This window comes from Panthera tigris, chromosome X, assembly GCF_018350195.1.
Source record: "Panthera tigris isolate Pti1 chromosome X, P.tigris_Pti1_mat1.1, whole genome shotgun sequence".
In the NCBI taxonomy this organism is placed as follows: Eukaryota; Metazoa; Chordata; class Mammalia; order Carnivora; family Felidae; genus Panthera; species Panthera tigris.
The window spans coordinates 521,787-593,875 of NC_056677.1; positions in this window are offsets into that span (position 1 = coordinate 521,787).

A 72,089-nucleotide genomic window follows, 5' to 3' on the forward strand; every position below is an offset into this window, starting at 1 on the left:
TGGACAGACCGGGGTCCAGCTATGTCTGGGAATACTACTTGGCCATGAAAAGGAACAGAGTCCTGTGTGGAAACAACCCCAATCTCCATCAACAGATAGATGGATGGATGGAGGTATGGATGGATGGATGGACAGAGTAGGGTCCAGCTATGTCTGGGAATACTACTCGGCCATGAAAAGGAACAGAGTTCTGTGTGGAAACAACCCCAATCTCCATCAACAGATGGATGAATGGATGGATGGACAGATGGATGGACAGAGTGGGGTCCAGCTATGTATGGAATACTACTCAGCCATGAAAAGGAACAGAGTTCTGTGTGGAAAGAACCCCAATCTCCATCAACAGATGGATGGATGGATGGATGGATGGATGGACGGATGGACAGATGGATGGATGGATGGATGGATGGATGGGTGGATGGATGGATAGACCGGGGTCAAGCTATGTCTGGGAATACTACTTGGGCATGAAAAGGAACAAAGTTCTGTGTGGAAACAACCCCAGTCTCCATCAACAGATGGATGGATGGACGGATGGACAGATGGATGGAAATGGATGGATGGATGGATGGATGAATGGACAGAGTGGGGTCCAGCTATGTATGGGAATACTACTTGGGTATGAAAAGGAACAGAGTTCTGTGTGGAAAGAACCCCAATCTCCATCAACAGATGGATGGATGGATGGATGGATGGATGGACAGATGGACAGAGTGGCATTGGGGAATATTACTCGGCTATGAAAAGGAACAGAGTTCTGTGTGGAAACAACCCCAATCTCCATCAACAGGTGGATGGATGGATGGATGGATGGATGGACAGACCAGGGTCCAGCTATGTCTGGGGAATACTACTTGGGCATGAAAAGGAACAGAGTTCTGTGTGGAAACAACCCCAATCTCCATGAACAGATGGATGAATGGACAGATGGACAGATGGATGGATGGATGGATGGATGGACAGACTGCAGTCCAGCTATGTCTGGGAATACTACTTGGGCATGAAAAGGAACAGAGTTCTGTGTGGAAACAACCCCAGTCTCCATCAACGGATGGATGGATGGATGGATGGATGGATGGATGGATGGACGGACAGACTGGGGTCCAGCTATGTCTGGGAATACTACTCGGGCATGAAAATGAACAGAGTCTTGTGTGGAAACAACCCCAATCTCCATCAACAGATGGATGGTTGGATGGATGGATGGATGGATGGATGGATGGATGGACAGACTGGGGTCCAGCTATGTCTAGGAATACTACTCAGCCATGAAAAGGAACAGAGTTCTGTGTGGAAAGAACCCCAATCTCCATCAACAGATAGATGGATGGATGTACGGATGGATGGATGGATGGATGGACAGATGGATGGGTGGATGGATGGATGGATGGATGGGTGGATGGATGGACAGACCGGGGTCAAGCTATGTCTGGGAACCCTAACCCTAACTACTTGGGCATGAAAAGGAACAAAGTTCTGTGTAGAAACAACCCCAGTCTCCATCAACAGATGGATGGATGGATGGATGGACAGATGGATGGAATGGATGGATGGATGAATGGACAGAGTGGGGTCCAGCTATGTCTGGGAATACTACTTGGGGATGAAAAGGAACAGAGTTCTGTGTGGAAAGAACCCCAATCTCCATCAACAGATAGATGGATGGATGGACAGATGGTTGGATGGATGGATGGACAGACCAGGGTCCAGCTATGTCTGGGAATACTACTCGGGCATGAAAAGGAACAGAGTTCTGTGTGGAGACAACCCCAATCTCCATCAACAGATGGATGAATGGATGGATGGACAGATGGTTGGATGGATGGATGGATGGATGGACAGAGTAGGGTCCAGCTACGTTGGGGAATACTACTCGGCCATGAAAAGGAACAGAGCTCTGACCTGTGTTACTGTATGGATGGACCTCAGACACACGACGCTCAGGGAGAGCAGCAGACACAAAAGGCCACGTCACGTGTGTCCTTGTTTGTAGAAAATAACCACACATGCAAATCCACAGAGATAGAAAGTGGCTGAGTGGTCGCCAAGGACTGGGGAAGGGGAACAGGCAGGTGACATCTCATGGGGACGGGGTCTCCTTTGGGGGGATGAGAATACTCGGGAATGGATGTCAGTGCTGGTTGGGCAAGATGGTGATGACCCACGTGTCACTAATGGTAAACCTTACGTTCTCTGCGTTTTACCGTGATAAGCAAGGAGTTCTGAAAAGTTGATCAGAACGGGAATATCGAACCCGCACAGAAGGAAAGACCAGCGGGAGCGGATCTCGTGCCACACCCCGGATTTGAAGTCCCTGGGATCGGCGTGCTGGCTCGTCCCTGCCCTCGGTTCCTCTGCAGATGCGTCTGTCCCAACTGGGTGTGGCCGGGGTGTCACTGGCGGTGTCCTGTGCGTCCCCGTCAACACAGCCCCCGGGACCCACCCCCCACCACTTTCCCCCTTGGGCTTGAGGTGATTTCCACGCACCGCAGGCAGATTTGAGCTCCCGGTTTGGCATATCTTTTACGGAAACCCCTTCTTGAAGGAGAGAGAGAAAGATGTTCTCATGTTAAGATGTATGGCGTTACAGAATGTCTTTGAAAGGTGTCGTATTTCCTTCCGTTACGGCCGCTGAATTATTCACAAGGAATTCTGCATGCTTTGGGGGCGGGAGTGTTGCTACCTGTGAAGACGGGAGGCCATTGGGGGGCCGCCTGTCCCCACCGCGTGAGGTGGGCATTGGGGCTGCGACAGGCCGGCGAAGGGGGCTCCCTGTGGCGGTTCCCTGTCTCCCTGGGCTGCACCTTGTGATGTGTGGCACGCCAGGGTGTGTCCAGAACCTTCTAGAACACACATCACCAGCCGTGCAATGCGAGGAGTGGGGGGGGGGGGCGTCTTTTTCAATCCCCACCCGAGATTTCTAATTGTGTGGAATCCACAGCATGACCGGGGCTGGTGGCCGCGGGACATTTTCACGTTCACCTGGGCTCACCTGGGCGCCTCCGTTCTGAATACTGAGGGCGGGGGTCTGTCCCTTCCTGACGTGAGTCCATAAATCAGCCGGTGGCTCAGCGCGCGTCCCCAACGAATTCGCTGCCCGCCTCGCGCCCAGGTGCATATATGCGCGCATTACGGATGCCGCCGGCCACCCGCGCTCCGCGGGGATGAGAAATGGGGCCCCTCCCCCCCACCCCCGCCACCGCCTTTGATGTGAAGTCGTGGTTGATCAAAATGCGGGCGACGCCGGTGCTACACCTGATTGCCATTCAATCCATTACGCCGCTCAGCGCGCATATCTCATCACCCTGACTTCTAATTTGACAATGACAAAGAGCTTCTCGGCGATTTTAAATTTCATAATTTTAATCTGTCAAGCCTGACATTTAATTAGTGCCCTTTGTAACCCGTAGCCACGCGCGCCCAGGGCTCTGCTGGTTTCCCTTCGGAGGAAACAAAAAAAAAAAAATTTTTTTTTCCCCGCCCCCGTGGAAGAATGGATTCATAAACATGTGCATAACCGCCCGGTGGGGGAGAACGTCCCCACGATGCCGCATTAGCCTCAAATCGAGACAGATGAGGTTAATAATATTTTAAAGTGTGGCTTCATGGGATTAGCCGTGATTAAGCTGGGGCGTGCCCCCCCCCCCACCCCGCCCGCGTGAGATGCTTGTCGAAAACGTGTAACGGGAGGTCTGCTGCGCGGAGCCTTGTGTCAACGGTTATGTGAGGCAGCACCGTGGGCGTGGGCGCCTTGCGGATCCGGTGGTGCTGGGTTCCCGTTGCTGGGTGTGCGCACAAGGCGAGACAGGCCAGCACGCCTTCGGAAGGGGCCTGTGAGCCCTGCCCGGTCAGGGGGGCGTGACGGTTGCATGTGGACCGTTGGTCAGGCCTCTTCGGGGGTGACTGGGGGGTCCCCGTGGGGAGAACCTGCCTTCACAGTCTCCCACGCGGGGGCTGTCTTGACCGTGCTTTACAAACTCATCATTTCTGTCTTCATTCAGACCCAGATTCCCTTCTTCTGCACCGCCCGGCGGGGCTAAGTGACTGCCTGTTGACACGTCTGGAGCGGGGCCCCATTTTCAGTCACAACCGGACCTACACGTCCGTCCAGTCTCGGAGAGAAAAAGTGGGCGTTGGGCTATTTTGTAAACACCAGGGTTGCCTTCTTGGCAGCTGAGTTACAATCCACGGTGTGGCTCGTGCCGTGGCTTGCGGGGCAATGTGGTTTCTGTCCCCCGTGCCCGTCCCTGTTCGGTAGACGCCTGTGTGACCCCGAGTCCACATAGAGGCTGACCTCCCCGCCCTGAAGGAAGTCGTGTGAAGGCGTTCAGACTCCCCTGGGGTCCCACTGCGGCAGGGTCTGTCAAACGGGTTCCAAAGTCAGGGGCACAGGCTCGACTGCTGTCCCTGTAAACTTCCATTCATTCATCCGTGCATTCATTCGTTCCAGAAACAATTCCCAGGCCACTTGGGAAGCACCCGGCAAAACGCTCAGCCCGCGTGGTTATATCACAAGAGGCACATGTTGTACAGGAAAGCGCTGGGTGATGCAGGGGCACACGGGGCTTTGCATCACGAGGTCTGGGCGGTTGGACCTGAGCACTTTGCTCAGCGTCTCTGGCCCCACCTCCCCCTCCCCCCGCTGTAAGGCATGTGCCTCTGGAAGGACAGGTGGGGACAGACAGCGCATGACGAGGACGCAAGTTTAAACCACCCGGACGGTGCTACGGCCAACGTGGGCATTCGTTGCCCAATGCCATTGCTGTCGTTGCCGAACTCTCTTTAAAAGTTGGTTTTCTGGGGTCGCCTGGGTGGCTCAGTTGGTTAAGCGTCCGACTTGAGCTCAGGTCATGATCTCACAGTTCGTGAGTTCGAGCCCTGCCCCGCGTCGGGCTCTGTGCTGACAGCTCGGAGCCTGGAGCCTGCTTCGGATTCTGTGTCTCCCTCTCTCTGACCCTCCCCTGTTCACGCTCTGTCTCTCTCTGTCTCAAAAATAAATAAACGTTAAAAAAAAATTAAAAAAAAAGGGTTCGTTTTCTGGGGGCGTCTGGGTGGCTCAGTCGGTTGAACATCCGACTTCGGCTCAGGTCATGATCTCGTGGTCCATGAGTTCGAGCCCCGCGTCGGGCTCTGTGCTGACGCCTTGGAGCCTGGAGCCTGCTTTGGATTCTGTGTCTCCCTCTCTCTCTCTGCCCCTCCCCTTCTCATGCTCTGTCTCTCTCTGTCTCTCAATAATAAATAAACGTTAAAAAAACGAAAAGTTGGTTTTCTGGACTCCCAGAAAGCATCGTCACGCCTCGGAGCCTCCCAGTTATTCTCCGGCCCCATCCGAGCCCTGACACTTTGCGCCTCTGGAACGCAGAACCAGTTAGCGTAGGCACAACGTGTGCGTTGAACAACCTCAAGATGGGATGAGGGACACACACGTGCTGCCACACTAGTCCCCTCGCAAAGTCCTGGGAACCAATGATAGAATCAGAAAACTGCTTCAGCAAACACGTGTTGTTGTTTTTTATTTTTTAAATGTTTGTTTAAAAAAGTTTTTTTTTAAATGTTGATTTTTCAGAGACAGAGAGACAGAGCGCGAGTGGGGGGAGGGGCAGAGAGAGAAGGAGACACAGAATCGGAAGCAGGCTCCAGGCTCTGAGCTGTCTGCGCAGAGCCTGATGCAGGGGTTGAAGTCACGAGCTCAGAGATCCTGACCTGAGTCGAAGTTGGACGCTTAACCAACTGGGCTACCCAGGCACCCCGAAATATTTCATTATACATTTTTAAATGTTTATCTGATAATTTTGAGACAGAGACAGAGTGCAAGCAGGGGAGGGGCAGAGAGAGAGGGACATACAGAGTCGGAAGCAGGCTCCAGGCTCCCAGCTCTCGGCACAGAGCCTGAGGCAGGGGTTGAACCCACAAACCGCGAGATCATGACCTGAGCCGAAGTCGGATGCTCAACCAACTGAGCCACCCGGGCGCCCCAAGTTCTGTTTTTCATTGGAATTATTTTGCATAATTATTTTGCTCCCAGCCAGCCCCATCAGCCCAGCTGCCATGTGCACGGGTCCCCTAAAATGTGGGTTCTCAGTGGGCACAGACATTCTCTGGAAGCCTGAAAGATTGCACAGAGCGGCTCGCATATCCGTGTCGGGCTTCAGTCTCGGCTGCAAAAGCGAGTTGCCTTTGAACTCTGCTCCTTCCTTCGCACCTGCTGCAAAGTCACGGACAAAGCCCGGGATTTGAAGGGCACCCTGGCAGGAAGACGGGTTTGCAAACTCTGGGACTTGTCCCGGCCTCTCGCGTCACGCGGTGCGTGGAGAGGCATTTAATCAACCTTGTTTGCCGAGGATGATTTTCTGAGGCACAGGGTTCGCCTCCCCAGTGGTCGGGGGAGATGGTTAATTGCTAGTGAGTAGACGCACATTTTTGCACACTGTGTGCCCGGGTTTTCCAGCTCAGGTGTGTTTCCGAGAGCAAATAGAGACACTGCTCTGGGGCACAAGTCTCTCAAGCACTGCCCCCAAGTCAGGGGCTCACAAGTGTCCCATTAGTGGGATGTCAACACATCCCTTAATTAAATCTCAGTGCCAGCTATTCAGAGGCAAAGAGGAGAATAAGAATCCCAGCATCTTCTTTCCTTTGGGCTGGACATAAATATGGGTTTCCTGTAAACTGTCTTGTCCCAAGCTGAGGGGCAGGGGATCCCCAATGGAGCCGGAACGCCTCTTCTGTTCTGTTTCCGGAGAACCCAAGAGACCCAGGGGATCTAGTCCATAGCCATTTGCAGATGAAGGGAAGTGAGTTCTTTTGAGCCCGGAAGGGCCAACCCACTGACTTACCTCGTGACACCAGTCACCTGGGCTGTTTACAAACACGGATTGGAAAGGACAGGATGCTACGTGTGTAGTTCACAAGGTGTGTGGAGAACAGCGCCCGTCTTCCCCATCGGATTGAGTTCTTCCTGATTTGTACAAGTTCCTGCATCTGGACGCCAGCCCTGGATCCATGACAAGTTTTGCAAACCCTGTCGCTGTTTCTCTGGCTTGCTCACCTGCTTTTAAAAGCATCCTTGATAAACAGACGTTTCTTGGACCGTACCTCACCACGTCATGTTTTTTCGTTTTCGTTACTACATTTCTGTGCCTGGGTTAAAATACGTGTGTCGCTGGGGCGCCTGGGTGGCTCAGTCGGTGAGACGTCCAGCTTCGGTTGGTTTGTGAATTCAAGCCCCACATCGGGCTCTGTGCTGACAGCTGGGAGCCTGGAACCTGCTTCAGATTCTGTGTCTCCCTCTTTCTCTCTCTCTCTGCACCTCCCCTGCGCGTGCTCTGTCTCTCTCTCTCCTTCAAAAATAAATAAACGTTAAAAAACTTTTTGAAAAAAGATGTTTTTCACTGCACTCCCCGCCCCCTGCCACAAACCAGGAAGATGTCCTCCTACGTCGTTACCGAAAACAAAAACAAAACCAAAACCAAAAACAGTGCATTTGTCTGCCCTAAGCTGTCATAACAAAACACCAGAGACTGATGCACAATATTTTCTTACAGTTCTGGAGGCTGGCAGTCCAAGATCGGGATGCTGGTTAGGACTCTCCCAGGCTTGCAGGCAGCTGCCTTCCAGATGTGTCCTTACATGGCAGAGAGACGAACAGACAGAGAGACAGAGAGACAGAGACAGAGAGAGAGCATGCTTTTGGGTGTCTCTCCTTGTCAGGACACTAATGCCATCATGGGGAAACCCCCTTATGACCTCATCTAAATGTAATTACCTCCACCTCCAAATACCATCCCATTGGGTGGGGGAGGTGAGAGCTTTGACATACGAATTTGGGGAGGGGACGTAAGTCTTCAATGCCCCATCTTCCTTACTGTTCTTGAATATCACCTTTGTAAAAGTGTCCGTATACGGGCATGCCCATCAGTCCACCCTGGTGCCAATGCCATTTTAATGTAACGTTTATGCTTTTATATCCACTCCTGATACAAAAGAATACGTTTTTCTGCTCTCTTCTCTGAAAGTGACTTAGTGATGTTTGGTATCATAAAGATGTCCATTCTCCCCAAATGATCTACAGATTGAATTGGGATTTTGATTAGTAATGGATTCAATCTATTGATCATTTGGGGAGAACGGACATCTTTATGATACCAAACATCACTATCCGTGAACGTAGTAAATTCCTCCTTTTATATAGGTCATCACTTATTCCTTTCAATAATGAAAAAGGAAATTATAAAATTGTATCTTTTGTAAGTGTTCTTCGCTAATTGGTTTTTGTTGACAGTAGAAATACGGTTGATTTTTTTATATTGATCTCACGTCCAGAATACCTGTTAAAGGCATACTTAATTCTAATAGTTTATTTATAAAATAACTTGGACATTTTTATGTGCACAATCATTTTGCTTATAAGCCATGACAATTACCTTCTTTCCGTCTTTCCATTTTTTTCCCCTGTCTTATTGCATAGGCTAGAAACTCCAGTACAAGATTTAATGGAAGGAGTTATAGTGGAAATCTTTGTCTCCTTCCCAATATCAATTTAAACATATTTTATTTCATATGCTGCAACTCATTTGTAACATCATTAAATGTTGTCAAATTTTGTCACTTGCTTTTTGTCATTTATTGAGATGAACTGCTGTCCCCCCCCCCCCCGCTTTATCCTGTTAACACGATGAATTTCACTGAATTTTTCCCAAAGGCTTAATAAAATTTGCATTGTGGGAATAAACACAGAGTGCTATTGCTTTCTTTTTCCTTTTTAAAAACTTTACAGATGTTTCCAGATTTAATTTCCTAATGTTTTCATTCTCATCCATAAATGCTTGATCTGCAAGTTTCTTTTTAATAATTCCCTGGTTTGACCTCATAAACAAGAGTTCAGAAAGTATTCCATCTTGTTGCAGATTCTGGAAGAGTTTGTATAAAGTTGGCATTTTCTTCTTAAACATTTGTTAAATGTATTAACAAAGATATCTGAACCTGGCAATTTCCTTGTGAGAAAAATTTAAGTTAGACGCTACACATCTTTAATTTGTGTTTTTATTTCAAAAAACGTGTCCATTTTAGTGAAGTATTAAATTTTGGCATCACGTTTTTCATATTCTTATTTTTAAAAATCTGTATAGAATCAACAGGCATATCCTTCTTCTGATGTTACTTTTTAATGTCTATTCTCTTAGTTTGTTTCTTGGTAAGTCTTGTCAGGGGTATATAATTTCTCACGGTCTTTCACACAACCAGTTTCAGTTCTGTTCATTTTCTCTGTTATGCTTATTATGTAATTCATTAATTTCTGTTATTTCCTTATGTTTAATTATTTTTCTAACTTCTTGAGATAGGTGCTGAACTTAATGATTTTCAGTCTTTTTACTTTTTTTAAGAAAAACTTCAGGCTGTAAATTCTGCCATACAACTCTGCTTAAGCTTCTCTTAAGCTTTAATAGGTAATAGTTTTATTAACATTCAGATCAAAATGCTTTTTAATAGTGATTTTGACTTCCTCTTTGTATCTTCAGTCATTTGGAAGCGCAGTGCTTAATTTTCAAAGTTATGGCATTTTCTAGTTCCTTTTTTGTTATTTATTTCCAGCTGAATTGCCCAGGAACTAGAAAATGTATTACTTCAACGTCTGATGTTTATAGTAATTTGCTTAATGGTCTAGCATATGCTTAAATCTTATAAATGTTTCATGGGTACTTTAAAAGGGCAAATATTCTGCAGCTATTAAATGTACAGTTATAAATCTACCCACTACACAAATACAGGGTACGATATTTGAACAAAATTAAAATGTTAAACCTACACTGAGTTTCGGTATGTTTGTTCTATCTACTACTAACAAAGTATGTTAAAATGTGTTATCAAAATTGTGGACTTGTTTATTTTTATTTTACTAATTTTTGCTTTATCTATTTTGAATCTTTGTTATTCAGCGCATAAAAGTTTATCATTGTCTTACATTCTTGGTGAATTGAGCCTTTTTCTCATTAAATTTTTTTTCTCTTTCTGTTTAGTATTTATTTTTAGTAAGTTCTACTTTGATACTAGCATAACCTCATTCGTTTTTTTGAGGTTGACGTTTGCATGATTTAGGAAATTCTCGTTATTTATGACAGATGTGTTCTATAATGTCCCCTGTACACAACAAATTAGTGAATATGGAACCACTGATCCTGTGTGAGACTCCAGTGACAACATTTTCGTTAATGATCAACACACGACTGTATGTGTGTTTGTCTTTAAAGACACTCAACGAGTCTATAGTGTTGCTTCATCAGCATTACCTGATGGGCAACAGTATGAGAAGTCATGCTTGAATGAAGGTCATTGAACACACCCATTTCTCTGTAAGGTACATCCCAGCCTTCTTGCCCTTAGGATCACTGGATAGTACATCAGCAGTGTGCTTGGGGGCCATTTTAAACAGCAAAATCATCAAGAAAAAGCAGCCAAAATGCAAAAACAAAAAAACCAAAAAAAAAAAACAAAAACAAAACAAAAAAACCCAAAACCATGGCGCTAATTAGACCATGGAAAGATGGAAAGGACACTTGTTTACAGGGTGAGAGGAGAGCTGAAATGGGGGCATTTAGTCAGTTTACATTTAATGTAATTATTGATATTTTGGAGTTACAATCCATCATCTTACTCAGTAACAAAAATATCCTCATGCTGAAAGACGGAGGGGAAACGATGTGGCTTAAAAATAGGGCATATCTGGGGCACCTGGGAGGCTCAGTGTGTTAAACGTCTGACTTTGGCTCAGGTCACAATCTTACAGTGTGTGGGTTCGAGCCCCACGTCAGGCTCTGTGCTGACAGCTCAGAGCCTGGATGGAGCCTGGTTCCGATTCTGAGCCTCCCTCTCTCCCTGCCCCTCCCGTGCTCGTGCTCTCTCTCTCTGTCTCTCAAAAATAAATAAAATGTTAAAAGATTTTTAAAAAATAGGACATATGAAAGACACTGAAGATTCTGGTGAGGGCATATTTCACATGTGTGTGTACGTGTATGGGTGTGCACGCGAATGCGTAAGATGTGGCTACATGCCAAGTGAGTGTGCACACATGATGTGTTTGCCCACAGCTGTGAAGTGATCTCTGTCCACAACGCATGGTCCCCTTTTATCCTGAGCTGGCTGGGTGCCACCGCAGAAGGGACTCGTGGTGGCAGCCAGCGGGACAGAACCTGGAGGGTAAGACCATGTGATGACGGTGATGAAGACACTTTTGGGATCTCTGCATTCGGAGAACAATTGGGGATATTCAGCCCCCCACATAAAAACCTCCCAGGCAAGCCGCCGGGAGGAGAGGGTGTGATGTGTGCCTTCAAATATTTGAAAGCGTGCCACACAGAAGAGCCATTCGATGGGCCCTTTGTGGTCCACGGCACCGGATGACGAGCCAGGTGCCCGGGAGACCCCTTTCGGGTCTGCACCACGGAGGGATGTCTAAGGCCAGAGCCGTGCGAGAGTCCGATTGCTTCTTAATGAGGGGGTGAGTTTCCCGTCACTGGACGTATCCAAGCTGAGCCTGGAGCCCCGCTCCCAGGAAACTGGACACAGCTCCCCAAGCGGGTCAGAGGCCCCGTGGATCCCTCGGGAGCCCGAGAGAAGCCATTTTCCCAGTGTGCCTGCGGCCTCCTCTCTGCCCCCAGGGATGTCACATTCAGTGCTCAGCAGTTGAAGATGCTTCTTCGAGTCTTTCTGAGGCCACGGGATGTCTCCAGTGCAAACAGCCTCATCATCTGGGCAGGAACTTGGCAAATTCCTCCAGAAATGAAGGATTGTGTAATATTGTCTCAGTCTCAAGGCTCACATTATACATAATTTGTCCCCAAAGGAAATAGAAAAAAAAAAAAAAAAAAACTACCCCAAACCCCTGATAAATTGGGTTTTCTTTTCTTATAACAAATGCAGCAGTTTAGTCCGGAATAATCAAGACATTTTGTTTGAAAAACTCTGCATTTATTCTGGGAAAGTCCTGTGGGCCTGCAAGTTGGGACGGGCAAAGGGGGTGGAGGGCTCTCACAGGATTTACATTTTAGTTTATTTTATTGTACATTAATTTTACTTTATTTTAGATTATTTTATATTATTGCCTGTTACATTTTATTTTACTTTAGTTTAGTTTAGTTTATTTTTTTTACGTTACATTTTATTTTACTTTATTTTAGTTTATTTTATATTATTGTACTTTATATTTTATTTTACTTCATTTTAGTTTATTTTATATTATTGTCCATTACAGTTTATTTTACCTTACTTTAGTTTATTTTATATTTTTTTACATTACATTTTATTTTACTTTAGTTTAGTTTATTTTATATTATTGTCCATTACATTTTATTTTACTGTATTTTAGTTTATTTTATATTTTTTTACGTTACATTTTATTTTGCTTTATTTTATATTATTGTACTTTACATTTTATTTTACTTTATTTTAGTTTATTTTATATTATTGTCCATTACATTTTACTTTACTGTATTTTAGTTTATTTTATATTTTTTTACGTTACATTTTATTTTACTTTATTTTAGTTTATTTTATATTATTGTCCATTACATTTTACTTTACTGTATTTTAGTGTATTTTATATTTTTTACGTTACATTTTATTTTACTTTATTTTATATTATTGTACTTTACATTTTATTTTACTTTATTTTAGTTTATTTTACATTATTTTACGTTACATTTTATTTTAGTTTAGTTTAGTTTATATCATTGTACTTTACATTTTATTTTACTTTATTTTAGTTTATTTTATATTATTTTATGTTACATTTTATTTTACTTTTAGTTTATTTTACATTATTTTACGTTACATTTTATTTTAGTTTAGTTTAGTTTATATTATTGTACTTTACATTTTATTTTACTGTATTTATTGTACATTATTTTACTTTACATTTTATTTTACTTTATTTTAGTTTATTTTATGTTACATTTCATTTTACTTTTAGTTTATTTTATATTATTTTACATTACATTTCATTTTACTTTATTTTATTGTACATTATTTTACTTTACATTTTATTTTACTTTACATTTTGTCTCACTTGATTTGGTTGTGCATTGGTTTCCTTTCCTTCACTGTATTTTCCTGTTTTCCATTAAGTTTTTCCCTGGAATGCCAGAGAGTTGACGTGCGGGGCTGCATTAGTTCATATCATATGACGCACTGGTTCCCAACTGGACACATTCGTCGGTGCTCACGGTGATCAGGGAGGCGGATGAGAGTTTGTAAACGCAGCTCTTGCCTCCTCGGGTTGGGCAGCGATAACGTCCGCCCCTGTGGGCCTGTGTTGCTGGCCTCCTGGTGCCCGGTTTCGAATGCTGCCATCGGACCGGGACTGAGCACGTGGCCCGTGGCTTTGTAAAGAGACCTTACAAGGCACACTCTGAGGATGCCAACTTCCCGTGTCTTTTATGCGCCTGAATCTTGACACTTTGCTCTCTGGGGCTGAGCCCTCCCTGCAGGGAACGATTCAGTCAACACACTGGGTGCATGGCCATGTGCAAGCACCCAGGGCTCAGCCCGTCGGTACGTTGCTTTGAGGAACATAACCAGTTCAGTGAAAGCGACGCGCCTCATTCTTACCGAGGGTTCCATCTAAACGCCTGTTGGCACGAAAGTAACGTGGTCGCCTTATTTTTGAAGGCGGGCACCACTTTGATTGGGGCGTGTTCCCCCTTGCAGATGAGATTCAGAAGCAACGCTCAGCTTCTGGTGCTCGCAGACATGGCCGCGGGGTTTCTATTTAATGTCGTAAGCATCCTAGCACATTCTCTGCCTGTGGCCAAATGTCCCCCTTTCACCAGGACCCCAGTCACGTTGGACTAGGACCCGTCCTCACGACGGCATCGTAACCAATGATGTCGGCAACAGCCCCGTTTCCAAACACGCTCACGTTCCCAGCCCTTGGGGGTTAGAGCTTAACCCAGGAATTTTGAGAGGACACCAGCTCGTTACAGAAGTTGGTCTACGGGATGGATCCCGGCACAGACGTGGTCTGCCTCCTGGAAATAGGCAGGCACGTGGAAGGGTGTGCCAGAAAGTCAGGTGGTGGAAAGGTGCACATCTTTGCAGGTTCGGACACCCGGGGCACCCCACACCCAAGACCCGTGTCATCCGCGGTGGGCAAGGATTTGCTTCTGGTTTTGTATGCAGAAGGCATATATACATGCATATATATTTTATGTACATATACACAGGTACATTTTGCATGCATAAGGCATGTGTGCATGCACACATTTTTACATATATATACACATTGTATCTTTTGTGTGCATGGGCACATATACACACATATCTTTATATATATATATATATATATATATACACACACACACATACATATATAGATTTTGTATGCACACGACATCTATATACACACATATCTTTATATATATATATACACACACACATACATATATAGATTTTGTATGCACACGACATCTATACACACACATATCTTTATAACATACACATGTATATCTTTTTATACACACGTGTATCTGGAAACAAGCTTTCCTTTAAAGATGACTCATGTTTAAATAACAGTGTGTCTGTAAATAGTTATTTTTGAAACGTTGTGGCTCGTGGAACTTGAAATGCGTGGTGAGTTTTGAGGGTAGGTGACATATTTTCCCTCGAACGCCTTATCCCTCAGTGCCTTCCCCTGGGTGGAGGTTTAATAAATATCACAGGAGAGAGACGTGGGGGAGGGGGTGTCCTCAGTGGCTTGGTTATTATGGTGTGTTTACGCAGCTTGCTAATTTTAAGCAACCAGAGAGTTCATTTATAAGGACCTGCCCGGGGACAAAGAAGTGACAATTTGTCACTGCACACGCTTTCCATGGCACGACTGCGTGTTTCACATTCAAGTCTAACCAAGATCTCCAAAAGGCATCCGAAAAATGTCTTCGTGTCTATAAACCCTTAATTTCCCCGTGCTCGGACAGCTCAAAAATAGACGAATGGATTTCTGAAACTTTCCCAGAAAATCCCTTTTGGGCCAAAACTAACATGAGGCGTGGAAAATAATGGGTAAGCATAAAATACTGAACGCAGGGGTTTACAGTAAAATTATCATTTCAGGCAGAACAATAACCTTGTTATAATAACATGAAAGTCAGAATTCAGGTCGCTCTACAAACGTGATCTGTGGATGTCAAACCTCAGAATCCTGCTGCCAAATGACTATCCCAAATCTAAAAAACACAGTCAGAGATTTACCACAATCCGGACCTGGTTTTGGCAACAAAATAGTTTTCTCTTTATAAATAAAATAAAATTTTTGTCTTTATCGAGAAACATGAATACTGCTGCCTCCTTCGTACGTCTGGCACGGGATGACGGTTTATTTCAGCTCCAAAGACTAGGGTTTGGCAGCTGTTGGTAATCAGAAACCAAGAACGAGAATCAGAAAGGAGCAGAAAACCTGACACAGGAAATATATTCATCTGGTACATATATTTTCAGCGTTGAAAAATGAAGTGTTCTGGACGAAGAGAGACGCAAATCCGAGAGGCAAAATGGGAGATTTGGGTTTTTTTTTTTTTTTTTTTTTTGCTTTTTTCTGCTTCCCGCTGGCAATTTCTTCTTATGTAGCATTAAAAACAAATAAGGAGGAAAAAGGAAAAAAGAAAAAGAAAAAACGAGGAGGTTTTTTTCAAACACCGTAAGCCACCGCATCTGTGCGTCGCACGAAAGAAACACAGCCACACGGGGACGCAAACTGGGCCGCCGGGAGTCTTTCTGTTTGGCTTCAGATGGCCTGATGACATCGCCAGAATCCTTCTCAGGCTTAGAAAGGCTGCGCGAGGTTACCCGGCTTCTACTCGGGTTGGATCACGCAGAATGGCTGCAGAAACGCTTAGCCGGCCGTCCCCTCCGGCTCGGACGTTCCCTGGTCCGGGTGCACACCTCGCTTTCCCCGCTGATGTGTTTTCCATCCCTGCCGTGGTGAAATCCGTCCTCCTCCTTGGCTGCTCGACTTGTGACCCGGTTCCAGGGACCGCGGTATGCTAGACTGTGATGTTAGGAAGGCCCGGCTCACCCCTGGCGGCCAGAGCGCATCATCCCGTCAGCCCTTCCCCCGTTCCTTCCGGCCACGTCTAGCGTTCCTCTGAAATATGTTTACGATGGTCCCACGTGGCTCCTTAAATATGTGAACCCACCCCCAAGGCCGTGTGTCCACTAATTTGGCAAGGCCGTGGCTGCGTTTTCCATCGACGGTCTCCTGCTTTCTGATTTTCTGTCTTTTTCATTCCTAGCCCCTGTGGTCAGTCATCCAGACTGTGGGAGAGGAATCCAAATCCTGCCCCCCACCCCTGCCGCTGGAACGGGCATCTGGAGTGTCAGAAGTGCGCCTCCCACTGTTCCTGGAAAGGGTGCCTGCTCCCTGAGACTTTTCTCTCTCTCTCCGGGAACCGGAAGCCTGCAGGGAGGCTTCACAGGCCTGGCGCAGACAGGCACGAACGTGCCGGCTGGATGGGCATCTCTTTTGCGTTTCCCTCAGGGGCGCCACAACATGGCTACTGCTGTTCCTGCCATCACGTCTGCCTTCCAGGTGGGAAAAATAACAAGCAGCAAAAAAAAAAAAAAAAAAAAGGAAGGAAGAAATGAAAACAAGTTACTTCCTTTTACAGAATGTGTCTAAGACCGTCCTTAAAGAGCCACTGGTGTTTCCCAGTGACCGGAATTCTCTCCCTCCACCACCCGTCTGTGGACTGCGGTGTAGACTGGCAGGCGGGGCTGTTTCTGAGTTGGGAGCGTTGGGGAGCAGGTGTTGGGATGTGGTTGGGTCCCGAGTGGATAGAAGACAGGCAGGCGGGTGTCACAGACGGCGTGGGAGCTCCGACCGCGGGAGCGTGGGGAGATGCCGCCAAGGACAAAGGGATGCTCTCGGCTGCGTTCACCTGCTCGGCCGTGGGTGACCTCGTTCTGCCGTCCTCGGTGTGACCCATGCTCGGTGAGGTCTTGATGGGCCAGGGGCTTGGAGGGCGCCACTCACCCTCGCCGTGACCTGCTGGGACCCGCCCCGCACTGAGCAGGACCCCGAGAGCACTGTTCAATTGCTCTCAGAGGACGGCCGGTCTCAGGGACAACAGGTGACGGGCTCAGCTGGGCCTTGCGGTCAGCCAGCCTGGCTCGGGGACTTTGACACCCAGACGACAGAATTCTAGAGCGGAGCAGATTACGTGCCCCGGGAGACGGTGCCTTACGGAGGGCGGCCTCTGTTGTGAAGGTTGTGCACTGCACAGATCTCTCCCCTTCATGCATTTGCACCAAGGGCGCCTGGAGAGGCTGGGCTCTTGGCCGTGATGCTGACTTTGGGGGCGTCAGAGAAGTAAAACATACACAGCGTTTGGGTCCTTTCGTCGGCACTCTGGACGTGTGGCCGGATGACAGGATGGAAAATAGGAGGTTAAGGCATAAAGGGGTGAGGGGAAATCCCATGGTGGGAGCTGGCGTCTATACTGGCCCAATGGGCTGAGATCTGCACCCCCAAACCTGGACGACCGTCTGGCACCCCGTGAACGCCAGCTCCCGTACCGGCTGCAAAGTGGCCTCTGACCACGTCTGGGGTTACGTCTCGTGTCACTTGGCTTTATGACTTTCTAGAAACTTGTTGGCTTGACTCCTGGCGGATGAGTCACATGAGAACCATCCATCACGTAATGGCTCGAGTAGGTGGGATGCATCCAAAAAGTCTCTGAATGGAAACATAACCTTATAATCGTCTTACTTCCCCCCCTTCCTCCTTTTTTTATTTTTTCCAGAAATTCTTGGCTGTTCTCAAGCAGCTGTGTCTGGTATAATAACAATCAAGACATTTAAGTGGCACTTAACTTAAATATTTAAAGTAGTTCACTAAAGAGTCATCATCCACAGAGCACTGTGTTAAGCGTGATTATCGAAATTATGCCTCTTTTTCTTTTCAGGAAAGGAACAAAAAAGGCATGACCAAAATCTGACCGACCACTGGGGTTCAGCCGGACGCAGACACTTTTGTGGGCGTTCGGGCGGGTACCGTGCTGAGAAATCAGTGCGTTATTTTGGGGGGCGATGGTAAGATACGAGAGGGAAGAGACATTTCCCAGGGGATTCTGGAATGGAAAAGACACAGCCATCAAGTATCACAACAGATCGTTAAAAGAGGAGGGTTTTGGGGGCGTCTGGGTGGCTCAGTTGGTTGAGCGTCTGACTCTCGGTTTCGGCTCAGGACGTGACCTCATGGTTCGTGGGTTCGAGCCCCGCCGTCGGGCTCTGTGCTGACAGTGGGGAGCCTGCTTTGGATTCTGTCTCTCTGTCCCTCTCTCTCTGCCCTTCTCCTACTCTCTCTTTCACACACACACACTCTCTCTCTCTCAAAAAAATAAACTTAAAAATTAAATAAAGACTAAAAAAAAATAAGATTGTTTTTTCAGGACTGTGTTTGCTCAGTAACGATTTAACGAAGGGTTGGGTATGTTCAGTCACTTACAGGGAAATAATTTCCGTGTTCTGCACGCCATTAAAAGTCCCACGCACCTGCCCCTGACAAGCTCAGCTTTGCAGGGGCCGTGGCAGAAAATGACCAGTTCGCCGTTGGAACGGAATTTGGAGCATCGCAAGATTCACGGGACCCCTGCCTCGTCTACGTTTTCCGCCAGCGGACGTTACGACGACACATTCGTTCGTCGACGTTACAGCCGCTGACACACGGGAGTGAGACCCGGTCCGTGACAAAGATGAAGAAAAAACACACTGAAAGTAATTCTATTCTACATTTCTATCAGCACAGATTATACCATTAACAACTGTTATAGGAAGCGTCTCGGCACCGTGAGAAGCGGGGCCAACAAACGATTGTGCCCCAAAGGCACGGTGACCCTGGAAAACGCCAACATTGATTTCCGCGGTAACCGTCTATCCTAAGAGACTGGAAACACCTGGAGGTCTGCAATGACTTTTTCCCTGAGGAACTGAGATGTGTAAGCATAAGTCTTTCTTCCTTGTCTCCAAGAGTGTTTCTTGGTGTCCCCAGAAATCCTTAAAACGCTTGAATCATAGACTTTCCAGTGTGACGTCCACAGATCCACTTACGTGGCGTTGGCTAGTGTCGTCATTTCGAAAACGCGATATAAATGGAATCATCGCTGTGAAACCTTCAGAGGTGGGTGTCTGGGTCACATGATCATTGCACACTTTTTTTTTTTCAAAAGAAACTGCCCAACTCTTTTCCAGAGTGCCTTTAAGATTTTACCTTACCACCAACATTGTATGAATGATTTATTTTCTCTGCATCGTTAGCAATACTTAACGTTTCACGTGGTTGCAATTTTGCATGTTAGCCGTTCTGATAGGCAGGTAGAAATATCTCATTTTTGTTTTCATTTCAATTTCCGTAACGATGAATCATGTTGAACATTTTTTTTATTGTTGGCTTTTGAGAACTCTTTATATATTCTAGATACTACTCCTTTGTTGGTATGGGGGTAGCAAGTATTTTCTCCCTTCTGTAGCTTTCTTTTCATTTTCTAATGGGGTCTTTTGATGAGGTCCAAATGATCGTTTTTTTCTCTTTATGGATTGTGTTTTTGGTGCCAACTCTTAAGAACCCCGCCTAGCCCTATACCCTAAAGATTTCATACTCTGTTTATTTTATTCTTCTTAGATGTTTTAAGTTTCCCTTTGAAGTTCATAATACATTTTGAGTGCAATTTTGTATCAACTGTGAGACCTAGGCAGAGATTTTCTTTTTGGTTTTGCTTTGCCTATGGATGTCTAGTGGGCCACACTCTGTTTTCTTTCTGCATTGAATCGTTGTTACACCTTGGTTAAAGATCACTTGGAAATATTTGTGTGGGTGTATTTCTGGGTTCTCGTTCCCCTTCCGTGGATCTGTGTGTTCCTCTCTCCACCAATATCACACCGTCTTGATGACTGTAGGTATATAATGTCTTAAAATTCCATAGACTGATCTTTCTTCCATGACTTCAAATTCAATCTTAGTATCCTGTCCAAGGACCCCTCATCACATCCCATGGGGACATCGCAGCCCCGTGAGTGTCCATCCACGCAGAATGGAGAGTTCACATAACTTATTCATCATTCATGGACCCCCCCCCCCATCATGTCCCCTAGGGAAAGCACAGCTCCATGGGTGTCCATGAAGGAAGGACAGTTCACCATCCCATGGGTGCCCATGCAAGATAGAGAGCTCACGTGACTTCTCATTCATCATGCATGGACCCCTTGTCACAGCCCACAGGGACAGCACCGTCCCATGGGTACCCATGGGATCAAAGATTTCACACCTTCAGTTTAAGTCTCCTGCCTTTTCACTACCTGTTCACATGGCAGAAAGAGACAGAGAGAGGAAGATTTAGTGTCCCTTTGTGGGGGCACTGATCCCATTTGGGGGCCCCCCTCATTATGATCTAATCCCCTCCCCAAAGCCTACCCATGAATACTGTCCCATTGGGGGTTAAATGTTCAGTATATGAATTGGGGGGGGGGGGCGCGTGAACATTCAGTCCACAGTTTTTAGGAGTATCTTGAACTAGAGTCACAATATCCCGAGTTAATCCAGGGGACCTGAGCCAAAACTTGGGGGGTTTCCTTTCAGTTCCTACTCCCCGGGGCGTCCTGGGCAAGCCAGGCTTCCTGCTAATGTTACAACCCTGTTTCTCCGTCTGTGGCCAATGTCTGATGTCTCGTCCTGGGGCCCCAGCAGGGACGGCACATTTTCTGCGGCTTCCTCCGAGGTAAAGAAAGGTACGTATCAGGAAAGCAACAGACTGGGTTCATTTGGTTCTCCTTTTATTTTATTTTACTCTTTATTTTTTACTGATTTCTTTTTTATGTTGTATCGATTTTTGAGAGCGAGAGAGACAGAGCGCGAGTGGGGGGAGGGGCAGAGAGAGAGGGAGACACAGAATCGGAAGCAGGCTCCAGGCTCCGAGCTGTCAGCACAGAGCCCGACGTGGGGTTTGAACCCACGAACCTTGAGATCGTGACCTGAGCAGAAGTCGGATGCTCAACCGACCGAGCTCCCCCGGGGGCCCCTGTTAGGTTGTCCTCTTAAAACTCAGGTTCGGGGCTGGACAAAGACTGGCCCTTTGGAACATGCCTGGAGCCCCGTGCACCTGCTTTGCAATGATTTTCCGGTGAAGACATCCCCGCAAGGAGGGTGCATACGTTGTAACCCGGGCGCGGGGCTGAGCACACGGCCGGAGGTGGCGGCGGGGGGGAGACCTGAAGTCCTTTTTATTCTACTTGTCATACACAGACGATGACTTAAAAATAGCGTTTGCATGTGAAATGGAACCATCTATCTTCCTGAAAGATTCCAAATTTCCCCAAACTCTGGCACAGAGTTGGATTAAAACTCCGGCTATCAATCCTGCCCTGGGTACCATAGCTCACGGATATGTCCTTCCCGGAAAGCACTTGGCAAAAATAATCAGCTGTGGGAAAGGCGCTCCCTAAAAAGCCGGGACGCATTTCTTTCCCCCCAGAAGACGCTTCCAGGGGAAGGCCCGCTGGGCATGTCTGTGATTTTTCATAATTTCCCTTTAAGCCTCAATATGCTTCAATTGGATTAAGGAAAATAATCAATGTTCTTAATACAGTATTTACTTGTAATATTTTCAGTGGGCTGTGAGTTAGGTCTCCCAAGGTGAAAGATGATTTTAAAAATTGCTAAAAGTAATGATGCTTTATAGCTTAATTTAGATTATATTGAAAATTATGAGAGGTGGGGGAGGGGGACCCAGAGCACCCAGGACCGCTGGTACCTTATTAAACATCTCCGTGTGGTTGCAATTTAAACACAACACCCCGTCACACATGCCGTGTGTTCATATATCAACGACGAGCATTAATAACATGGTAATATCTTTATTTCCATACGGTTGCTTTAATATACCATAGGGAGCCAGAAGCAATGTTCACTCAACAATTATTTCCAGTAGAACCAGCAGATTCCACGGAAAGAGTAGGATTTCTTTCCAACGGGGGCGAAATTGTTCCTTCTCGGCCCCTGGCCAGGAGTGGACAGTGTGAGATGCCAGCTCCCGGGAGCACAGGGTGACGTCTTTGTGACTTTCACTGTCCAGCCGGTAAGGGGGTCCTGGGTCAAAAATGAAACGATTTCGGGATGCTGGGTGCACAGCTTTGAAGAAATGTGCTCGCAAACCTTGGGGCCCGCGCACCAGGCTCATAATGGGTCGGGCCTTGGGACACGCCCAGGGGAACAGGGCGAGGGGGCTCTCGGTGCTGCGTGGAAAGGAAGCTTTGGAAAACGAAGGCAGGTGGACGCCCAGGGGTTCAGATTCCACGGGTCTGGGACGCGGTCTGGATATGGGCCAGGTGCTCACGAGTGCAAAAGCAGGAAAAGAGAGGGGCACCTGGGTGGCTCAGTTGGTTCAGCGTCCGACTTCGGTTCCAGTCACGATCTCACGGTTTGAGACTTGAACCCCTGCATCAGGCTCTGTGTTGACAGCTCGGAGCCTGGAGCCTGCTTTGCATTCTGTCTCCCTCTCTCTCGGTCCCTCCCCGCTCATGCCCTGTCTCTCTCTCAAAAATAAATACAACATTTAAAAAAATTAAAAAAACCACATTAAAACAAATTTTAAAACATCTTATAAAAGTAAATAAAAAAATAAAACATTTTCAAAAATTTAAAAAAACATTAAAACAAATTTAAAAACATCTTATAAAAGTAAGTAAATAAAAAAGATAAATAAAACATTTAAAAAAATTAAAGAAAACACATTAAAACAAATTTTAAAACATCTTATAAAAGTAAGTAAAAAAATAAAACATTTTTAAAAATACAAAAAACATTAAAACAAATTTGAAAACATCTTATAAAAGTAAGTAAATAAAAAAGATAAATAAAGCATTTAAAAAATTAAAGAAAACACATTAAAACAAATTTTAAAACATCTTATAAAAGTAAGTAAAAAAAATAAAACATTTTTAAAAATACAAAAAACATTAAAACAAATTTGAAAACATCTTATAAAAGTAAGTAAATAAAACATATTGTCAGGTCATGTACATACCATGCAAATGCTTGGTGTTTCTTTAAGGACAGTCGGCAGACGTGAGCATCTTACACAAACAGACCCTCCTTTCTAGAAGGTTCCCTTCCAATCACCAGACCGAGCAGCAGAACACGGGAGAGGCAGCCCGTAACTCAATGTGTGTGGAATAAACACGTGAGAACTAAATCATAGCATTTGCAAGGAAACGCTCCAACGTTGGCTTTTTAATTTTGCTTCAATGTTTTAAAAAATGTACATTTTTGTGTTTGCTCGGTTCCGCATGTATCGTTTTCCAGGGCAGAAACGGTTCGACCAGAAGTGCTCCCTTGTTGCAAACACTGAGGGTGGAAAAGGTAAAATTGTCCCCTGCGTCCGACAGCAGAGGAAGCCGCCAGGACTGACGTGTGATGCAACGATTTCATGATTTAAAACTCTAGGGAGGCCCCCCCCCACCCCGGCCCCCTGCCCAGGAAGGTGGGGGACATCCCGGAGGCGTCTTGCCTGGGTCCCTGCTCCTGCCTGGGAACACGGCTCAGCGGGAACGTGGCTCAGCAGACACACGGCTCACGGCTTTGACCGACGGACCTTGTGACCTACTTCCTGTCCCTGAATTTTGTGTGCAGGAAGCTCAGGACATGGGAAGGGCCGGCCTCGTGGGGGACGGTCGGCGTTTCCCCCAGCATCGTCGGGGAGCATCTCCTCCGGCACGTGGGGTTGGCCTACTAGTCATTTCAAGGGTGTGGGGGGCGGGAAGGCCACTTTGTACTGTCTGTCTCTATTTCCTCGACTTTAAGTGTTCACAGGATTTCTGCAAAGAGTCCCCAGGTTTTCGTGGCTAAAAGTTCTCCATGTGCTTATACCTATATCATCGACAACTCGCTCTGTGTGCCTCTATTTCTGTGTTCCTATCATCTAAATCTGTGTCTACATCATCTGTATCTGGGTCTCTATCATATCAGGGTCTGTGGTAATACCTGTGTCTGTACGTGTATCTATATCTGTACGTGTGTCTATTTCTGTATCTATAACTGTTTCTGTATCTTTGTATCTGTGTGCATCTCTCTATCTGTATCTTTGTCTATATCTGTGTGTGTATGTCTATCTGTATCTGTCTATATGTATCTACACCTGTACCCTATACTTGTATTTATATGTATATCTATATCTGTATATGTATCTACCTCTGTATCTGTATTGTATCTGTACCTGTTTCTGTTTCTGGATCTGGATCTTTATCTGTATGTATATCTATATCTGTATGTATATACCTGTTTCTGAATCTATATCTGTATCTGTATGTATATGTGTATCTATATCTGTATCTACATGTACATCTGTATGTATATCTATATCTGGATCCATATCTATTCCTGTATATGTATGTATATGTGTATCTATATCTGTATGGATGTCTGTATCGACACCTGTATTTGTATCTAGATCTCTGTCTGTGTTTGTATCTATATCTGTTTCTTTATATCTGTTTGTATCTCTAACTGTATCTGTAACTGTATCTGTATGTATATCTGTATCTTTATATCTCTTTGTATCTCGATCTGTATCTGTACCTGCATTTGTATCTATATCTGTATCTTTATATCTGTGTGTGTATGTCTATCTGTATCTGTACGTATTGTCATGTGTACCTGAGCTGTATCTGTACAAAGAAATTATGTACCTTTTTATTTGTAAAATACATGAATGTGTATCACATATTCTTAGGCGTTAACGAGCACATAATAGCACATGATTTTTAAGGGAAAATGGGGTAAGAACGTTATCCATTAAAAGGGAAACTAAACAGCAGTAAAACGCAGAGAAGGTAAGGAATTTGAGCTTCCGGCTCTGGCATCTCGTCCCTGCATCTATGCCTTGTTTCCGGAATGATCCTACGTGGGCCCGAGCTGGGTCTGCTGGGCCCTGTCCCCTCCGGCTGGCCTCAGCGTCCCCGCCTGGAACTCAGGCACGGCTCCTGTGCACTGCGGCATTTACGGGCGAGAAGCTTGTGGAAACGTCCGAGTCCCAAAAACCAGGTCTGCGTCGCCATCCCTGCACCGCACAGGACACAGCAGTGACTGGGACTTTCGGTCACTTTAATGTGTGCGTGAGGCAGTCTCCATCCTGATTTTGTTCTGCAGACAAGTCTCCGTTCCTCTGCTGTTCAGGGCGGGGCCGGGGGGGGGGGGTTCCTTCCCAACGGGGACTCATTCTGAGTCATTACAAAAGTGCATACGTGTCCAGAGATCTGGAGCTTTGAGGTGACGGTAAAACCAGTTTATTTGGGAGCGAGGTATTCTGGGCGGCCGGCAGCCTGTGTGGACGTTATTTCATGTTCAGCTTGCTGTTTGGACCGCGGACTAAGGCACACAGGCATTTACTGCACACCCTGGCTTCACATTCTTCAGGCTGGAGCCCTCCGGGCTTGGGACGGGCAGGGCCAGTCACAACGCTCCAGATCTCACTTCTGTCGGGTGTCTACCTGTCTGCAGGACAGGAAGCACTGGCCGTGTAAACGTCCGCGCACACGTGCTCGTCCGTGTGCAAGAGCCACCCCGTGAGTCCTGCAGGGACAGTGGCCGTGAGCTGGGACAGGCGGTCGTAGCTCCTGGAGTCCACACGCCCTGCGATGAAAGACCCCAGACACCCAGGGCGTGCACGGGGCCCGCTGAGCCCGGCCGCAACGGTGCCCGTCCGTGGGTCTGTCCGCTGCGTCCACAAGCACCAGACCACGGCCGGAGCCTTGCAGCGTTTTTCACGCACCTGTCCCGCTGTCCCCTGGCCAAAGACGAGAAAAAGAAAAGAAGAAGAAGAAGAAGGCTGTTTCAGCAACGACTGATGTCCGCAATCCTTCCTTGAGCCGCTTCGCCCGGCCGGCGAGTGGAGACCTCCAGTTTGGGGGAAAAGAAAATGCTGCCACCCAAGCTGCCCCCCGAAAGTGCGGGCTGAGCGGCAAACTGTGCCCGGCGTCCTGGCCACTTTGGTTCTGGGGACTCAGGACGCCCCTCGAGGGGACGCAGATGTGAACGGGGTCAGCGTCCTTCCGGGGCTTTGACGTGAATGAGTACATGCAGGCGGTCGTCGAACCTCATTCCCTGTGGCCGCGGCAGGACTCCTGCTTCCCGCTTTTCTCCGCAGGAGGAGAGAGAGGGGGGAGAGAAGAAAAGGGGGGAACAAAGCCCCCGGCGGGAGGAGGAGACAGGCCACCGGGAGGGGCTCCAGGAGATGCGTCCCCAAGGACGGGGAGGGGGCTGCTGAACCTCCCTCTTCATCGGAATGCACCTGCTGTGCTGCGTGCTGCTACTTTTCAGGAGCCAGACTTCCCCAGGCACCCCCGCCCGCCCTGCCTGTGGATCCTGGCCCTCATACCGAATTCGAGGAACACATTCAATCCGTGCCTCCCGACGGTGCCATTAATATTTTAATTTAATCAGAATTCCTTGAACTTGCTTACCACCGCGAGTAACCTAGTTACCTGTCAGCCCCCATCAGGTTGTCATATTAGAAGGGATTGTCCTCGGAAACTAATCTGCTTTAAATGATTTCGTGGGGTGCTGGTCTATAAATCATGTCTGAGGCGCCCTGACACGGCCAGGCTTCCGTGGGTAAACACATCAGGCCGGCGTTACCGCGGGCGGCCCTGAGCTGCACTTTATCAACTCCTCATTGATTCCCGTGAGCCGAGAGGTCACGGAAAATGTTCTCCTTTACATACGAAAACATTATTAATATAAGCGCGCGTGCGAGCAAACCGAATTAGGACACGCTGGGGCCTTCCCCGGCGAGCCCGGCTGCGAAGGAGGGCACACGCGTTCCCGCCGGGCCCCTCGCGGACTTGGACCCCACTCGCTCGTTCCCAACACGGATAGTTTTCATCTCGCCGACCGCAAGACAGGTGAGGTGAACCGTGAGACGTGGGGTCTAGCCAGGGGCCCGGCCACGTTCCTGCAGGGGACGCGGGAAGGACGGTCACAGGGACGGTGTCTCCAGGAGCCCCGTGATGGGGCCACGCGGCCGGCGGGGTGTTTTCCAGGGTTCGGACGGGCCGTGGGGACACACAGCAGCCCACACGCACACCCAGCCCGGGAAGGCTCATTTGAATTTGTCCAACGCTGAATTTTCTATTTTTTTATGGTGAGTTTTTTTTTAATGCCTATTTATTTTGAGAGAGAGAGAGAGAGAGAGAGAGAGAGAGACATAGAGTGAGTGGGGAAGGGTCAGAAAGAGAGAAAGAGAGACAGACAGAGAGAGCCTCAAGCAGGTTCTGTGCTATCTGTGCAGAGCCTGATGCAGGGGTTGAACTCACAAACCGTGAGATCATGACCTGAGCTGAAATCAAGAGTTGGCTGCTTAACCAACTGAGCCACGCAGCCACACGTATGTTTTTAAATTATTTTTTATTTATTCTTCGATTTTTTTTTTCTGTCTCACCCACACCTGTTTCTGTATTTGGGACTTAAAGTTTCCTTAGACCGTAACCCCTTTGGCTCTAATGTGTATTCACACACATATGCTGGCGTGTGTCTGTCCTCACTTCCAAATGCCAAGATTCACAACGGGCACACCCAGGGGTGCAAATGGGGGGAATTCAGTGGGAAGGAAGGCTCGACACCGAGCTCTCTGTTTGAGGTTGATGTGCTTTACGGTGGCACGTTCGGTGCCATTTACAAAGAATCTGGAAAAATCTTGAATGCGGGGGGGACGTTGTCAGACTTTCCGAAGCGTCCCTGAATCCCTAACGAAATTATAACCGCGTCTGGGACACTGGGATCGAGCGCCCCATGTGACCCCAAGAGGCAAGGTTCTGTGAGACAGGCGAGATTTCCACCTGGAAACACTTGCGGGCCCGTGAGCCGTTTTCGACCGAAGTCCCAACCGTGAATGACTTCGTCACCTCCGTGCATCGCCGGCCGGGCACGGCCATGGGCCAGCCGTCCTCTTGCTCGGGAACAAATACCAAGATGATCCTATGTTTTGGCAAAGAATCTTCAACCCTGTTTTTTTTTTTTTCTTTTTTTTTTTGTTTTTTTTTTTTTTTTTTTTTTGATAAGAGTTTAAAAATACAAGCGTTTGAGGTGAATGCTTTCACGGATTCCATTACAGAATCCCCGCCCTGTGGCATCTAGAATTGGGTCTTGGGCATGAATGGGTTCATCCTTCGTCCTGATGCTCAAGATGGGTGTTGGCATCGAATGTCGAAAGTCACGTCCACCTTTTGAAAAACGATAGTCTGAAGTCTTTTGAGTTAAAAGGACGAGGCACTAGGAAGTTTATTAATTTGAACGGGCTCGGCTGGATTTCTTTCCACGGCTTGTTTGTGGATAACTTTAAGGTTACGGTCAAGCTCCGGGGCCGTTCTTGAGGGTTGGAGGAGGACGGGTCCACGTGCGAGTGCAGAGGGGCGGGGGGCCGGGGCCCTGTGAATGGTGGAGAAGGTGTGACCCCACCTGGATCGTCTGCTGGGCAGTAACTACCATCCCGTTGAAGGAACAGGTACATCCCAAAACCTGGGTGTGGAGCATTTTAATCGGCCTTGTAATCACGCAAAAAAAAAAACCTATATGAACAATAAAATCAATTAAAGTAGAAGCGGGAGGGACAGGTGTCTCCGAGTACAGAATGGGGAAAAAGACTGGGTGATTTACCCACAATCCTGATTTGTATCTCATTTTTTCATTCCCAGGGTCCTCGTGGCACGGATTTCTCCCATAAAACCCGGAGCCACGATCGCTGATTATTCATAAAATAATTATTCCCTGTAAGTCTCGGGCCGCATTTATGTTTGAAACATAATTTCGATGCGAGGCGGTGAGCTCACAGTAATGACTTTGCCGCTTGGAGAATGGAACACGGTCACTTTGAACGACGAGACGCCTGATTTCTACAGATAGTGGGAAATAATTTAATTAGGTTTTATTTGTCCGCATGGGGCCGGGAGGGCTGGGTTGGCCCGTAAGCTCCAGTGGGGGCGGGGGGGGGATGGGGGGGCACAGTTTGGGGACCCTGGTACCCAGCTTTCCGGATGGTGATCGTGTCTGTGAGTTCATATTCCCATGAGGGGGGCCACCCTGAGTGAAATCCCGTAAGTGCCTCCCAATTAAAATAAAGGGGCGCCTGGGAATTTCAGTCGGTTAAGCGTCCGACTTGGGCTCAGGTCACAATCTCACGGTCCGTGAGTTCGAGCCCCGCGTCGGGCTCTGTGCTGACGGCTCGGAGCCTGGAGCCTGTTCCCGATTCTGCGTCTCCCCCTCTCTCTGCCCCTCCCCCGCTGGCTCGCGCTCTGTCTCTCTCTGTCTCCGAAATAAATAACCGTTAAAAACATTAAACAGTAAAACAAAACAAATAAAATGAAAATGAAAAAAAGCTTAAGCATAATTGCATCCCCAGAATTGGCCAGCGTAGACTTGTGATCAAAAAACTGTGTTTCTGTGAAACTCAAAGTTCACGGAGGACGGTGGCAGTTTCGCTGAGAAGTCACGTTCGATGGGACACGAACGCTCACCTTGCAAAACGTCTCTGCACGTGAGGGTTTCTGGCTTGCTGGGACCTCGAGAGAGCGGAGGTCCCGGAATTTAATGAACCGAGGCCGTGGGGGTCACGCTTAGTGGTTCTGAGGGGGTCACCCGTTTCTCTGTGTGTGTGAATTTGCAGAAAATCCGCAGAAAATACTTCACCTGCTGTTGCTAAAGATGTGAAGGCTGAGGCTGCTTCTGTTTTGGGTCCCTGGCTCTGATGACCAAAGTCATCCCTCCGTAGCTGATGGCGCTTTGTGACCTTGTGTCCTTGGTCCCACATCACCCACGCCCCCCCACCGCCTGCCCAGGGCACACCGCTGGGCCCCCACGTAACCCGCGTCTGCCCCAGACGTCCTCTGCGGGGCCCAGGTGCAAACGCACCTGTAGGTGCCGAGGAAGGACGCTTGTCCCGGAGGCCATCCCGTCTGCAGAGTTTCTGAGGGACCAGGGAATATTCCGGAACCTTGCTGGAAACAAAGTCAGAGGAAGCCACGGCTTCCCGTCCAAGACAGGTGAACTCCGCAGCGTGGGGACCGGGGTGCAGGAGCCAGCCACAGAAGGACGCACACATGGGCCACGGGTGCTGTCCCCACGGGGACACAGAACGCTGACCTGACAGTCCCCAGGTCCCACTGAGGATGCTCAGACACCCTCCTTTAACAAATCGCGGTTACATCCAGCTCCAACAATCCCAGGCGAGACACAGACCCCGCCGGCCACTCGAGAAAGCCCACATCCTGGAAGGTTGCCTGCCTGTGACCCCAGGACCCTTGCACGCCCTTCCCCAGAAGGTCTATTTTGCACAGACCAGCTGCCAGCCTGGGCAGGCAAGAGGCAGACTTCTCAACCCAATTTTTTTAACTCAGCAAAACCACATGTTTTCATGCACGACCCGGAAACACTGGGCGTGTGGGTCTGTCCTCCCCACGGCCCTCAGTCTCAGTCTGTCTACACCGTGCAGTCTCCTTCCGCGGCGAGAAACAAACTCGCTTGTGTTTTTGTAATACTGGTCGTCAGATAGTTCACGGATTTTTACATCAAATGAGGCACGGTGGTGCCACATGGTGCCCGACAATTGTTCATTAGACCACGCCTCTGGGGTCCCCAGGGGCAGCTCTGTGTCTCCTTGACCGGTGTAGCACATGCCAGGCCAGTGCGTGTGTCCAGCCCAAGCCAATCCACATCTTATCATTTTTCCTTGATGATATTTTCAAGGCTGATGATATTTCCCTCCGAGGCAGCGTCTCTGCGTGTCCGTTTGTGGCCAAGGACGCAGGCAGGGCCTGTCCTGTGGCGCGTGGCCGGCCTCGTCATCTGCTGAGGGAGGAATCCGGCAAGAGAGGGAGGTTTCGAGAAGGGGACAGAAAAGTCAGCCTGAAAATGGGATTCCGGCTTTGACCAACCCGGAGACATGCACACAAGTCGCACCTTGTCCGTGGACGTGCTGCGCTGCGGAGAACGTGGCCATGGCCGGGCCCGTGCGGCCGATACCACTGGGATGCTTCTGCAGCTGGACAGCAGGTGACTCAGTGGACAGCGTCTCTCTCTCGGGGCTCCCCAAGCACCCAGGGAGGGCGCCCGCGCCCCGTGTCCCCACCCGCTGCCCTGCGGCTGGAGGCCTCTGCCGCTCGTCCCCGCCAGCGAGAGGGATCGACTGCAGGACCTCCCAGGATGATGCGACTGCAGGGCTACGAGCCTGCCGGGCCCCGAAGCTCCAAGAGGAGCGAGAATTTGGGGCTCAGACCCAGAAGGCCACGTGTCAGGGAAGGCCGGGGGCGCACGCAGTCAGTCGGATGGATGCGCCCTGGAAGCGAGTTCCCTGCCCTCAGGCGGACACGCTGAGGCTTCTCCCTGGGGGCGCAAATTGTTTTGCGCGTCCCGGCGCCGTTTGAATATGAAAGTGTGACCCCGCAATGTGGCAACGTCGCCCCAGGAGCTCAGCAGGCGAAGCCTTCTCAGCACAGGGTCGGCTGTCCGCGCGCAAGACGACTTTGGGTGTAATTTGTGGTAAGGTTTCAGCCTGATTCCCGCCTGGCGGGTGCCGGGCGCACAGGACAATCGCCTCGGCATGGAGCTGGGGGGCCGAGCAGGGCGCGAGGGCCGGACAGCTGTGCGCGCGGGCCGGGGTGCGGGGGGCGGGGTTGGGGCGCGGCTGTCTGCACATGCGCACTTCTTGGCTGGCATCGGCTACCCCAGAATGCAGGGGCCCCGCGCAGCGGCACCTAATTAGCATGGGTTTTATGGCCGGACGTGGAAAAGCCGGGTCGATGCTCGCAAACGTCGTAAGAACAAGTCGACCCCGCAGCGGACCCAGCACTTTGTGGGACCTTGAAGGCCATAGACTGTGGCAGACCCGCCCCTGCCCCGAGCATCTGGGCCCGCCTGGGAGGTGCCCACCTGGAGATGCCCACCTGGGAGGTGTCTGCCTGGGAGGTGCCCACCCGTGAGGTATCTCCCTGGGAGGTGCCCACCGGGAGGTGCCTGCCTGGGAGGTGCCGACCTGGGAGGTGCCTACCTGGGAGGTGCCCGCCTGGGAGGTGCCCGCCTGGGAGGTATGTACCTGGGAGGTGCCCACCTGGGAGGTGCCCGCCTGGGAGGTGCCCGCCTGGGAGGTGCCCGCCCGGGAGGTGCCTACCTGGGAGGAGCCCGCCCGGGAGGTGCCCACCTGGGAGGTGCCCGCCCGGGAGGTGCCCACCTGGGAGGTGCCCGCCAGGGAGGTGCCTACCTGGGAGGTGCCCACCTGGGAGGTGCCCGCCAGGGAGGTGTCTACCTGGGAGGTGCCCGCCTGGGAGGTGTCTACCTGGGACGTGCCTGCCTGGGAGGTGCCTACCTGGGAGGTGCCCACCTGGGAGGTGCCTACCTGGGAGGTGCCAGCCTGGGAGGTGCCAGCCTGGGAGGTGCCCACATGGGAGATGTATACCTGGGAAGTGTCTACCTGGGAGGTGCCCACCTGTGAGGTATCTACCTGGGAAGTGCCCACCTGGGAGGTGCCCACCTGGGAGGTGTCTACCTGGGAGGTGCCCACCTGGGAGGCGCCCACCTGGGAGGTATCTACCTAGGAGGTGCGCACCTGGGAGGTATCTACCTGGGAGGTGCCCACCTGGGAGGCGCCCACCTGGGAGGTATCTACCTAGGAGGTGCGCACCTGGGAGGTATCTACCTGGGAGGTGCCCACCTGGGAGGTGCCCACCCATGAGGTATCTACCTGGGAGGTGCCCACCTGGGAGGTGTCTACCTGGGAGGTGCCACCTGGGAGGTGCCTACCTGGGAGGTATCTACCTAGGAGGTGCGCACCTGGGAGGTATCTACCTGGGAGGTGCCCACCTGGGAGATGTATACCTGGGAGGTGTCCACCTGGGAGGTGCCCGCCTGGGAGGTGCCCGTCTGGGAGGTGTCTACCTGGGAGGTGCCCACCCATGAGGTATCTACCTGGGAGATGCCCACCTGGGAGGTGTCTACCTGGGAGGTGCCCGCCTGGGAGGTGCCCGCCTGGGAGGTATCTACCTGGGAGGTGCCTACTTGTGAGGTCCCTGCCTGGGAGGTGTCTACCTGGGAGGTGCCCACCTGGGAGGCATCTACCTGGGAGGTGCCCACCCATGAGGTATCTACCTAGGAGGTGCGCACCTGGGAGGTATCTACCTGGGAGGTGCCCACCTGGGAGATGTATACCTGGGAGGTGTCCACCTGGGAGGTGCCCGCCTGGGAGGTGCCCGTCTGGGAGGTGTCTACCTGGGAGGTGCCCACCCATGAGGTATCTACCTGGGAGATGCCCACCTGGGAGGTGTCTACCTGGGAGGTGCCCGCCTGGGAGGTGCCCGCCTGGGAGGTGCCCACCTGGGAAGTGCCCGCCTGGGAGGTATCTACCTGGGAGGTGCCTACCTGTGAGGTCCCTGCCTGGGAGGTGTCTACCTGGGAGGTGCCCCCCTGGGAGGCGTCTACCTGGGAGGTGCCCACCCATGAGGTATCTACCTAGGAGGTGCGCACCTGGGAGGTATCTACCTGGGAGGTGTCCACCTGGGAGGTGCCCGCCTGGGAGGTGCCCGTCTGGGAGGTGTCTATCTGGGAGGTGCCCACCCATGAGGTATCTACCTGGGAGGTGCCCACCTGGGAGGTGTCTACCTGGGAGGTGCCCGCCTGGGAGGTGCCCACCTGGGAGGTGCCCACCTGGGAGGCGTCTACCTGGGAGGTGTCCACCTGGGAGGTGTCTACCTGGGAGGTGCGCACCTGGGAGGTGTCTACCTGGGAGGTGCCACCTGGGAGGTGCCCGCCTGGGAGGTGTCTACCTGGGAGGTACCCATCCATGAGGTATCTACCTGGGAGGTGCCCACCTGGGAGGTGCCCGCCTGGGAGGTGTCTACCTGGGAGGTACCCATCCATGAGGTATCTACCTGGGAGGTGCCCACCTGGGAGGTGCCCGCCTGGGAGGTGCCCACCTGGGAGGTATCTACCTGGGAGGTGCCTACCTGGGAGGTGCCTACCTGGGAGGTGCCTGCCTGGGAGGTGTCTACCTGGGAGGTGCCCACCTGGGAGATGCCCACCTGGGAGGTGCCCGCCTGGGAGGTGCCCGCCTGGGAGGTATCTACCTGGGAGGTGCCTGCCTGGGAGGTGCCCGCCTGGGAGGTGCCCGCCTGGGAGGTGCCCGCCTGGGAGGTATCTACCTGGGAGGTGCCTACCTGTGAGGTCCCTGCCTGGGAGGTGCCCACCTGGGAGGCGTCTACTTGGGAGGTGCCCACCTGGGAGGCGCCTGCCTGGGAGATGCCCGCCTGGGAGGTGCCCGCCTGGGAGGTGCCCGCCTGGGAGGTGCCCGCCTGGGAGGTATCTACCTGGGAGGTGCCTACCTGTGAGGTCCCTGCCTGGGAGGTGTCTACCTGGGAGGTGCCCACCTGGGAGGCGTCTACCTGGGAGGTGCCCACCTGGGAGGCGCCTGCCTGGGAGGTGCCCGCCTGGGAGTTGCCCGCCTGTGAGGTGCCCACCTCGGAGGTGCCCGCCTGGGAGGTATCTACCTGGGAGGTCCCTGCCTGGGAGGTGTCTACCTGGGAGGTGCCCACCTGGGAGGTGTCTACCTGGGAGGTGCCCACCTGGGAGGCGCCCGCCTGGGAGGTGACCGCCTGGGAGGTGCCCGCCTGGGAGGTGCCCACCTGGGTGACGCAGGCAGACGACCCGGCACACCGTCCCCTCTCATCTGCACAGGCAGTGGTGAACCTACCTCCACAAAATTGGCTTTTGCCTTTTTCAGGACTTCAGTATTCCGCGCATGGCGAGAACAGAACATGCCCCCAACTGGTTAAGATAACGTTGGTCATCAGATGCCATGTGCGCCCGCCGCGACGAGGTTATTGGCTTGCAACTTGGAAGGCATTTGCGTTGTGGCGCAGGGGTTGGGCAGAGTCGATGTGGGGCATCGGGGCCCCGGTTCCGATCCAGGAGCCCTTCCTGTCCTGTGCCATCCGTCGGCGCGTGGGCACGTGGTCAGCCCAGCAGGCAGAAGCCAGGGCTCCCGGGCAAACCTTCCGTATCAATTATCTGTGAGCTCGAGGACGGGCCGTTTGACTTTTCATGAGCCCGTAACAATGTCCCCAGAGAGGAGTGTGTGAATTTCCAGAGATCATTGCTTTTTCATGGTTTTGGATTTCTCCGCTCATAAATATGAACCATTTGGGTTTGGTTTTCGTCTGTGATTTTTTTTAATGTTTATTTAGTTTTGAGAGAGAGACGGAGAGAGAGAGAGAGAACGAGTAGGGGAGGGGCAGAGAGAGGGAGAGGGAAACAGAGAATCCGAAGCAGGCTCCAGGCTCCGAGCCGTCAGCACAGAGCCCGTTGTGGGGCTCGAACCCACAAACTGCGAGATTATGACCTCAGCTGAAGTCGGACGCTCAACCGACTGAGCCACCCAGGCACCCGTTTCATCTGTGATTTTTGCATGAAATATCTGTATTCTGCACTTGAGAGGTCTCCCCAGAACGAGGGCCAAGCCATCTCGGCAGGAATTTGAGTCTCCTGCTCTCCGAGGCCATTTGAGTCGGGCTTTGTGGACCTCAGCCCGTGTATCAGAGTTCACGGTTCTGTGTCCTCCCGTCCGGCTGTGGTCGCCGCTGACGGGTTTAGAAGCCGGGCGTTGTAGACGGCAGGGTGATGTGTTCTGGACCAAGAAGCACAAGCCGTCGTCCTCTCTCCAGCTGCAGATAAGGGCCCCGACCTGGGCAGGTGGACGCTACTCTAGCCTAGAACTTTCTTCGCTGACTTGTCCGAGAGGCTGACTGGGAAACTGAAGCTATGTCGGATGTAGCTGGAGGCAGTCGAAGCTGACTGTGGGACGCTGGGTGTGGCCCTTCTGGCTGGAAGGGCAAACCTGCCTGAGGACTCCCCACTGTCCTGTGGGGTGACAGGTGAGGACTGGGGACAGTGGCTCGCAGGTTGGGCAGTGGTATCGATGCGGCTGTTTGGACCAGCATGTGAGTGCGGTGGGGGTGGGGAGGATGTGCTCAAACACAAGATGGGGGGGTCATCCAAAGCTGGAAGGAGCCAACTCGAAGACTATCCCAGTGGCCAGGACTGAAATACGTAGAGATTTATTGGATTGTGACCCGGAGAATAAAATACAAATGTTCAGTCCATACTGACACAGGTTCATGATTCACTCTATGAGTGAATGGACGAGAAGGGTCAGCTCTTGGGTGTAGACACCCAATGTAGACAAAGAGGCATAGAGTTTGGAAAACAATGTGGACTCAACCTTTGCTCCCACAGGACATAGACTAATGTCGGAGACAACAGGAAGTAGCCGTGTAGACACCAGACATCAAGGACAAGGATATCAGTCTCCAAACGGAGTCACGGAGAAGTGGCCGGGCCAATCCCAAGTAGCACAGAGCTGCAGAGGGGACTCCTTTTCACAGCCTTGATGAAGGATCTGTTGTGTCCCCCGCCATGTCTATGAACACCTCCAAGGCTGCAATGAATAAGCAAGAATGCTTTGCGTTTGGCCTCAGAGCATCGGGGTCATTGTGTAGTTTCTGCATGAGAACACGTGGGTTGCATGGGGGCAGGTGGGAAGTGATGTGTTTCATTCCCATCTTACGGGTACAAAGGAAGGAAGGAAGGAGGGAAGGAAGGAAGGAAGGAAGGAAGGAAGGAAGGAAGGAAGGAAGGATAGAAAGATTTGATGGAAGGAAGGTTGAGAGGGAGGGAGGGAGGAAGGAAGGAAAGAAGGAGGGAGGAAGGAAGGAAGGAAGGAAGGAAGGAAGGAAGGAAGGAAGGTTGGCTGGTGGGAGTCCAAGCCCTTTCCTCCTGACCTGGGGTCTCATGGGGCGGGGTGGTAGGGGAGAGTTTCTGCTGCGGGTGGACCCAGCTTGTGGGGGCCTGTCCAGCACCTGCAAGGATGGAGTGAGTGATAGGACTTTGGGGAGGTGGGGGCTTGCCCCAGCTTAGACCCCACTTCCAGTTAGAGACGTGGAGGTGTCCCTTTCATGCGGAACGATGCCCTGGGTCAGGACGCGGAGAGGTTGACTTCCTAATTCCCCTTCAGCCGTGTCATCCTCTCACGCCTGAGTGGATATTGGGCTGAGAAATTAGGTCCTTGACAGGGTCAATGCATGGGGCACGTGCCACGTTTCCCCTTGAGCTTAGAGCCGTGAGAATGAGCCCGTAATTGCATGATGGAGGGCTCTTGTTCAATGTAAAGCAGTGTGTGTGTGTGTGTGTGTGTGTGTGTGTGTGTGTGTTTAAATAAGATCTGTGAGACTAACTGGCACTCTGGTGATGATGCTAGATTGTGAGAGAGCAGGGAGGCTCAATTATTTTGCTAATGCAGCTAAGTGGTGAGTCTGGAAATGGCCAGCCCCAGGCCTGATGCTTTTTCTTCTCATTTTCTGAGCAATCTAACTGAGAAGGAAAGAAGGAAGGAAGGAAGGAAGGAAGGAAGGAAGGAAGGAAGGAAGGAATAGAAAGGGAAAGAGAAGGAAAAGAAGGGAGGGAGGGAGGGAGGGAGGGAGGGAGGGAAAGAAGGAGGGAGGGAGGGAGGGAGGGAGGGAGGGAGGGAGGGAGGGAAAGAAGGAAGGAAGGAAGGAGAAGAGAAAGAAGGAAGGAAGGAGGGAAGGAGAAAGGGAGGAAGGAGGGAGAGAGGGAGGGAAGAAGGAAGGAAGGGAGGGAAGGATCGAATGAAGGAAGGGAGGGAAGGATCGAAGGAAGGAAGGAAGGAGGGGAGGAAGGAGGGAGGGAGGAAGGAAGGGAGGAGGGAGGGAAGGAAGGAAGGAAAGGAGGAAGGGAAGAAGTGTAGGAGGGAGGGAGGGAGGGAGGAAAGAAGGAAGGAAGGAAGGAAGGAAGGAAGGAAGGAAGGAAGGAAGGAAGGAGGGAGGGAGGAAAAGAAGGAAGGAAGGAAGGAAGGAAGGAAGGAAGGAAGGAAGGGAGTAGGGAAGGAAGGAGGGAAGGTGGGAGAAAGAAAGGAAGGAAGGAGAAGAGAAGGAAGGAAGGAAGGAAGGAAGGAAGGAAGGAAGGAAGGGACAAGGGAGGGAGGGAGGGAGGAAGGAAGGAGAGAGGGAGGGAGGAAGGAAAGAAGGGAGGAAGGAAAGAAGGGAGGGAAGGATCAAAGGAAGGAAGGAAGGAGGGAAGGAAGGAGGGAGGGAGGAAAGAAGGAAGGAAGGAAGGAAGGAGGGAGGGAGGGAGGGAGGAAGGAAGGAAGGAGGGAAGGAAGTAAGGAAAGGAGGAAGGGAAGAAGTGTAGGAGGGAGGGAGGGAGGAATGAAGGAAGGAAGGGAGGGAAGGATCAAAGGAAGGAAGGAGGGAAGGAAGGAGGGAGGGAGGAAGGAAGGGAGGGAAGGATCGAAGGAAGGAAGGAGGGAAGGAGGAAGGGAAGAAGTGTAGGAGGGAGGGAGGGAGGGAGGAAGGAAGGAAGGAAGGCAATGAGGAAGGGAAGAAAGGTAGGAGGGAGGGAGGGAGGGAGGAGGGAAGGACGTAGGAGATCTAGATTCTGGTCCCATTATGTAGATAAGCGTGCAGGTGGTGGATGGACTCACCCTTGGGGTGGACGCACCCAACGGCGACAGATACCCTGGTGACTTTGCCTTCCTTGATGACCTCACATGGCCCCGAACATCACCTGCTTCTGTCTGTTCAGAACCACTTACGATGGTTCAGGCCGGTTTGTTGGACTCCATTAACACTGTCCAGCCAATGGCCATTTTGTTGGACTCCATTAAAACCCTCCCCGTAATGCTTATTCTCATTATTTCCCCTGGGTTTGTCAGTGGGAGCCCAAGGGGAGGAGACCAGCCAGACCAGCCAGCATGCTTCACTATTGGCTTTTTTAAAAATTGTTTATGTGTTTATTTTTGAGAGAGAGAGAGACATGAGAGTGAGACACAGAGAGAGAGAGAAAGACAGAACCCCAAGCAGACTTCTCGCCGTCCACGCAGAGTCCGACGGGGGGCTCAAACACACAAACCGTGCGATCATGACCTGAGCTGAAACCAAGAGTGCGATGCATAACCGACTGAGCCACCCAGGCACCCCTGCCCATTGCTTCTGCTGTGTTGCAGATTCATTCCTAGCCTTCACTCCCGCCCACCATTTGACCGCTGCTTTCAGACATTGTCGACACATTTGCCAAATGAATGCAGCCTCATCCTTGTCCAAGACGGTGGATGATTGTTCAAGACATTGCCGCCATGTTTTCTGGCAAAAAAAAAAAAATTGTTGTTGTTGTGTGAATATGGGCAAACGTGTCCAAGGACAATGAGCCAATGGGTGTTGGGCCAGCATCCACCAGCATCCGTAGGTACGAATGCATCTCTGTGATTCCGTTGGTCACACCTCACGTGCCGCCTTCATGTCGGACATGACGTATGCCTTTTGGGCGTGAGGTTGAAGGGGAAGGAAGCCAACACCCGAGGAGGGAGGGACACTTGGGCTCATGCCACGTACAGAAAGTGACTGACAGAACTAAGCTTGAATGAGCGACAGTCTCTAAATATTTAGACTCTCTTTGGAGGAGGGATTCTGTGTCTCTAGCCTTGTCTTTCTCTACCTGACCCCGAAGGAATGCACGTAGCCTGACCCGGAAGCCACGGGCACCCATCAATTTTAGTTCCGAGTGCAGAGAGCTCCCAAGCATGGCTCCTTTGGTTGGACGTACCATTCCGTGGCCGCCAGGATTGTGTTATTCTTGTTTTTACCAGATGCTCACGGTTGATGACCACGGTTTCCCAACTACACAAGACGCCATTGGTCAAGGAAGGTCCTCGCACTTGGTTGGCCCCAGAGCGCCCCTTTCTCTGCACCTACTCCCCAAGCCTCCGGTGGGATTCTGTCTCCTAAATAGAACTCCGAATGAGCAGGGGGACGGGGTGTCCCCGACGCGCCTTTGGGCTGCCTCCCGTTAGGCACACGGGAGCGTAATGTCCCAGGAGGATGAGAAAGCTCTCCATTTTGCTCGTCGCCAGTGCCTTTGGGGGGTGGACAGAGACAAAGGCAAGAAGGAAACAGGCTCCCAACGGAAAGGAGGTAAGCCGGGTGTCCTGTGCTGAAAGGCAGCATCCGTGGGATGTCCGTGGATTCAAGCCAGCCTCAGCCCCAGCCTCGTAAGCCCTCAGCCACCTGGTGGAGAGTATCCCGTGACCCCAGGCTCCCGCGACGCTAGCTGGAGTCCTTGGTTCAGAAAGTTACACTTTCCCCGTCCTCTTCCTCTGCCCTGTCATTAGCTGGAGCTTGAAAGGGCAATAACTCTAATTGTCGATCCTGTCGGGTGCGCACAGCCCTGTCCTGACCTCGCTTCCCGTGCCAAAGAAAATGCTGGATTACATTGCGTTTTCTTCATGTTCATTTTCCTGCCCACTTAACAAAATTATATTCAATGAGCTGTGGGAGAAATCCACATCAACGGGCCATGTAATGCAATTTCTGGTATATATTCAGGAAGGGGGAAAAAAATCCTACATTTTCTTTCATTTCTGTCAAAATCAATCAGATTGTACGAAACTGAACATAATCTCTTAGAAAGAAAATGAGGCATTTCCAGCGAAATAAGCCTTCTCTGCATGGTAACATGCACATATTTAAGAGGTCTCTGTTTTAGTTTTTTTTAATCATGCCTAATTAGTTTTTTTTAATCACCCACACAACTAAGGCTCTCGCCTGCATAATTTATGACATAGAGGGACCAGTGTCAGAAATCAAATGTTGTAAATTAAAAATAACAAGTTTGAGACTAGTGATTCAATTAAAACCCTAGAAAACATTGGATTATGCATAATTGAGAGCTTTTACACGCACATGCATGTCACGTCAGTCAGGTTGAATGGGAAGATTGGATCGGGGCTGTCGGGGGTATTTAAATCAACGCGGTAAAAAAATCAGAAAACAAAGGTGAGGTTTATCATTAACGTCCAGTGTTCAAAAATAACACCAAGGGGTCTTTAAATTCAATGCTTAGATGACAAGCCTTTGTTTTGAGGGGAAGTTCCAAATTCCGGAGGCTGGTTGGCCGAGCGGGAGGGTCCCGCTGTGGTTGAGGGCGCCATGTTTTGGGCAATGCTAACAGAAGGCTGCATCGAACAGAGCAGGGTACCCTCCCCGACAGGCCACAGGGAACCCATCTGGCTCTCCATTGTCCAACCAGTCCCACCCCTGCAATGTTGCCTAATGATGGTGAAGACGTGTCTACACATTTGTTTTCCAAGAGCACGCGCACGAAGGGTGGTGGTTTCCACAGAGATGTCTGAGGTCTGGCACAGAGTTGCAAAGGTCTGGATTGGGTTTCAACGTCCCAACGGGGAAGGCGTAACTTGAATGCAGCTCAAAACGTCAAGGAAGGGGCCAGGATCTCCTGGAGAGGAAGGGATCCTTGGTGAGCGTGGGGGAGATCAGAGAGGCATCGGGAATGTCCTTGTGAAGGCAGGAGGCTCTGAAGCAGAGGGACGAGGCAGGAATCCTTTCCCCCTCCACCCCACACTCGTCAAGAATGAGCAGAACCAGTACAAAGCTGTGGAATCCTATTCCAGAAGTTGAACATGCTGTCCTTCCATATTCGGTGGCCAAGACTGGTGGAAATATGGCGGCCTGAGACACGGAGGTGTCATGGGGCATCCTTCAGCCTGGCTTCCTGGCAGGTGGGGAGAGGCAGGGTGCAGTCACAGAAGGGGACCCTCCACTGGGCCATGTGCTGTCCCTAAACTGCTCTAAGGGGCCTTCTAAGGAGCCCAGGCACAGGACAGCCTCACAAGGACCACCCGGTTTGACTGAAAAAGGATGGGACCACCATTCCTGAAAACAGCTCTTGGGTCACTGAGAACACACCCCATGGCTTCAGGTGCAGAGGTCACAGGACAGGAGCCCTGATCTGCCTTCCCCAGTGGGGCCCTCTCTGCTTCTCGGTTTCTACTTCAGTGAACTGGATAAAAGGTGCCCAACTCTGCGGGGTACAGTGTTACCTGAGCTCCTACAGGAGGGACTTGTAGCATATCCAGGACCACTGTTTATGGCTAAACTCCTACGCTCACCGTTCAGGATGGGTTCGTTCAGGGCTTCTGAGTGAGTGGGTGTTGCATTCCTAGGAAAGTCCACACTTGTGGGATGTGTCACCAGAGGACCCCTGTGCCCACCCATCGCCCTGCCTCGCGGCTTGTGTGACAGGTGGTGGGGAGCATCACCGAGCCGACTGGGGCTCGGTTTCCCCACGCTGGGGCAGTGAGGACGTCATCTGTGCAACCCAGCCCACGGTTACTCAGGCAGTGGACGTGATGGATGGGGTAAAGGTAGGCGTCCGAGGGACACTTAAATCAGTGTAAATCGTGCTCTCTCTCTGCCGATGTCAAAAGATTTCAACATTTCAACAGTAAGTGCGATGATCATTGTAAATCTTTTCTAAATATCTCGTATCAGATTGAAGGAAATCCCTTATATTTCTAGTTTTCCAAAATATTGGTCGATTGATTTGCTTCTTTTTTTAAAAGACTTCTTTTTTTTTAATTTTTAAAATGTTTATTGATTTTTGAGAGGGGGGAGCATGAGTGGAGGGGTACAGAGAGAGAGGGAGACACAGAATCGGAAGCAGGCACCAGGCTTCGAGCAGTCAGCACAGACCCTGATGTGGGGCTCGCACCCACGAACTGCGAGATCATGACCTGAGCCGAAGTCGGACGCTCAACCAACTGAGCTGCCCAGGCATCCCCATGATTTACGTTATTAAACCAGTTTTCATTCCTAGCTTAAATCGGACTCCGTATGATTTATCTTTTTTTAAGTCACCAATATTTTATTTGATATTTTTGTATCTATGTTCGCAAAAGAGATTGGTCTGCTATGTTTCTTGGATTTCAGTGTAAGGGTTATGCCGGTGACATAAAATGAGTTATGACTGTTTCCTCTTTTTTATCTTTGGAATATAGATTTTGACTAAAATTGGCATTGTTATTCCTTAAAAATGTGGTAGAATATACAGGTTACAGCCTTTTGGCCCCAGGGTTGTTTGAATCAGTGATTCAGCTACCGATTCAATCTCTTTTGTGGTAGTAAGACTTTATATTGTCTATTTCTTCGAATGTCAATTTTATTTTTTTCATATTGTTGAGTCTTTGACTCTGTAGTGTTCTATTGTATGCATCTATTTTCCTCTTGATTGGTTCTAATCCACTTCTGTTATTTTATTCATACTAATTTATGTGAGGTTTTGCTGTTCTTTTTCTAATTTTTAAGGGTGCATTTGCACATTGGTATTTTTCAAATCTAGTCACCTTTAAACTATATATTTTGCAGTCTGCATGGGTATGAGTGGCATTCTTAATATTTTGATTTATTTTGTTTTCATTGTCTTTCAGTTTAGAGTATTTTCCAGTGTCTCTTGTGACACATGGGTTATTTAATTTGGAATTTAATTTGGATATGTGGAAATTTAATTTTCAAGCATATGGACATTTATATGCTTGGAAACACTACAAACATACACAAGCATACTATCTTAGTGTGTGCTTCTTACGTGTCCCTCGAATGTTGATCTTTTTTTTTTTTTTTTTTTGCTTCTTTCTTCTTTTGGAGCATTTGAGTTTTTAATTTTTTATTATAATTACTGCCATCACCACCATTGTTAACTAGGAAGTCATATATCTTGTACTATTCTTGGGAAGGTTATCCTCAAGATTACAAATATGCCCTTGAATTTTCAAAGTCTAACATTAATTACTTTTATTTTCTTTCTAGACAATGAAAATACCTTAGAACATTTAACTTCATTTACGTCCCCCTGATTTATACATCATTGTCATGCATTTTCATTCTCCATACATTTTAACACCCTTAAGACATGATTGTTTTATAACGCCAATATTTATTTACAATTACCCACACAATTTGGCATTTTTATCACCTCGTGATTAAAATTCACTTCATTCCTTCATGAATTTTAATGTTCTATTTGGGTCATTTCTCTTCTGCGTTGAGTTCTCTTTATCATATTCCCTCTGGTAGAGGTCTGTTCGTAGCATAGTTCGTCAATTTTTGTTTCCTGAAAACGCCTTGCTTCAACCCAGTGGGAAGTCTATGTCAGGATTTTGTTTGCTAGTCAACCATTGTCCCATTTTGTTCACAAGAAACGCTCTGAGCTAAGGACAGTCTTCTAAAATTTTTGTTAACGTTTATTTATTTTTGAGAGAGACAGAGACAGAGTGTGAGCAGGGGAGGGGCAGAGAGAGAGGGAGACAAAGAATCCGAAGCAGGCTCCAGGCTCCGAGCTGTCCGCACAGAGCCCGACGCGGGGCTCGAACCCACAGGCCGTGAGACCATGACCTGAGCCCTAAGTCAGATGCTCAACCGACTGAGCCACCCAGGCGCCCCCAGGAAGGCAACTGAAGGGACGCACCTTGTTAAGAGAAATGGGGCAACTTTGAGAAGGTGTCCTGGGAGTAGCTGTGTTTTCTATGTTCTGTAGGCGCTGGTCAAGGCACAAGCCAATGGCACTCTACCTCTCAGCTGAGGTGTCCACCTTCCAGGATAACCCTGCACTGAGGGGAAGGAGCGGAAAGTAGGGAGAGACAGAGACAGAGGTGGGGAAGGAGGCATGGGGAGGGACACAGAGACAGAGAGGAGAGAGACAAGGACGGGGACAGAGAGAGAGGGGGGACAGGCAGGAGAAGAAGGGGGAGGAGGAGAAAAATTTCTTGCAGTGCCATCAGACTTCCATGGTTCAAGGAAGGACGTCGGAAGGTGTGGTGATGTGAACACACAGCCGTGGCCACCCCAGGCACACGTGCTGAGTCGTGACAAGTCAGAAGGACACGACGTCCATGTGTCAGCAACCCTAATGGCTTGTAAGTTCCCGACGGGGGTGCTTGTGTCTGTGGACTTTGCCCAGCAGTGCAGCCCTTTGGGGGCTGTGTCCCCGGAACCTGGGGGCTCTGACCACGTCGGACGATGTCTCAGCTCACAGGAGCCCTGCAGTGTGCATGAGAGCCCCACTTTCCAAACCTCAGCACAGCCTTTGCTACTGAGTCTCACCCCTCCTCCCCGCCTTGTGACACTAACGAGATTAGAAGGGGTCCCCCTGGTAACTGATGAAGGAGATTTTTAGCAGATCATTTTGTAGCGTGTAAACTCTTCCCATAGCTTCCAAATGGCGACCCCGTGAAGATATTTCCTATCAGCTCGTTACGCCATCGAGGCGTCGTCCGCCCACGTGCACTCCTCCTCCCCCCACCCATGATTTCCGTTTCATTGCCCTTTGATGTATTATTCCTCGAAAGGTTTATTCTCGGAAATGCTCATGTTTTTCCATCAGGAAAATCAAAGCGTGGAACGTGTTACCGTGTAAGGGAATCTCGAATTTCCCTTCAGACGAGGGGAGGGAGCATTTCATCAGGGACGCCGGGGAGAGGAACCAAAATGAGATCGACAAGAAAAGTGTCTGTAATTTCTGCTGTCCGTGAAATCTGGGTGTTCTGACTGAAAAGTTAGAGAGGGGAAACACTACACTGCATTCTCAAATTAAAACCAGTTTCACGGGACTGAAAATTGAACACACGTTGAAGCCGCAAACAGGTTTGCTTTCTCGCTGTGATCAGACGCCTACCGCGTCCTCCAACTGGGGCAGATAAAGATCAGATCCACAGTCAGCCCTTCAGCAATGCACAATTAAAATGTATGCTTCCCCCAGAGTCGTCAGGTTTAAGAACCCCCTCTCCTCCCCCAACCAAAGGCCTTTCCAGGGACCCAAGGAAACCCAGAGGCTTTAATGCTTCAGGCAACTCTCTTTAATTGCTACAAGACCTAAGAAGGTTTTGAGACCCTCTTGAGAAGGAAGAAATATTAAGAAAGGATGTCATAGTTTCCTGATTTGGGAGGCAAACCCTAAGAGACACTTAAATACAGAGAACAAACTGCGGGCTGATGGGGGGTGGGGGTCGGGGAGAGGGGAAAGTGGGTGATGGGCATTGAGGGGGGCACCTGTTGGGATGAGCTACTCGGTGTTGTATGGAAACCAATTTGACAATAAATTATATTTTAAACACAGAAAGAAAGGATGTCATGTAACCAGCAGTACAGGGTCTGCATTTGGGTTTTGATTTATTTTCTTTCTTGTGGATTCAGTCTTTGTATCTTTGCGACATGTTTGATGTGGGTTGGATTGCATCCCAACAAAATGGCATTGGGATACTAACCCCTGGTGCATCGCAATGGCGCCTTATTCAGAAACAAGGTCATTGCAGAAGCAGTTAGGGAAGTTATGATGTGGTCATTAGGGCGGGCCCTAATTCAACCGGTATCCCTAAAAAGGGAAACTCGGGTGTAGACGCATGCAGAGAGGGAACACTAGGTGGAATGGCAAGAAGATGATGGCCTACAAGCCACGGAGGGAAGCGCGGAACGGATCCCTTCCTCATGGGGCTCCGAAGGAACCAACCTTGCAGAAACCTTGATCTCAGACTCCTGGTCTCCAGACCTGGGAGACAGCACATGTGCGCCCTTGGTCTGGGGTCTGTTGTTACAGCAGCCAGGGGAAACTCCCATTGGATTCATCAGTCTTTGAGGGATCATGACGTCATGCAAAGCCAACTCAGAAGTTGGGCTGGTACATCCATCAGTCGTATCTATCTAGAAATGACTGTGTTCATTTGTAAGGAGATATGCTCAGTCTCCGGACTGGAATCCACTTTTCTCCCATGCTGTGCCTCTGCTTTTCCAGGAAGATTCTCCCAGTCTGTGGGGCTCGGTGTTAACCTGGACCGTGTGGGTGTTGGAGGTGGTGTCCTAAGGGCACAGGGAGGAAGTCTCCCCACTCAAGATCCCTGGCTGCCCACAAGCTGGACACATTTGGCTAGAGTCTAGAGGATTGGGATTCTGGATTAGAGAGATCGTCCAACATCTGTCCAACTTGGACCTGGGAACAACGATGACACCATCCCCCCATGTCCAATGGCATCCCAACATTAACCCAAACCAACTTTGTCTATCTTGGGTGAAATACAGATGCATTTGTCTTCCGTCCTCTACCTGAATTGCCCCAATGGACACACAATCTTTATCACACATGGACACACACACACACACCATAACACGTACATGTGCAAGAGAGACCTCTGAGCCGTTACTGGAGCCATGTTGATTTCAGTCTGCTGTGTGTGTGTGTGTGTGTGTGTGTGTGTGCACATCAAGAGAGACGTTTAGTATCAGTATATCCTATAAATGAATGGAGATGCTGTCAATTTAAAAAAGTTGCATTTGCTTGAAGATATGAACGTTCTACCCAGCCTTCTGTTCTGGAGTCTACAGACAAACACAGTCCATGTGATATTTTTTGGGGAGAACCAATCATACCCAAGTCCCTCCCTCTTTTTCCCCTAACAGTTAGCTATAAAAGCACCCATGGCCACTTGGTCAGATTTCTGAATGTGTGTCCAGCGGCCCAGGTAGGTGTGCATATTTTCTGTAGCTGCACGAATCAGCCAGCTCCATCGTTGCTGGGCCAAGTAGGCTGAATGTTTCTTCATGAAGAAACCAGCTGGGGCCAGCCCACTGTTTTCATGTGGCAGAAATGACACAAAGCTGTGTTGGTGTCTTGTCACAATCCTACAAATACCACAGACCAGGTGGCTTACCACCATAGGAACTCATGTTCTCCCAGTTCTGGGGACCCAATATGTAAGATCTAGGGAAGGCAGGGTCATTGGGATCCAGGTGGGGCAGGGCTGCTGAGGTCTGGGAGGGGCTGGACCACTGAGATCCAAGCAGGGTGGGACAGCTGAGATCCAGGAGGGGCAGGGCCACTGACATCCAGGCAGGGAAGGGCCACTGAGATCCAGGTAGGGAAGGACCACTGAGATCCAGGCAGGGTAGAGCCGTGCTCCCTCCAGCGGCTCCAGGGAAGGGTCCTTCCCGCCTCCTCCAGCTTCTGGGGCTCCAGGCATCCCCGGACTTGTGGCCGTGTCCCTCCCGTCTCTGCCTCCACCTTCACATGACTTGTCTTCTATGTCTGTGTCTCTCCTCTCCCATTTCTTATGAGAATCAGTTGGATTTAGGGCCTCCCTGATCCAGGATGATCTCAACTTGAGAGCCTTTACTTAATCACATCTGCAAAGATCCTGTTTCCAAATCAGGCCCCAATTGCAGGCTCTGGGTGGGCGTACATTTTAGGGAAAGCGACCCTATTTAACCTACACATGTCATCTAAACTCTACCGCACCAGGGTATCACATGTGCTGATGGAAAGACGGCGTGTGTGTGTCTCAGTCAAGATGCCCACCTTGGTTAGCAAAGTAAGAATGTGCTGGCCCTTTGGTGGGATTTTCTGGAGCTCTCTCAGTGAGGTCCTCCTGGGACAGTTCTGTGCCTGGCTATGGGCCGCTTTTCCAAGAACGGCTTGGTGAGCAGGACGGGAGGTGGTTTGCACAATCCAGCACGTTGGCGTGGGAACTCTGAGTGCCGAGAACCCGTTTCTGTTGACCCTGAAAGAAGGAGTTTTCAGAAAGTGATACGGTGAGGTATTTCTTGAGATAATGGACACACATCAATATCATGGTACATTAAATAATTGCTCAGAAGCTCAGGTTCCCAAACCCGAAACTATGCCAAGGAGAGCAGCGTGCAGAATTCCCAAAATACAACATCAGAAAAACATCAAAGCCAGCAGACGTACCCACCGACAACTAGAACACTGTTAATTAGCAACAATGTGCTTTAATCTATAAATAATAAAGTGATCACAGCGCTCCCCAGAGAGGTGTGGAAACACACACACACACACACACACACACACACACATCATTTCACAGACCGAGGTCAACACTTGAGACCGAAGCTAGCCATTTCCTTGGAAATCAGGTTTGGGGTTCAACAGAGACAGCGCCGTTTTGAAGGCAAAAGAGGGTTCCCCCAAATTAAAGCACATTGAAGGACGTCAGCTTGACCTATAAATAGTTCATGTGGGGTGAGATCCAACGAGGCTGTTTGGTTCTTGGGGGAATGGGATTCTGGCAGGCACAAAGCCCCTTTGCCACTCAGACCAACCAAAGAAAACAATGTTGAATCCGTAAACCACCTAGAAAGGACGTTTGTGAAGAATAAAAATTCATTTGGGGCGGATACGACCATTTGAAGTAACAATTTGTAAGCATTTACCGAGGAAAATATATGACAGTGATCGTGTGTAACGATCATACCCATTGTAAGTGCTTTTAATTTCTTCTAACTGGAAGTGATTCTCTTCTTCTGGAAATCGATCTACGTATTGATTTCCTGAGAAAACGTCTCCTGTTTTTCCACCCAGCAGAAGGAAAATGCAACGGTGCCCTTACCCAATGGTCACCAAGTCTGAATCAGGGGGTGTCCTTTTTTGTGGCCTTTACTTTCTTTATAGGAGTCCTCATACAGGTGACGTTTGGAGATGTGTGGGGCCCCTTTTCAGGAAGGGAATCAAATGGTCACCTGCACCGTGTTTTTTTTTTTTTTATTGATTTGCAACTTCTTGTGCCTGTTAGAAAGACAGGGGTGACGTGTTTTAGAATACGGTGTCCAAATTATTGCAATTTTTGGATAAATGGTGAAGGTGGAGGGCTTGTGATATGAATCACTAAACGTAGACTCTTTTCCCAACAGATGCTGTATGTTCTCTGAGTCAAAGACAATCTCTTCTCTGTGATGATTTTTTGTTCCTTTCAGACAGGAAATTATATGGTTACTTATAACTTTTCCTTTAGGGGAGCTTGCCAGCCACTGTCCATGTTTGCCCTGGTACGTGAGCCACAGACTCTCTTAGCATTGAATGATGTGACCCACGCAGTGGCCGTTCTCCTTCAGGGATGTGCTTGTTATGGCAGCCACAGAGCTGACTGTTACACTCCCTTGCATTTTGGTATTTATAGAGTCTCTCGCGACCTTAGGCTCCCCCAACATCTTGTCCCTGAGCCTGACCTGGGTCTCCCTTCCTCTCTGACCCCTGAAGTTTCAAACCCAGGACATAGCTCTAGAAGAGGGACAGCATCATGGACACTGTCATCCTATATCATGCAGTGCTGTTCTGCGTCTTTTCTGTCAACCAGAGGGAGCAAAGAGGTAGAGACTGGTCCCCTTTAAGCTAGGCCAGGGGGTGATTGTTCCTTCCAGGGGACACTTGGCCATGTCTGGAGACACTCTTGGTTGTGACAATAGAGGCAAGGAGGGTATTGGCCTCCAGTGATAGGAGAGCAGAGATGATGTTCGATACCTTACAATGCACAGGACGGTACCCAAAACGCAGAACTATCTCACCCTATTACAGACTTAATGCTTCTGTCCCCCTCCATTCCCACTCATATATGGAGGCCCCAACCACAATGGGATGATATCAGGAGGTAGGGTCTTTGGGACATGATCAGGCTTGAGGGTGGGGCCCCCACAGTGAGATTAGTGTCTTTGTAATCTTTCCCTCCTGCCGCCCCCCTCATTGTTTCCACCATTTGAGGACACAGCAAGAATGAGTCTGTCTGCAGGCCAGGAAGAGAACCTTCTCAGCACCAAGCCACGCTGTCACCTTGACCTCAGACTTTCAGCCTCCAGGATTTTGCAAAATCCAGGTCTGTTATCTAAGGTTCCCCATCGGTGATATTTTGTTATACAGCCTGAAATGACTAACATGCAGCCCACAGGTTAATAGTGCTGAAATTAGGAAACCCTGACATAGACTCTCTTGTGGGGTCTTTTTTGGGTAAGAAAGGCTTCAAGCAAGTACAGGGCAAAAATGCAGATTTAGAAATACTCTCCTTCAAAAAAGAAGAAAAAAAACCTCATACAAACACAATAGGATGGGAGGGGCCAGAGGGCTCATGAGTAGAACTGGAGAGTCCCCAGGGTAGCTCATTATGGTCTGATATCCCTAATCAGGGGGGAATGGACGAACAGAAAGACTGAGGTTCAAGAGCAGGGGGCTGGGTCCGTGCACCAGGCAAATAATCCCAACAAGCTCCTGAGTCTGAAGCGGCAGGATACATGGACTGGGTATAAAAGTACAGGGTGTGTCTTGTAACAAATGCCAGCAGCAGCCTGGTGGTTCAATGAAACAGCCACAGCATCTGTGAGCTCAAATTCCTTTCTTGTGGCTGCAGTGTAATGACTAACCTCAATCCCTTTTCTTTTTCTTTTAGCAGAGAGAAACTTTAGTAAGCTCCGCGCTTAGCAAGGAGCCCTGGGACTTGATTCCGTGCCCTGGGATCATGAGCTGAGTCGAAATAGAGTGTGATGCTCAACCAACGGAGCCATCCAGGTGCCCCCATCGCTTTTCTTTTTGTAAATATGAGTAATAGTACTAATTAATAATAGTACGCTTCAGGTTTGGAGATGACAGGGACAGTTTCCACGTAACTGGAGATCTTAGGCTCAGAAGATGGCATTAAAATGGGGTCAGGGAGGGGCGCCTGGGTGGCTCAGTCAGTTGAGCGTCCGACTTCGGCTCAGGTCATGACCTCACGGTCTGTGAGCTCGAGCCTTGCGTCGGGCTCTGTGCTGACAGCTCAGAGCCTGGAGCCTGTTTGGATTCTGTGCCTCCTTCTCTCTCTGCCCCTCCCCCACTCATGCTCTGTCTGTCTCTGTCTCAAAAATAAATAAAAACATTTAAAAATTTTTTAAACGGGGTCAGGGTCACAGGGCTAGGGTTCTATGGCATCCTGTCTTTCCATTTACAGGCTCTGTGTCCAACTGTCTTGACTTATACTTATGAGTCATTCTACATGACAACAGGTGGCTTCCAAAGCCACTCTTGGAAACGGCTGTGAAGGCTCCCTGTCTGCACCACAGTGGGCATTTCGCACTGGGGTGGTGGACATGGGTGGGCATGGGTGTGGCCATGCCACAGGATGGCCCAGCTGTCCCCACTCTGTGTCGTGCCCCTCGTGTGGGTCTCCCTCCCAAATCCCCCCAGTGCCCACCCCTGAGAGCCAGGGACAAGGGGGCTTACAAAAATCTGTGCTGCCTTTCTCCTGCTGTGCTCACACAGCCGTTCACTGTGAGACTTTCAGTCACTTGGAACGGGTTTCAAGGGCAAATAGACACACTTAGCGATATAAATCACTTCTCCACAGTCACACACCCAGTTCGGGTCACAAGACAGTGGTTTACATAAGAAATGATTGATCGTGGCCTGAAAGCTTCCCTGATTAATAAGCATTTTCATTTGTGTGTTCCAATGAGGAGATCTTTAAATTAATTAAAGAGGCTTGCGGATGGGAAGGAAGGGTTGCCAGCTTGAGGACGCTTTGATTTTCTATCAATATTCTCCGCGAGATGTTATCGTCGCACGTTTGTTTTCGCAAACACCCGCTCCGTATGCCGCAAATATTAAAGCCTCGTTAGTGTATTTGCATCCAGCGCTGGCAGCACCCCTCCCCCCCGTCCTCGTGGCACAGCTCAGGTGGGGGCAGGAGTCATCCATCAGTGTCCTGTGTGGGCAACCTCTGGAAAGAGTACGGCTTTGGTGAGCAACGTGCTGGAAAGCCCAAGCCTGCATCGCACAGGGAAATGACCAGGGCAGCGGGCTGGGCGCACAGGGGCTCTGTATCGATGTGGGTGCAATCCCGTGTCTCATTAGACACACACACGTGTGTGTCAGTCATGTGAGCAGACGGAGGCCATCCTGGATGGAGTGATGGTCAAGGGGTCTGTTTTCCCTTTGCTGTTCACTGGGCTGTCTCCCTCGGGAGCCTAGACCAGCAGCTGGTCGTCAGTAGGTGCTCAATAAATGCTGACCAGTCATTCAGGGAAGGAGCACATGCCCACAGGGATTAACAGCACGGTGGCCTCGCAGAAGGCTGTGCAAAGCTCTTGGGAGGCACACGCGTGCAGAGGCAAGACGGGGTCACCCCACACAGGGCGGGGAATGCCGCAGGAAAACGCGTAGAATTTCTACGTGGGAGACCAGAGATGGAAAATGTGTTTTGCTCTGTGGGTAAGCGCTGGACAGGTGCCAACTGTCCCAAGAGGGTAACTGGGAGACACTCTGTGAGGTCCCATCTGGTCTCATGGGCCAGAGGGCTATTTAAGGGGAAGGAGGCTTAAAGCTGCTTCCTTTGTGCCCCAGGTTTTGCCTCCTTTTGCTCCGAGTAAAGGAGGGGCATTGAGATTGCGGAGCAAGGTGTGCAGACGTGAGTGTGAGGTCATATGGAGCTTATTCTGAGGATGGGAGGTTCAGGTGACAGAAAATCCTCAGGGGCACGAAACCATGAGTGCAGGCAGGAAGTGCTCACGGCCAGGAAACGCTGCTTGGCCCGAGCCTCCGCGTCTGATGTAAGAAAAACACAGCTCGAGGGTCTTGTGAAAGCCTCAGTCACTCCCTTCCAAGAAAGAAGAGTGTTCCTTTTACAAACGCAAAGGGCAAGAACACGAATGCTGAGGGCCTTTCGCAAAGCATGATAGGGACCCTGACGGGGAAATTGCAATGCAGTTTCAAAGCTCCTATGTCCCCGTGTCATTGTGCAGTGCCAGGGGCTGTGAATGAAGCAGGCAGACAACACACACATACGCACACAGACACGAATTCAGGTTAGTTTTAAAGCATTATGATACAAACAAGCAAGTAAGAATCTAAATAAGATGGAAATTATTTCTCTGTGTCATGATATGAGGCCAGAGAGAGGAAGGCAGGCTGTTAACGACCCAAGAGGCCAGGTATCCTTTATGTTGTCACTGCACTGTCGTCAGTGTGAGACTGCCTACTCGTGGTGCAAGATAGCTGCAGACACTCCAGCCCTCACAACTGCATTCTAACCAGCAGGGGGAAAAGTGGAGAAGAGATCATTCTTACTCTTTAAGCAATTAAGGAGACTTTTATTGGCCTGACACATTTCTGTTTATGATTTGTGGGCCCCAAGATAGCTGCAGACACTCCAGCCCTCATGACTGCATTCTAACCAGCAGGGGAAAAAGTGGAGAAGAGCTCATTCTTGGGCCCAGAGGTCATCACGTGGCCACGCATAGCCGCAAGGGAGCCCCGGATGGTCAGTCCCATCAAGTGGGGATGGACAGCTCCTCGGGGATCCCCTGAGAGTTTCTGGCACCTTCTTAGCTCTCTGCTTCCCTCTGTGTTTCACACTGGGCTCTCTTGCTGCAGACAGACATCCTCCAGGACGTAACTTGGCGGAAAACGAGCCGCCGAAACTTGGGATTCAAACTGTGAGCATCTGTGTGTCAGTCTTGGGTTCGCTGAATAATTCCAGGAGAGGACTGAGAACTCCAACTGTCCCTGGAGTTATCTCTGCATTTGAGAAACGTGCTCAGTGCCTTTTTCCTGGATGAAATGACATTTTCTGTTAAACTTTAATGAAAAGGCAACCTGCAGAATGGAAGAAAGTATTTGAAAACCACATATCTGATAAGGGACTAATGTCCAAAACATACCGGCACTCCTACAACTCCCTCGTAAAAAGAAGTAATCCAGTGCAGAAATGGGCAGAAGACATGAACAGACACTTCCCCGGAGAAGACATCCTGATGGCCAACAGACACATGAAAACATGCTCAACATCACTCGTCATCAGGGAAACACAAATCAAAACCACAATGAGATATTACCTCACGCCTGTCAGGATGACTAATATTAACAACTCAGGCAACAACACAGTGCCTGGGGGGCTCAGTCGGTTGAGCGTCCGACTTCAGCTCAGGTCACGATCTCACGGTTCGTGGGTTTGAGCCCCGCGTCGGGCTCTGGGATGACAGCTCGGAGCCTGGAGCCTGCTTTGAATTCTGTGTCTCCCACTCTCTGCCCCTCCCTTGCTCACTCTCTGTCTCTCTCTCTCAAAAATAATCATTAAAAAAAAAAAACTCAGGCAACAACAGCTGTTGGCAAGGATGCGGAGAAAGGGGATCCCTCTTGCACTGCTGGTGGGAAGAAGCTGGTGCAGCCATTCTGGGAAACAGTATGGAGGTTCCTCCAAAAACTAAACATAGAACGACCCTACGACCCAGCAGTTGTACTGAAAGGCATTTATCCAAGGGATACAGGTGTGCTGTTTCGAAGGGACACGTGCACCCCCATGTTTATAGCAGCACTATCCACAATAGCCAAAGCACGGAAAGGGCCCAAATGGCCATCGATGGATGAATGGATAAAGATGTGGTTTATATATTCAATGGAGTATTACTCGGTGATGAAAAAGAATGAAATCTTGCCATTTGCAACTACGTGGATGGATCTGGAGGGTATTATGCTAAGTGAAATGAGTCAGTCAGAGGAAGACGAAAATCATATGGCTTCAGTGATAGGAGGACTTTAAGAGACAAAACATGAACATAAGGGACAGAAAGAGAAAGACAGAGGGACAGGCAAACCAAGAACCAGAGTCTTAACTACAGAGAACACAAGGATGTCAGCAGAGGGGAGGTGGGCGGGGTGGGGGGGGATAGGAAAACAGGTGATGGGGATCCAGGATACACAAATCTCCACAGTTCATGCGTGTGGCATTTGAGCCATAAACCCGAAAAATTATAAATGAATGGGGGCCAATGCTGCGTGGGCGTTAAAACTGTCCTTCCAACCAAGAACTTGGGGGGCTGTTCTTTAAAATACTTTGGTTCCCACTTCCAGAAGTGGGAGAGAATAAATTTCAGTTGTTTGCAACAGAAAACAGTAACATAAAATACCTTGGTTCTCATTCAATCCCCCTTAAGCGATTCACATCGTCTCACTGGATGGGAAAGGAGTCATTACACTTCTCTTGACAAAACCCCAAGAGAATAACAACGCACCTTCTGGAAAACGGGCAGGGGAGGCATCTGACCTTGTTGTTTAAGCGAAAAGAGTCCGCATGTGGTCTGCATGGGAGGCTGGGAGGGGGCTTTGGTTGGCATCTGAAAAACGCAGCATCTGGGAGTTTCTCTCTGAACGAATGCAATGTTTAAGAAGCATAATAGGGGCACCCGGGTGGTTCCGGGGACCCACGGCTCTGGGTGCAGGCTGGCCGCTAGCACATCACCGTGCTGTGGCCTCCTGGAAAGCCGCGGCCGGGCTCGTGTGCTGTCTGCTTCCATGAACAGCATCCTGGACATTTCCCCGAAAGGACATCGGCCAATTACGATTTCAAATCAAACGCTTTCCTGATGGGTGGGACCGCAAATGTGAAACGCTTTAATTCTTAGATAATTTAATGGTTTGCATCTGGGGCTCTTCCCGCGGCCAACTGCCGGATCACGTTTCGATTGCGAGAACTGTTTGCAGGCTGTGTCTTGTTTAATAACGATTTAAATGCTGAAAATAAATGTTTTCCTTTCGGGGGCCCATATGTTCATCAGCCGGCGTCTGGGGCGGCTGTGGCCTCGGTCGATCCCACTTGCGAATCTCCACGTGCAGTTGACAGATGAGAACATCTCTAAGCCCTCAAGGGGTTCGCGTCTACTTTTCACGCGGAGGCTGATGGTGACGCCCATGGCTGAAGGCGCCTTCCCCGCACGGACCCGGGGTCCTGGCGTGTTGAAGACGCCGAGAGTCCAGGTGGGGAATTTACCTGGGGGCCCAGCAGTGATGCTGACGTGCACGGAAACGGGCGTGTGGATAGAAGCGTGGAGCCGGGGCAGGTGTGGATGTGGATACAGGCGTGGAAGGCGATACCTAACATTAGTGGACGTGAGCTGCAGGTAACCTTGAAGCAGCAAGGGCACGACACAAGAGCTCAGCGTTCACGACGATGCTACAAGCAGGACCCGGAAACCACAGGAAGCCCCGGCCCCGGCCCCCCACCCCACCTCCTCCGTGCACGGTCCTACCTGTCAGGGCCAGGTGAGTCAGTGCACACGTGGGGGTCATCTCATGTGGCTGAGAGGACTCGTGAGCCAGGCTTCAGGGACGAACGGGAGGTGCAGGTTGGGGGTACGGCTATAAATATTCCAAGGAGCCTGGCTGCCCAACACCAAGCAAGGCAAAGCCGTATAATTTAGTCCCGTCACGCCTGAGATTTTGCACACGGTTTTATTTTATTTATTTTTCAATGTTTATTTTTGACACAGAGAGGGAGACAGAGGGTGAGCAGGGGAGGGGCAGAGAGAGAGAGGGAGACACAGAATCCAAAGCAGGCTCCAGGCCCCGAGCTGTCGGCACAGAGCCCGACGCGGGGCTCGAACTCACGGACCGCGAGATCATGACGTGCCCCGAAGTGAGATGCCCAACCGACTGAGCCCCCCAGGCGCCCCAATATCTTTATCAATAGCTCTATGGAGGTATAATCGATACACAAAACATTACACACACTCTGGGGGTAAAATTTGATGAATTTGAATGCATACAAACTCCCACACTGCCATCAACACAATCGAGGGGATACACACACCCCAGACCTCCCAAAGTTTCCTTGTTTCTTTTCATTTATCTACTTATTATCTGCCTTTCTTCTTCTTTTTTTTTTCTGCTGAAAGAACGCACAGCTGGAGATCCAGTCCTCTAAAGTCGGAAGGGCACAACAGCATATTGTGAACAGCGGGCATCACGTCCTAAAGCGGGTGCAGCCAAAGTAGAGAAACGACCCAAGTGCCCACCCGTCGACGACCCGCGAATAGAGAAGAAAACACGGTCCGTGCTGAGTTGGTTAAGTGTCCCAGTTCAGTTGCAGTCGCGATCTGACCGTTCGTGGGTTCAACCCCTGCATCAGGCTCTGTACCGACAGCTCGGAGCCTCCTTCGGATTCCGTGTCTCCCTCTCTCTCTCTCTGCCCCTCCCCTGCTTGCACTCTCTCTTTCTCAAAAATAAATAAACATTAAAAAATTTAAAAAAAAAACCATGCCTGAGTGTTGGATTCAGCTGAGGTCATGATTTCACAGTTCGTGGCTTCGAGCCTGCTCGGGATTCTCTCTCTCCCCCGCTCTGTCTCTCTCAAAACAAATAAATAAATAAATATACTCAAAAAACTTTTTCTAAAAAAGAAGCTGAGCTCCTTCTACCAAATGGTACGGATATGGGAGCAACGCATTCCCTCCAAAAGGCTGGAAGCGTGACTCTGGGAGGAGTTTCCGGAGGGAGGATCGTGGCCGGGCTCCTGGGGAGTTTGTGTCCGCTTAGAACCTGCTGTGGGGTTTGCTTCTCTTCCCAGATTCGGCTCAGCTGCCTTTTGCCCTAGAAGGTCTTGTGGGGACAGTCCCATCAGGACACGTGTTCATTCCTTTTTTGAGAGAGCGAGTGAGTGGGGGAGGGGCGCAGAGAGAGGGAGACACGGAATCGGAAGCAGCTCCGGGCTCTGACCCGTCAGCACAGAGCCCCGCGCGGGGCTCGAACCCACAAACCGTGAGAGCATGAGCTGAGCGGGAGTCGGAGGCTCAACCAGGCACAGACCCCGCAGAAATGGGCAGATGCACCTGCATTGTTACTAGGCCACAGGGCGGCCCGGGGAGGGCCCTACCTCAGCAGGGGTGCGCCCTGACACCCTCGGGACGCCAAGGCCCTCCTCCCTCCCCTCCCTTCCTCTCCCTCTCCTCCCCCTCCAGGCCCTCTCCCCCTCCTCCTTCTCCCCCCCCTTCTCGCCCTTCTCCCTCCTCGCCCCACTCCCCCCCCCCTCCTCCCCCTCCCCTCCTCCCTCTCCCCTTCCCCTCCAGCCCCTCCCTTCTCCTCCTTCTCCCCTCCTCCCTCTCCCCTCCCTCTCCTTCCTGCCCCTCTCCCTCCTTGCTCCAGTCCTCCCCTTCTCCCTCTCCCCTCCTCCTCCCCTCCTCCCTCTCCCCTCCCCCTCCTTCCTGCCCCTCTGCCTCCTTGCCCCACTCCTCCCCTCCTCCCTCTCCCCTCCCCCTCCCCTCCTCCCTCTCCCCTCCCCCTCCCCTTCTTCCTTCTCCCCTTCCCCTCCAGCCCCTCCCTTCTCCTCCTCCCCCCTCCTCCCCCCTCCTCCCTCTCCCCTCCCCCTCCTTCCTGCCCCTCCCACTCCTCGCCCCACTCCTCCTCCCCTTCCTCCCTCTCCCCTTCCTCTCCAGCCCCTCCCCTTCTTCTCCTCCCTCCCCCCCCCCCCCCCGCCCTCCTCCAGGAACACATGTGGGCTAAGTACCTCCTAGACTCCCCAGCCCCCACACCCGGGCAATTTCAGGGTGAGTAATTTCCGCGCGTGCAATTATCCGTGGGCGTCGTGCAACAGGTCCCCGGAGCGCCGAGATGCCCGCAGCGCGCCTCTAATTGCGTCCAGACCGTAACCCCGGTGTGGCCTGTGTCCCGGCCGTGACCCTGGGCCCCTGCTCGGCGCGCCCACATATGGGACGACTTTCCAGGCTGATTGCTGAGACCTGATTGACGGAAGTTATGCAGAGGGTCTTGTCCAGGCTGAGCAGCTGCTGGGAAGAGAGATTCCGGGGGAGAGTGGGTTCTGCCCGCCGCAATTCCGGAGCCTGCGCTGCGATGGACGGCGCTGGTCACGCCCAGGGCGGCGGGGAGGCCAGAGCAGGGGTGCGGGGAGCCGTACACGCAAATTATCTCCCATGGCCGGCAGCGTGCCCAAGGGGTGGGGGGTGGCGTGGGGAGAGGGAGGGAGAAGATGCAGGGGACAGGGGGGAGGGGAGGGAAGGGAGGGGCAGGGAGAAGAGAGGTGGGGGAGGGGCGACTGAGGAGGGGACAGGAGGGGGAGGAGGAGGGACAGGGGTGAGGGGAGGGGCAGGGGCACAGCCTGGATCCACACAGGGCGCCCCCTCTCGCTCCCTCCGGCCCCTCCCCGTCCCAGCCCTGCACGGTGGACTTGGGGCCAGAGCACAGGGGTCCCTCCGCACAAGGTTGCTCAGCCAAGGCCTGTGCTGCACAGACACTTCCAGAAAAGAGCCTTCGGGCCGGGCATGGGGTGGGGGCGGGGCCAACAGTTTCAGGCAGGGAGGCCTCCCTGGTGGTGGTGGCTGCCTCGAAGGATGTGGGTCCAGCCCATCCCAGCCCAGAGGATGCTTCCCGCCTCGGTGACCGCACCGACCAGGGCCTCCAGCCCTCCCTGCCCCCCTGACTCTCCTGCCCGCAGCACCGACAGGCTCCCACTTGCAGGAGACGTGCGGAGGCCTGACCCGTTGTGCAGGGATGGCCCCGGGGTCACGTCCCTGTTTTATTCGAGCATCTCAACGATCTCGGCTATGGCAGACACTCCGGGGTGGGGGCGGGGGGCAGGGGGTGATGCATGGTGTCCCCTGGCCAGCGGACACGTCTCCCCAATGTCTGCCTCTGTCTTCACTCGGCCGCCCTCCCTGGCGAGCCCACGTGCCAATTTGTCCCTTTTACAGGGACCCCAGGCAGACTCCATCGGGGTGCACCGTTGTGACCTCGCTGTACTTTGATCGCGTGTGTACAGACCCCACCTGCAAGCACGGTCCCCTCCTGAGGGCCTGGGGGTGCCGGCTGTGACACGGGAATTTCGGGGGACACAGCCCCCCCATAGCAGGACTGGCCTTTTTGTGTCTGGCCCACGTCCCTCAGCACTGTGTCCCCAAACGTATGCACCTTGTAGCAGAACGTTCTTTCCACTGAAGGCTGCCTCACGCATATATTCTATGAATATTCTGCATGCACACTCTCACATATGCTATATATATATTCCGGTATATTCTGTGCTGAAGGCATGCCCGGAACCATCTCATAGTGTGAGCCACGGCCACCAGTGGGGCGTTCAGGAACCCTTTCGCCCGCGTCCTCCGCATGAATGCTTTGAAACCATTTTTAACGGGCTCCTAAAAGTAACAGTTACAGAAGCGTTAACATCGGCAGCTGAGATGTGCGTGGAGAAGGGCCCTCTCAGCTGCCCGGCGTGGGCTCGCGTTGCGAAATGTCTACACTGCTTGCCCGCGAGCTGCCCAGGGTCTCATCCGAGACACCTCCCGCTGCTCATCATTGCTTTTTGTTTTTTCTTTTTAAATGCAGCAGTGCTTGAAAATAAACGTAGAAATTCTCCTGTCACAGACCGAATCTGTTCCCAATTTCTTGTCCAAACATTGAAAAATATACAAGTGGGTTTTCGGCGTGACTCTCTCTGACCTTTTCAAAGCAAAGTGGCACGGAGCTCGGAGGTTGATGGTTTCGGGACGTTTGATGTGGATCACAGGCCACCTGTTTCTACAGCTCGTCCGGGATAACGTGGGACCGCACTCCCCAGAGCACAGCTCGCAAAGCTGTCATCCGAGCACGTTGTAGATCTAAGCTTAGGAAAACAGACATTCAAAGATTTTTGAAGTGTTTAAATGACTTTGCTAATTTGATGGTGGTGAGCAGCCAGATAATCGGTACCAAATTGAAATGGGAGATTGGATGATTAGCTGTATTCCCCAGACCCTTATATAAACAGCTGTGTGCGTGCACGTGTGTGTGTGTGTGTCTGTGTGTGTGTGTGAAAGACAGAGAGAGAGAGAACATGCACGAACAGAGAGACACAGAGACACAGAGACAAACGTGATAGACGATAGATAGATAGATAGATACATACATACATACATACATATATACATACATAGATACATAGATATACAGACAGAATGGATGGATGGATGGATGGATGGATGGATGGAAAGATGGATGGATGGATAGATAGATACATAGATACATACATATACAGACAGAATGGATGGATTGATGGATGGATGGATGGTTGGATAGATAGATGATAGATAGATAGATAGATAGATAGATATGATGGATGGATGGATAGATAGATAGATAGATAGATAGATAGATAGATAGATATGATGGATGGATGGATAGATAGATAGATAGATAGATAGATATGATGGATGGATAGATAGATAGATAGATAGATAGATAGATAGATATGATGGATGGATGGATACATAGATATGATGGATGGATAGATAGATAGATAGATAGATAGATACATATGATGGATGGATGGATAGATAGATAGATATGATGGATGGATGGATGGATAGATAGATATATATGATGGATGGATAGATAGATAGATATGATAGATGGATGGATAGATAGATATGATGGATGGATAGATAGATATGATGGATGGATAGATAGATAGATATGATGGATGGATGGATAGATAGATATGATGGATGGATAGATAGATATGATGGATGGATGGATAGATAGATATGATGGATGGATAGATAGATAGATACATAGATATGATGGATGGATGGATAGATAAATAGATATAGATAGATAGATAGATAGATAGATAATAGATAAAGATGATGGATGGATAGATATGATGGATGGATGGATAGATAGATTAGATAGATAGATAGATAGATAGATATAGTGGATGAATGGATGGATGGATGGATGAGGTAGGTAGGTAGATAGATGATAGATAGATAATAGACAGATATGATGGATAGATACATAGATAGATATGATGGATGGATGGATGGATGGATGGATGGATAGAAAGATAGATAGATAGATAGATAGATAGATAGACAAGATAGGTAGGTGCATGGGTGCATGGGAGCATGGATGGATGCATAAATAGCTGATAGATAGATCTTCTCTACCCTGCCTTGGATGTTTTGTTATTTTGTGAGAAATTATTCTAACGTCCGCTCTCTGTTTAATCTGAAAATGGCATTAAGTTTTGGTGATTCTGATCCAATAGTGCCCAGCAGATGTTGGTCAGCAGTTGCTGATTTTTTCAGTGTCTGAAGGGAGAGAGCTGGGGTTGGGGGCTTTCTGATAAATTTCCCTCTGTGCTGATTCACCTCCAGAGGACAGGCCTGCATCCAAATCCCTGCAGCCTGTGAACAAGATATTGACTTGGAAAACGGTCTTTGAAGATGTGAGGAAGGGAAGAATCTGAGGGAAGCCCATCCTGGAGGAGGGTGGCCCTAAATCTCATGACGGTGTCCTTGTAAGAGACAGAAGAAGGACACAGACACAGAGGAGAAGCCAAGTTAAGGCAGAGGCAGAGAAGGGAGGGACGCGGCCATGAGCCCAGGGACGCCTGGAGCCCCAGAAGCTGGAAAGGGCAGAAAGGACCATCCCCTGGAGCCTCTTGAGAGAGTGTGGCCCTGCCCTGCCTGGATCTCAGCGGCCCTGCCCCTCCTGGATCTCAGTGGCCCTTCCCTGCCTGGATCTCAGCGGCCCTGCCCTGCCTGGATCTCAGCAGCCCTGCCCTGTCTGGATCTCAGTGGCCCTGCCCCTCCTGGATCTCAGTGGTCCTGTTCTTCCTGGATCTCAGAGGCCCAGAGCTGCCTGGACCTCAGTGGTCCTGCCCTGCCTGGATCTCAGTGGCCCTGCCCTGCCTGGATCTCAGTGGCCCTGCCCTGCCTGGATCTCAGGGGTCCTGCCCCTCCTGGATCTCAGTGGTCCTGCCCCTCCTGGATATCAGCAGCCCTGGATTGCCTGGATCTCAGAGGCCCTGCCCTGCCTGGATCTCAGTGGCCCTTCCCTGCCTGGATCTCAGCGGCCCTGCCCCTCCAGGATCTCAGCGGCCCTGCCCTGCCTGGATCTCAGTGGTCGTGCCCCTCCTGGATCTCAGCGGCCCTTCCCTGCCTAGATCTCAGCAGCCCTTCCCTGCCTGGATCTCAGGCTCCTGGTCTCCATGGCTGGGGAAGGATGGAGTTTGTTTCGCTGCCCCACGACACCCATCTCTGGAACAACTTTCAAATTGTCCTGTGGGGGAAGGGAGCTGTGCAGAACCCATATCCCACAGTTCTCTCTGATCATCCTGATTCAGGGCACTGAGGTTGGGCCTGGGCACAGGTCAGGCCAGGGCCCAGATACCTGTAGGGGGCCCTGGAGGACCTGAGCAAGAGAGGGTCAGCATCTCAGCTGCAGGGCATTGACGCAGAGGCTGGACCAACAGAGCAGCAGGAAGGGGACGCGAGGCCTGGGAGCTGCAGATCAGAGCCCACACTCCTGACTGGTGACCTTCTGCCTCTGCCCTGCCCCTCCCCCAAAGCCCGGGGTCCGGGAAAATCCAGAGTGGGTGAATCACTCCCAGAGGCAGCGAGCCAGTCGGCAGCTCGTGGTGGAGACCTGTCGGCTGCCCCTTTCTTGACGGACCTGGGATCAGGCAGTTTCTGGGTGACCAGATTCCCACGGGGTGGTTTCTTGATAGAAACAGCCTCCCAGGAGGTGACCAGCCTTGTGGGAGGATCCGAACCCAGGCCCCCCCTGCAGGGATCCCCTAGCTGTGCCCAGTTGCAGGTGAGGAATCTCCCAGAGCTCAGGGAACCTGCTTCTCAGCAGGTGCGTAACTGGAAACAGGGGAGCCCTCAGCCCAGCCCCACGTGCAGGATGCTGTGTTCCCTTCAGTGGTTCCACATTGTTCCCAACCGCCCCGCGACCTGACCTCTGGGAGGTCTAGGCGAGCCTTTGAGGCTCCCGCTCTGAAGGCAGGTGCAATTCTGGTCTGTCCCCCGAGGGCTCACTGGAGCACACGTGGGGCCTCCCAGGTGGTGCCTGCTCTGGGCTCCCCACGGGGCCCCCCTGGCAGAGCTGAGCCTGGCCCCGTGCACACTTCTCAGAGACCAGGAGGCAGCAGCCTGGCCCAGCCACGGGTCGTGTTTGGGATCTGGGTGTGAAAAGACATCTGCACATTCGTAGCTCGGGACACATGGGCCCCAGCACACCCCCAGGCTGACGACCAGATGGGGGAGAATCGACAGCAACAAAGCCCCGAGACCCCGGAAGCACTCGGGAACACGGGCTCGCTCGCAAACGTCATCGGGCGCAGGCGACCAGTGACATCCGACGGGTGCCCCGGGGGACCTTCGCTGGCACCTTGGAGCAGCCCCCCAGGACCCTGGAACCTCAGACAGAGCCTCTGATGCCCCTTGGGGTGCACGGTGTCCCCCGTGCTGGCCCCGGAGCCTTCCGGAGTGCCAAGCCCTGGAGTCCGGTCCTGGCGGGACATAAACCTGTAAATGCGATTGGAATCAACCGATGGGCTTGTCTCCGTGGTAAATGTAAGCAAATTGGATGTAATTGTCTCAATTGAATGCAGAGCAAGTCCTGGGCTGACCTTCCACTGCGGCGTTCTGCGGGCTTGGGGGGACCCTGGGCGCATGACATCATTCGAACAATTTGCACATATTTATGCAATTTGTCATAATTCTGTCTGTACCGTCTGGAGGCTGCGGGAGTTGCCTCTGGCCTCCCTGTGAAGTCGGGGATGTGAGAGTCACGTGCTAGATGCGCGTGTGTGTGTGTGTGTGTGTGTGTGTGCGCTCACATGTGAGCTCTGGGGATGTGCCGGGCAGAAGGTACGAGACGAACAGCGAAGCCGAGTTCTCATGGAAGGAGACTCCAAAGACAGTGGGTCCCAGCACAGGGGCCGCGGACGCCCCTCAGCCGGAAGAGACACCTGTCACCCGGTGCGGCCCCAGCCAGTTCTTCGGTGGGTGTGTCTGTGCAGGTGCACTGGCGGAGGTCAGATTTCTGACCTTTCCGACCTGCACACAAAGCCGCCCCCCCTGGGGGCTCTGGTCTCCGGAGGGCAAGTAGAGGGGAGGGCAGGGGGGTGTCTTGTTTTGGGGGGAAGCCCACGACCCGAGCCATGAACACAGGTGCCCGATGAAAGACAGGACCCGCGCTTAGTCCCGAATCCCAGGGCAACAGCACAGAACTTTTTGGTATCAGCACGCGCCCCTGCAGGGGGTTGCTTTGCACGGAATCCGAGCTGAGCTGCCCTGTGAGTTTTTGCACTCTTGAGCTCCGGCTGCAGCAAGCTGCTCAGAATAGAAACAATTTGCAAACCGTCAGGTGCACCTCTGTCGACACCCAGGCTGAGACATAGTATCCAAGGTGCGCGTTCCCAGCGAACCGTACCAAGTTGTAGGGCGGGTTCCCAGGTCCTGGATCTGGATCGCAGCGGCCTGGGGTGCGGACAGGGATGGCGGGGCGTGTTTGAGCCACGAGACCCGCCCGCCCCCCCCCGCCCCAGCCAGCGCAGGTGGCACAGAATCGCTCCTTTCGGGGCTGCTTTGCGGCCGTTTCTTCAGGGGCCACCATGCAAACCTCAGAACGCGTTTGTGAACCGGCCGAGGACTGCATAAAACCAGATGAGCCTTGACGGCATTAAAGCCTCTCTGAGCCGGAGGCGGGCCGTGGCACGGAGCCAGCCTGAGGCCGCCGGTCCGGCCCCGCAGACCACGGTTCCAATTAGATCCCGGGATGACGTCATGCGGAGGCTGTGGCCCGAATATTAAAAATTCCTGGAGCGAAGGAGGCAGGCCCGCGTGTCGGGAAGGGGCGCAAACATGTTTCATTTCGTTTCAACACTCGGTCCGCCGCCGGCCGGGCCGGGGCCGCAAAGATAGAAGAGGAAATTGCTGGGTCCCGGCTTCATGTTTTACTGGATGGCAGACAGATTTACAGCACGTGGAAGAAACAATTAGGACACATGCTGCAGCGACTACAAAGAGGGGGAATAAATCCCCGTAATGAGAAGGAGACAGCACAGGGCAGGAAGGGGCTACGGGCCGGCATCCAGACTCCAACGTGTCAGAAGGCCCCGGGTCGCCGTGAGCTGCCCTCAGCACCAGATGTTCTGCAGATTCTGCCCGCTTCCCCCTGCCCACCCCCACCCCCCGACTCCGCTCAGGTTGCTGCGGGATGCCCCCGCCGTCCTGCCCGGGCCAGAGGCCATCACCTGAGGTCTGTCCGCTTATCACAGGTGTCAGGTGGCCAGGGGTCCCAGCTGGGACACCCACTCTCTTAGCCACCCCACCCCGCCTGAGTGTGGCCTGCAGGGCGCTGTCTGCCCCCCTCCCCCACCGACCAAGGGTAAATCCTCAGTTCTCAGTGCATCACTGCGAGATTTTCCTGTCACAGAAGCCATTCAGACAGTGGCGATGAATGTGAACCGAGTTCCTGTATTTTGATAGATAATTGTTTTCTTTTTTAAGGACCACTTTATGGTACTATCCATGCATATATATAGCACAAAATTTGCCATTTTAATGATGTTTAAGTATACCACCCAGTTTTGATGCACAATGTTAAGAAAGTTTAAGGAACTGCACCTGATTTAGGAGAAGAAAGAAAGAAAGAAAGAAAGAAAGAAAGAAAACATAGAACACATAGAAAGGAGGAAAGAAAACATAGAAAGGAAAGAAAACAGAAACAAAGAAAGAAAAAAAGAAAGAAAGAAAGAAAGAAAGAAAGAAAGAAAGAAGAAAACATACAAAGAAAGAAAACATAGAACACATAGAAAGGAGGAAAGAAAACATAGAAAGGAAAGAAAACAGAAACAAAGAAAAGAAAGAAAGAAAGAAGAAAGAAAACATAGAACAACACATAGAAAGGAGGAAAGAAAACAGAAACAAAGAAAGAAGAGAAAGAAAGAAGAAAGAAAACATAGAAAGAAAGAAAACATAGAAAGAAAGAAAACATAGAAAGAACACATAGAAAGGAGGAAAGAAAACATAGAAAGGAAAGAAAACAGAAAGAAAGAGAAAGAAAGAAAGAAAGAAAGAGAAAACAGAAAGAAAGAAAAAAGAAAGAAAACATAGAAAGAGAGAAAGAAAGAAAGAAAACGTGGAAAGAAAGAAAACAGAAAAAGAAAGAAGGAAGGAAGGAAGGGAGGAAGGAATTGAGGGAGGGAAGGGAGGGGGAAGGAGACAGGAAGGAAGGAAGGAAGGAAGGAAGGAAGGAAGAGAGGGAAGGAAGGAAGAGAGGGAAGTCAGAGCACACGGCTCCCTCAGGAATGAAGGCTCGTCCCTCCCCTGCCTTCTGTGACCAGGTTGGAAGTCCCAGTCTTGACAAAAGTGCACCCAACATGGGGAGCACACATGGATGTCACAGGACACAACAGATCCCAAGGGACTCGTGCAACTTTGGACAGCGAGTGTTCCTTGGGCTCTGGATGGCCCTGCAATGAGGACATATAAGGGCCTCATGCCCCAGGGCGTATGGAAGAGGCAGGAAAAAATGGGGGCCCTGAGGGGGCTTGCATTTGGGACTGGGGGTGCGCTTCACATGGGCCCTCACATCCAGAAGGTGAGATTGTAGCAACTGGATGAGTTTATGGATGAACAAATAGATGATAGATATGATAGGCAGGTATGTAAATGATAGATTTACAGATGATAGATACATGATGGATGGATGGATGATAGATAGATAGATAGATAGATAGATAGATAGATAGATAGATACGATGGATGGGTGGATGGATGGATGGATGGATGAATGGAAAGATGGATGGATAGATAGATATGATGGATGGATGGATGGATGGATGGGTGGATGGATACATTGATAGAAGATAGATAGTTGATAGGTAGATATAGATATATGATGGATGGATTATAGATAGATAGATAGATAGATAGATAGATAGATAGATAGACAGACATGGTGGGTGGATGGGCAGATGGATGGATGGATAGATAGATAGATAGATAGATAGATAGATAGATAGATAGATACGATGGATGGATGGGTAGATGGATGGATAGGTAGATGGATGGATGGATGGATAGATAGATAGATAGATAGATAGATAGATAGATAGATAGACATGATGGATGGATGCGTAGATGGACGGATAGGTAGATGGATAGATAGATAGATAGATAGATAGATAGATACATAGATACATAGATAGATAGTTGTGATGGATGGATGGGTAGATGGATGGATGGATAGATAGATGATAGATAGATAGATAGATAGATAGATAGATAGATATAATGGATGGGTGAATGGATGGATGGATAGGTGGATGGATGGATGGATAGATAGATAGATAGATAGATAGATAGATAGATAGATAGATACGATGGATGGGTGGATGGATGGATGGATGGATGGATGGATGGATGGATGGATGATGGAAAGATGGGTGGATAGATAGATATGATGGATGGATGGGTGGATGGATACATTGATAGAAGATAGATAGTTGATAGATAGGTAGATATAGATATATGATGGATGGATTATAGATAGATAGATAGATAGATAGATAGATAGATAGATAGATACGATGGATTGATGGGTAGATGGATGGATGGGTAGATGGATGGATGGATGGATGGATGGATGGATAGATAGATAGATAGGTAGACAGACAGACATGGTGGGTGGATGGGCAGATGGATGGATGGATAGATAGATAGATAGATAGATAGATAGATAGATAGATAGATAGATATAATGGATGGGTGAATGGATGGATGGATAGGTGGATGGATGGATAGATAGATAGATAGATAGATAGATAGATAGATAGATATAATGGATGGGTGAATGGATGGATGGATGGATGGATGGATAGATAGATAGATAGATAGATAGATAGATAGATAGATGTGATGTATGGGTGGATGGATGGATGATGGATGGATGGATGGATCATTGGATAGAAGGATCAATCGACAGATAATAGCTGCATAAGGAGGGAGATAGACTGACAGACTGTCTTACCTCGTGGTCAAGGCTTCTCAGCCTCAACATTGCTGACACGTGGGGCTGGATGACTAACATGGGGCGTCCTGTTCAGCGTAGGCTGATGACAGGTGTCCCTGGTCTGCACCCACCACAACGCCCCGAGGGGTGACCACAAAAAGGGACCCAGACATGGTCAGCTGTCATTGCCGTACTTGAGACAACCTGGTCCGTTGCCAGGAAGTACGTTCGAGTCTCAGAAGGTGCCCACAAGGTGACGGTCCTTGCAGGTGACTTTATGTCATGCTACCATCTACACGAGCAGGATTCGGGTCCACGGGCTCACGCAGTCCTTTCCCTGAGTCCTGCCTTCTCCAGGTGGAGACCATGAGAATTCACTTCCCACCTCCAAGGAGCTGGCCCGAGGCTGTGGCCCCGCGTCCCTCAGTTAAGACACTGCCGGGCGGTCTGTGGGTTTGAGCCCTGCGTCGGGCTCTGTGCTGACAGCTCGGAGCCTGGAGCCTGCTTTGGACTCTGTCTTTCCCTCTCTCTCTGGCCCTCCACGACTCGTGCCCTCTCTCTCTCTCTCTCTTTCTCAAAAATAAATAGAAACGAAAAAAAGACACTGCCTGGAACCTACGCGTGTAAGTTCTTGGAACCCTTCGTGGCGCACGTGGGGCTGAGCCTCTGGAGTGTGTTTGGAGCCCAGTGCCGGTGGGGACGCCGTGGCCTGTGTGCGGCCCCAGTAGCCGGGACCCTCGCGCCCCCCGGGGAGGTTGCACATTCCCTGTCTCGCATTAACCGCCAGTTCTGGGGCCCCGCGAGGTCCCCGCGGACGGATGCAAGCTGTTCCGTATTTGTTTACAAATTCCTTCTCTGCACAGAGCAGCTGGGGCAGCTCACGGCCATGGGTGCTGACAGACACAGGGCATCTACGCTCGCCGTTGGGGCCGCCAGAACGGCGAGGAAGGCACAGCCATGGCCTGCTTCTCTCCGGACCCCCTGCGTCCTGGTGCAGCACTGAATCTGCCTGGGGATGCCTCCTCCCAGCTGTCTTCCTGGATGCTGCGTGCCCCACTCACCCAGAGACTCTCAGGGCCCCGTGGCCACCGGCCTCTGTCTCGCTCGGAATCCCCCCTCAGCCATTAAACGGGACCTTCTTTCCTTTCTTCTGCAGGCGGGGCTTCCTTTCCGAGCCAGGCCCCCGCCTCCGTCACCGCCACGGGGAGCTGGGCTCCAGGGAGAGGAACCCCAGCTCCCAACACAGGTGTTGACTCGGCCCACAGTGCTCGGCGGGAACTGGGGCAGCCGCGATGTGGGGGCCTAAGGTGTCCGTGGTACAGAATGCCCCGTGTCGGGTCGGAAAGATTGTGTGGGCTTCACTTGTCATGAATGAGAATGTGCAGACAGACCAGGAGAAGTTGCCAGAAGACGCGTTTGTGCAGTGAACGGGACTGGTAGCTGTGACTCCGGAGATGCTGTCCCGCGAGCATTTCACAAACACCTGCACGGACCAGACTTTCTTACCGCGTTAGCCTTGAGTGACACAACAGTAGCCGCGGTGACCTTTCCTGGGTGCATGGCTCAGCGGCCCTGAGCAGTTAGTTCCCGGGGTGGTTCAACCACCGTCTCGAACGAGTCCCCAAATACTTCTATTGTTACCGTGTAAGACCCGGGGCCCCTTAAGCCGCCTGTCGCGAACCCCTCACGGCCCCCGGTCAGCTTGCAGTCTGCGAATCTGTTTATTGTGGGCATTTCGTACAAATGGGGTGACAGTCGGTGGGGTGTCCCCTGTCTCCCTCTGTCCCCGAGAATCGTGGGTTCCAGATGTGTCCGTGGGGTCTGAGGCACATCGTCCTTCCTTGTGACCCTGTGTTATTATTTGTGGGCGCCTGGGTGGCTCAGTCGGTTGAGCCTCCGACTTCGGCTCAGGTCGTGATCTCACAGTCCGTGAGTTCAACCCCTGCATCAGGCTCTGTGCTGACCGCTCGGAGCCTGGAGCCTGCTTCCAATTCTGTGTGTCTCTCTCTCTGCCCTTCCCCTGCTCACGCTCTGTCTTTCCCTCTCTCAAAAATAAATAAACATAAAAAAACAATGACTATTTGCCTAATCCACTTACGTAGAAAATAGCATCCGTGTAAAAACGACATCGTATGTAATAGTCTGTAAAATGTGTTAAAAAGGTTATATATATATTTTTTTAACCAGGGCGTTTTTTTTTTTTTCAGTTAAGACATTAACAGGTCTGAGGGAGGTTTACGCTGAAGGTAATTGTAACCTCATCCCGTGTCCTCGCGCGGCCTGGGGTTCTCGCTGAAATAAAATTCAGTGATATCATTTCCTCCGGTGAAGCCACGTTCAAGAAGTCAATCGCGTCCCCAGGCCTCCGGGTCTGAAGGAGTTAATGCTCTCTCAGGTTCGAGATTACCATTTTATTACCAACGCGTTCGGAAAGACCCATTATCATAAAATTGACAAATCCCATCAACCCCCCCACGCACACCCCACGTGAGCGATTCTGACGTTCGTCGTTGGCAATTCCCGTGTCAGTCCGCCCCGCGCACCGGGGATTAAAAATAAAAATTAAGCTAACGACACATTAGCTGCGTTTAAGAAACTCTCGCCGTGCTTAATTTCTGTGTGTGCTGAATTATTCAGGTCTCCCCCTGCCCCCAACCGTGCATTCCCCATAGGGGCTGCGTCGGAGAAGGGACACCGGTCCACGCTTCTCGGAAGACGTGGGGCAGGGGGCATCCGGCCTTGAACGATGGGATTTTTGTTTATGGGAGGGTAAACTGGGTGC